At 35.3% G+C, this 60,948-nt stretch overlaps 5 protein-coding genes and 1 long non-coding RNA gene across 6 annotated transcripts; 3 read left to right on the top strand and 3 right to left on the bottom strand.

Moving 5' to 3' along the window:
• Nucleotides 1-208: 208 nt before the first annotated feature.
• On the bottom strand, nt 209-967 carry LOC126656882 (uncharacterized). Its single transcript, XM_050351506.1, has one exon. It carries the CDS (start codon nt 965-967, stop codon nt 209-211), a length of 759 nt encoding a protein of 252 aa, XP_050207463.1.
• A 17,432-nt stretch (nt 968-18,399) lies between these two features.
• Nucleotides 18,400-19,122, bottom strand: LOC126656881 (uncharacterized). The gene is made up of 2 exons (XM_050351505.1): nt 18,943-19,122; nt 18,400-18,882 (listed from the first exon to the last, which is right to left on the bottom strand). Exons 1-2 carry the CDS (start codon nt 19,120-19,122, stop codon nt 18,400-18,402), a joined length of 663 nt encoding a protein of 220 aa, XP_050207462.1.
• Nucleotides 19,123-20,815: 1,693 nt separating this feature from the next.
• On the top strand, nt 20,816-22,408 carry LOC126654838 (U-box domain-containing protein 26-like). The gene has a single exon (XM_050348830.2). It carries the CDS (start codon nt 21,069-21,071, stop codon nt 22,203-22,205), a length of 1,137 nt encoding a protein of 378 aa, XP_050204787.1. The 5' UTR covers nt 20,816-21,068; the 3' UTR covers nt 22,206-22,408.
• Nucleotides 22,409-23,852: 1,444 nt separating this feature from the next.
• LOC126657401 (uncharacterized) lies at nt 23,853-26,741 on the bottom strand. Its single transcript, XM_050352078.2, has 3 exons — nt 26,363-26,741; nt 24,392-24,530; nt 23,853-24,231 (listed from the first exon to the last, which is right to left on the bottom strand). Exons 1-3 carry the CDS (start codon nt 26,681-26,683, stop codon nt 24,047-24,049), a joined length of 645 nt encoding a protein of 214 aa, XP_050208035.1. The 5' UTR covers nt 26,684-26,741; the 3' UTR covers nt 23,853-24,046.
• Nucleotides 26,742-43,723: 16,982 nt separating this feature from the next.
• On the top strand, nt 43,724-45,271 carry LOC126657656 (uncharacterized). Its single transcript, XM_050352374.2, has 2 exons — nt 43,724-43,933; nt 44,943-45,271. The coding sequence occupies exons 1-2, from the start codon at nt 43,782-43,784 to the stop codon at nt 45,019-45,021; spliced, it is 231 nt and encodes a 76-aa protein (XP_050208331.1). The 5' UTR covers nt 43,724-43,781; the 3' UTR covers nt 45,022-45,271.
• A 105-nt stretch (nt 45,272-45,376) lies between these two features.
• On the top strand, nt 45,377-47,384 carry LOC130014798 (uncharacterized). Its single transcript, XR_008789535.1, has 2 exons — nt 45,377-46,871; nt 47,007-47,384. It is a non-coding gene; the product is annotated as an uncharacterized LOC130014798 (long non-coding RNA).
• Nucleotides 47,385-60,948: the final 13,564 nt, after the last annotated feature.

Below are 60,948 nucleotides of genomic sequence, written 5' to 3'. Positions count from 1 at the left end.
GAGGTAAATCTACTACATTGAACTGGGCATGTAGTTTCTTGAGTGGCCCCTCAGTCTTCTCTCCTAGTTCTACATACAGGTTCACGGTTCCCTCCGGCCGGATTGGCTTTCCTCCTAGTCCAATAAGTGGGACAAACGCTTTTCGTAAGTCTGTGACCGATCCTTTCATCTCTTTGAAAGCTTCCAGGGTTAGCAAGTTCACAGAACTTCATTCATCTATCAGGATGCCCTTGACCAGGTGGTTTCTTATTACTGCTTCTATCACCAATGCATCATTGTGAGGTCCTCGTACGTGTCCTCCATCCTCTGGACCGAATGAGACTTCTTGAGCTATTTCTCTTTCAATTGCAAAGATTGTCGCAGAGCCTCTTCTGTTCCTTTTCTTCTTTTTGGAGTTGTTGTAACGCTCGCCTCCGTCAATGACATGTATTACGCCTGCGACCTCTTTAGCTTTCTTGTTCTGTTCTTCTTTTTCCGTGGTGTCTCCCTTCCTCTTCTCTCCTGTCTTTTCATGGACGAATTTCCTCAGCACTCCCGATTGGATTAGTTGTTCTATCTCTCTTTTAAGATCCCAGCAGCGGTCTGTATCGTGGCCATAGCCTTCGTGGAAGCGATAGTACTTGCTCTTGTCTCGTTCTTTGTCTGGGTCCATTCTCCTAGGGGTGTTGAACATCACCGGGTTTTGTTTCATCCAGCTGAGTATATAGACTGGGGCTCGGTTCAGTGGTGTGAAGTCAAAAGGTCTGCTCAATCCTCTGAATCTCTGTGTCCGGGGTCTCTCCTCCTCTTTCTTTCCTCGATATTTGGAGTTGTCTTGTTTCGCTCTCTCCGACTGCTTGGTTAAAGTTCTCCTTACCGCGTCTAGTTCCACATACTTGTGTGCTATCAGCATTAAGTCCTGGAAGGTTGTTGGTTTTTTCATCAGAATTTTGTCTCGGAGCTCTTCAAATCGGGTCCCAATCATCATGGCCTCTATGGCCGTGTCGTGGTTCAAATTCTCGATTTGGACCGCCTCTTTTTTGAATCTTTCCACAAAATTCTTCAATGTTTCTTGGTCTCCTTGTTTATATTTTCTCAAGTCGCTGGAACTTTATTGCATTGGGATGTTGGTCCTGAAGCGTGCTTTGAATCCTGTGGCCAAATCGGAAAAGGAGCCGATTGAGCCAGCTTTGATATGTGAATACCACTTCTGTGCCGAACCTTGCAGTGTCGCTGGGAACACTCTACAGTGCATTGGGTCCGTCACGTCTTGTAGCATCATAATTGTTTTGAACTTAGAAATGTGGCTCTTCGGGTCTCCTGTTCCATCAAAAGAATCAAATGTTGGCAATTTAAACCTTGAAGGGAATCGTACCAGTTGGATTTCAGATTTGAGGGGGGGGGGGGGTCCTCGTCTTCCTTGTCTTTGTCTTCTCCTTTTCCTTCGTTTCGAAATTTCCTCATGGCGTTGTTGATTTTCTCGTCGATGTCTATTTGCTCCTCTGCTCCTCTTCTCTTGTTTGAGGAGTGTCTCTCTCTGTCTTTCTCTGGGGCCTTCTTCTTCCTCTGCGCTGAGATGGCTTCCTTGGATACGTGCTCATCGTCGATATGGATTCGATTTCTCTTAATTGTCTCTACGCCTACGTCTTTCTCTTTATTCTCCAATTCTCTTTCTTTGTTTCGTGGAGGAGCATCAGCTCTACCTTTGTTTGCGTGTTTCCGCTGAGGCACTGGCTCAGATTGCCCCCTTCTTGCGCCTTCTTCTCTTGCTTTTCTTCTCCGCGTCAGAGCTTCGGGTCTATGCCTCCCCGCTGGGACTATAGGTTGCGCCTCCGTTCCTGCATGTCGTTCTGCTGACTGTTTAGCCAGTCAAACCAGATAGTCCTGAAAATCATTAACACTTTTCATTACTGCTTCATGGTATAGCGGTGGTAACGGTGCGCCTTGCGGCACAAACGGCGGGACTAATGTAGTCGAGGTCACCGTTCCTTCTGTGTCTAAGAATGGGAAAGGAATTGGGTTGATTGGTCTCCAGTATCCTTGGTAACTGGGGTGATTCCAAGGAGGATATCCTGGGTACCATCCCGACTGCGGATACGTCATTGGTGTCTGATATTGGGGGGGTGTAATAACCCCACGGAGATTGCGTTTGTCCTGGGACTCCTCTCCTCAGGGGCGGTGGTGTAATATGGTACGACACTCCGGTAGTTGGTGGAATAGGGTTGATTCCTGGTGCAACTCCTCCTCCAGTGCTGGCTACGGCAAGAAGGGTTGATCCGCTGCTTATGGGCAAAGCACCCGTCGTTGCTACCACTCCTGGTGGTGGTGGTTCTTCCTCATTATTCATCTTCTCGGCAAGAAACCAAAATTAAGAAGTTTTAAGTGCGTAGAAAACGAGCTGATCGTTCCCACAGACGGCACCAAATAATGGTTCTTGATCTGCCGGTTTGAGTTTGATCCAACCTACAAGAGAAAATAGGTTAGAAGGATTCGAGCCGGTGTTGGCTCGTATACCCTCTGATGTCTAAGTCAGATAGATTGGAATGGATTTGAGAGTGAATATGAGTGAAATTAGGGTTTACCTGACCTAGGACTGAATATATATATACTTGTCGTCATTGTAATGCGTTAGGAGTCTTCTCCTTCATTTTGAGCTCATCTTCTTGTTACGATTAGATGTACTCTGTCCTTATCCCTGATCTTTAGGGATGACTAGCTTATCCGTGTGATCAGTTGGTTGCTGTTGGGTTCTGGGTCAGGGACCTGCGACTGGTCTTATTGTTTGTGACTTGCGTCCTGTTACAGTCTTCTGGTACTATTTCAGGTGTGATATCCATCAATTCTAATATCCAATTTTCTTATTAGGATTCCCAAAACAGACATACTCGGGTCTTTTTTTTATTTAATTCCTCCGGTAAACTTTCATTCCTATCACTTCAACTATTTAAAATGAGACACATCGCCTAATTTCGCAACGTCAAATTTACGTGGTATTACAAAAAAATATAATTTTAACCTCAAATTTATCAAGTAATACTCTAATTATAAAAAAACTGTAATAATTAATTTTATTTATAAATTAATATAATTACATTTAATTAATTTACTAATTTTATTTTTTATTTTATGAAATTATAACTATTTTATTTCTATATTATTATAAATAATATAATTTATATACAGATTAGGCAAGTTAGATGGGTTCGCAAGTCAACACGTGACACAACCCATTTATTTTGTGTCATAAACGGATTGACACGTTTATGACACGAACCCGGTAAACCTCAACCCGGATTCGCCAAATTTACGTGTGAGGCGAATCATGTCATCGTGTCACTACCCATTTTGACACCCCTAATGGCTTTTCACCAAAAAACGTATTTTTGTGATAAAAATGTAGAATATAGCCAATTTATCAAGGGAATCATTTTGTTGAACATGTAAGAAATCACCCGCTTTAGTGAGTCTATCAACAATTACCCAAATAGAATCATGTTTTCTGAAAGTACGGGGTAATCTAACAACAAAATCCATCGTAATTTTCTCCCATTTCCACTCTGGTATAGCTAAAGAATGAAGTTTACCTGCAGGTTCCTGATGCACTGCTTTCACTTGATGACATGTTAAGCATTTATCCACAAATTCTTACACATCTTTCTTCAATGTTGGCCACCAATAAAAAAGCTTTAAATTTCTATACAGTTTAATACTTCCATGATGCATACTATAGGGTTCATTATGAGCTTCTTCTAATATATTCTTCCTCAAGTTCTCTACAATTGGCACACAAACATGATTGTTATTCAACAAAAGACCATCATCTCATAACAAAATAATCATGTTTCCCTTGTTGAACCTTTTCTCTCATCTTAAGTAAATAAGAATCTTCAGATTGAGCCTCTTTAATTTTATCTTCAATAAAAGGCTTCACTTGCAAGGTGGCTAATAAGATATAATCATGTGTGTCCAACCAAGTGTTCATTGCCCGAAGTGCAACTAAGTATTCAATATCATAACAGAGCATACCTGTCATACGATCCACAACCTTTCGACTCAAAGTACCAGAAACAACATTTTTTTTCCAGGATGGTAATCAATAGTGCAGTCATAATCTTTCAGTAACTCGATCCATCTTCTTTGCCTTAAATTTAACTCTTTCTGTGTAGGAATGTATTTCAAGCATTTGTGATCTGTGAAAACTTGAAATGTCTCACCATATAAGTAATGTCTCCATGTCTTCAATGCACGCACAATTACACCTAGTTCTAGATCATGTGTTGGATAATTCACTTCAAACCGTTTTGGTTTCTAACTTACATGAGGTTTTTGTTGTTTAGAAGCATAAGAAATAACCTTTCCATGTTGCATTAATACACATCCAAAATCTTGCTTTGATGCATTAGTGTAAACCACATAGCCTTCATTTTCATGTGGTAAGGAAAGTATTGGTGCTGAAGTAAGCCTTTTCTTCAATTCCTCAAAGCTTTTCTCACATGTGTCTATCCATTTCAAAGCTTTTCTCACATGTGTCTATCCATTTGTCAACAATTTTGCAATAACAGAAAAATCTTTCACAAATCTTCTGTAATACCCTGCTAAACCCAAAAAACTCCGAACTTCTGTAACATTCTTTGGCGACTCCCATTCAAGAATAACTTTAATCTTTAATGGATCTTGTTGTTAACCATGTTTTGAAATTATATGCCCCCAAAAGGCTTTTTTTACCAACTATAATTCACATTTACAAGACTTGGCATAAAGTTAATTGTCTTTTAATACTTGTAAGACAATTATCAAATGTTGTTCATGTTCTTCATGACTTCGAGAATAGATCAGGATATCATCAATAAACACAATCACAAATTATAATACTGCTGAAATGTTCTGTTCATAAATGACATAAAAGCAGCTGGAGCATTTGTATTTCAAAATCGCATCACAATAAACTCTTAATGGCCATACCTAGTTCTAAATGCATTTTTAGGAATGGACTTTTCATCAACTCGAAGTTGCCAATATCCTGACCGCAAATCAATTTTAAAAAACACAATGGCACCTGTCAATTGATCAAGTAAAATCATCGATTCTTGGCAATGGATATTTATTCTTCACGGTAATTCTATTCAATTTCCTATAATCAATGCATATTCGCATACTACCATCTTTCTTCATCACAAATAACACAGGTGCGCCCTAGGGAGAAATACGAGGTCTGATGAACCCCTTATCAAGTAGTTCTTCTAACTGTTTCTTGAGTTCTTTCAGTTCTAGTGGAGTCTTTCTATATGGTGCTATAGAAGTAGGAGCTAACTCAGGAATAGTTTCAATTTCAAAATCAAGCTCCTTATGTGGTGGAAAATTAGGCATATTATCAAGAAACACATCTGGAAGGTCTCTCACTACTGGAATTTCTGAAACCCCCGGAGTAACTTTAGTCACATCTATTATACTGGCCAAATATGCTTGACACTCATCTTTAATCAAATGAAATGCAGTAACAGCAGAGATTAAACAATTAGGCATTGTTTTCCTTTCCCCAACAATCATTGTTTTCCTTTCCCCAACAATCATTGTTTTCATTTGTCCATGAATTTCCATAACTACTTCTTTAGTTTGACAATCAACAATGGCATGATGGTTTCACAACCAATCCATACCATATATAACATCAAACTCTCTGAAGTGAATAATAACCAAATAAGCTTGTAAGGTCATACCATCCACTACCATATGACAAGATTTTATGAAAGTATTAACAATAATAATACCCCCAACAGGCGTAGAAACATATATATCCCCAATGGTTCTAATATGCCATGCACATGAATGCAAACTCATATGACATGAATGAAAATGTAGATCCATGATCAATTAGCACATGTGCATCACAGTTACAGATAGAAGATGTACATGTAATCACATCTAGTGTAGTAGGTGCATCTTGTCTCGTCACTGCAAATGCTCTAGCTTGGGTCTAAGGTGGACCAGTATATCCAGATTGTACATCGGCGTGTATAGGCCAGGATTCAGGAGGAACTGTGTCAGATTAACGCATACTTTGAGGAGCAGATGGTCGGGTTTCTCCGTGCCCAGCAGCAGAGCGCCGATAAGCGGGTGGTCGGGCTTCTCCGTGCCCAGCACTAGAGCGCCGACGAGCAGGTGGCCGCGCTTGTCCGGGCTGAGCTGGCGAAGATAATGTCGACATGTAATACCCTAAATATTTTAAAATAATTAAGTCGCGCCACGTGTCGTAAATTCCAATAAATTTAATTCACAAGGATTTAATTTAATTATATCAGGAATTTAGAATACTTTTTATTAAGCGTATTAACGGGATTTGAGGGAAAAGGCTAGAAACTTAATATAAAATAAAATATAAATCCCGAGATAATAATTATACCGTCAAGGTCCGCGAAATATTCTATAGTATTTGTGGTAAAAATCTCGAGTCAATCGGAGACCTTTTAAAATTTGGACGCGGATAGGTTTTGGGCTAAATTGCAACTTTTGAAAAGTTTCAAAGACCAAAGTGCAAATTAGCCATATATATATATAAGTTGGATCATATGAAAAGAATGATCCAGAACCCTCAAACTCAAACTCTCAGATTCATTTTCTTTCCTTCGACGATCTCACCGTTTTAGTCGCTCGATCTCCGTTTCTCGTCCGTTTTTGACGTTCTACAGCTCGAATCAATGTTCTATAGCTCGAATCGATCATATTTCAGTGGCGAATCACGGTAAGCATGTCGTTTCTCCGTTTGTTTGAGTTTATTTGATGGATTTTGGTTAAAACATTACGGTTACGGCGAGATCGTATCGAAGTTACGTTTTTGATTCATTTTAAGCGTTTTCTTGCGTTTCTGACTAGCTTGATTGGTGTTTTGGTGAATATATCAATTTGGGATGTTTAAACGTCGAGTTAGGAGGTCGGAATGGCCAATTTTAGTGGCCGGGGGTCGTGCCCACAACGGGGCACGACGTGCTCTAAATTTGAGCACGTCGTGCTCCTGCCCACAGGAGGTGCACGACGTGCACCTCCCAAAACCAAGGTGCACGACGTGCCCATAGGGGGGTGCACGACGTGCACCTCCCTATTTTTGAAGGAGATGATGTTTTGAAGCCTATTCGACGATCCCCAAACTCGATATCGACTTACGGAATCCGAAAATGCGAAATTCGGACGTTAAACGTGTAAAATTTGACTTGAAGTTCGGAGAAAGGTTGAATATGGTAATCAATTGGTTTTATTAGGAAAACCTAAATACTATATCAGGAATTGAATGAGAAGTTCAATATCGAGATTCAGTTAGACGGAAATAGTTTAAAGTCTATACGTCCATACGCGATGAGTTTAGTGTATCGTGTCTTGAGTCTAGAATCGATCTTAGAATAGGATTCTAATGTGAGTCTCTTGATTTGAAATCGTTTTAGATCCGGCGAGACAACCAGCTACTGGACAAGGAGCTCGGGAAGCTTAACGGTTTCTGAGCAACGTGGTGTTTTTAGAATAGCGTGTTTTGTGAGTTTATATTTATACTGTCGATTTTTAATACTTGCATTTGTTTTATCAAATGCTTTATTTAAATTCATTATTGCATTTAAACGTTTTAAAACCTGTATATAGATTTGATGAAACGAGCTATCTATTGGGCAACAATAGAACTGTGTGTACACCAGTCATAATAAACTAAATATACATAAAACACAAATAATATTCATTAAGATATTAAGACATGAAGAATATCCTTCAAGATAATTGATGTGAGTTGAACTCGGTGGAACTATCTCAGGACTACATCAATTGAGATACGAGGTTTAACTCGGTGGAACTATCTCGGGACCTGTATCTCCCCAGTTAACTCGGTGGAACTATCCCGGAACTTGGGCCTAATAACTAAGCTTTGATCGAATAAATAAGAAATACAAAAATTAATAAAGAAACATAATGAACTCAGGGTTTCATTCGGTTCGGTATTTGGATGCATATAAATATATTTTATGTTTTCGTTAATTTTATACGGTATTAATATGAACTCACTCAGTATATTCCCATATACTGACCCCTCACAATTTCCTTTCAGGTGAATAGTATTTTGAAGGGTTTGATTTCCATCCTTGTTCCGTAAGTCTATAACATTTTGAAGTATGTACAGAAGCATGTTTTATTTCATAGCGCTGCAGTAGTCAATAGAGGTCAAATCAAGAATAATGTTTTGTATCAAACAATGTTTTGTTGTTAATTCTGATATGATAAATTGCATGTACATCGTTTTGTAAAGCTATGCCTTTTATTCGTTTGATTTTTCTACCAATTGCCATGATGAAATTGGTTGTGATCATGACTAGAAACAGGGCAATGCTGGATATGAGATATCGCTTGGTAAGACCATGTTTTCTAAAAATCATTTCGCTTCGGTTTTCAGAAAATGAATATGATATATTTAATAACTATAAATATCTTGTTTAAAGAAGTCTTCTGGAAACGTTTTACGAATAATATGTTTTAAATGCAAAAAATTTATAGAGAATTCTAGGCTTGCTACGGGTTTTGGAGCTACCACTCCCATTCCCTAGCGCCGGTCTCGTCTCAATATTTGGGTCGTGACAGATTTGGTATCAGAGCAGTTGGTCCAGGATACCACTGCTTTGTGTATAAGTCTACCTAGAAAATACTGCAGCACATAGGGTTCGAGTCATGTCTTTGATCAGTTTTCATTTGATTTTAAAAGTTTTCATTCCCCTTTTTATGATGCGCGTCCGTTTGTAAGTTCAGTAGGATCAGTTGACGAAATTCGTATGCGTAAATATTCTACTTATGCAGATGTTCGGCTTATGTTTATATGTTTTGCTTAAACGTTGATATATCATTTATACGTTAAGCCTTGATTATATGGATGTGTGCTTGTCGTGTTTGTATAATATAGGCATGTTGCGATTGTTTAGTATGAATCGATAGTAGATTGAACCAGTTGCGTATTATTAGAAGAATGGAGGATCAAAGGCGATTGAATGATCCTGCTATGGATGCTCAAGGTGATGAGGAGGCTCATGATGAAGCCTATGACGTCATGATAGAGAATGAATCAGTGCACATGGAAGAAGTACTCCATGATCAAGATGAAAATCAAGGTAATGCCAGAGTCGGGGAGGCAATGGAAGTGCCGCAACAATTTGATAATCAAGCGGATGATAAGAATCAAGATTTCGGAGAAGAGGCGCAAGCATTAGAAGTGCAGCCGCAGCCCCACATCGATATGAATCAATTGCTACGAGGAATTGCTGTTATGCAAAGTAATGTATTGAGGATGAACCAAATTGTGCTACAACAAGGTCAACGCATGAATGAGCTAGAAAATAGGAATGAGATGTTGGAACGTAGGCAGTTAAACATATTAGGATTCGGATCTTTTAGTGGCGCACCAGAACTATTAGAAGGGTCAGGACAAGGTACTTACGGGTTACAGGTTAAACCCAGAAACCCACAAAGACTTATAAGAGTTAACCCAAACATTAATGTTGGTCGTGCAAGAGGTGGTAATATTCACCAAAATCTCAGGCCAAGATATCTAGATCCCATACCATTAGTCTGTCCAGTGTGTCAAAGACGACATCAAGGTGTTCGTCGTTATATGACGGGTGCTTGTTTGCGATGTGGGCAATTTGGTCATTTTGTAAGAGCATGCCCTATTCTAGAGTATCATATATCCCCAGTAAGGATGATGAATCCCTTTTATCAGCAGTCAAGACCAACGGGTATGGAATTTCTTATACAAACTCGATTAAATATTTATGAAGATAAAGATCAATTTCAAGGGTATGGACGGAGAAGGAATAGACGAAGCAGTAATAGGCATAGGGTTGGAAGCTCAGGAGTTGGTCCGAGTGAACCTATTAACCTAAGGGAGTAAGCTACGACAAGTAAAACAACACAACAAACTCAGGATGCTTCAAACCACAACACTATCAGTCGAGGTATTATTACGTTAAGGTCAAGTCAATTATTTATATTGCGTTTATTTATATATAAGAACTAGATGATAAATCGTTATGTGCTTAGTAGAGGCAATCATCTACCCATGAACATTGGAATTAGGTTTATCATCCCAGAGTTGAAACGTCTAGTGAAGCTGGAATATGAAAATGCTTTGAAGTATTATGGAAAAAGGTTTGGAAGTTTTATTGAAATTTTAAAATTGGCATAATTGTGGCCAGACATGTCATAAGCATACATTGTGCATTCACTACTAGAAATACACATATCACAAATGATGATTAAAGGAGAAATGGAATATGATTAGAACATGCATCATGCATCATGTACATTAGATGATGATTATAGATTTCAAGCAACTCTTTGGCAATGAGAGGTGTCATCACCCTGCCACAATTATGTATGTACTTTACGATTTACTATGTAGTATTTAATATAAAAATATTTTAAACGTGAGCTTACAAATATATTTACAAGTATGTTCATAAACGTATATGTTGTAAAGAAACAAAAGATTTCCAATTAGTTTGAAAAGTTTTAAATAAGCATAACTAGACAGAACTCTGTGGAATTAAAAACTAGTGCCTGAAAAAGAAGAAACAGTTAAGTTCGCGACGATAGAGAACAAAGCTAGGATACCTGAAGTTAGGATTAGTACTTAAGATAGCAAGTAAAAGGACGATATAAGTTATTCTTGGCCAAGAGTTTATTAACGATTCATAAGTAATTGGAATAGAAAAAAAAGACATGAAGGACGTTAATGATCGATGTTTCAACTTTCGAGAGGTTGCTAGAACGAGAGCAAACCTTCTGTGTCAGTGATGTTTGTTTTAGGATCCGGAAAGTCTCAAGAGACGTTTGGACAATTCGAGGTAATTATGTATAAAACAACTAGTACGAGGATAAACTTCTAAAAGTGTTACGAAGATCGAGTATAAGATTCAACAAGAATTTCGCACGAGAAATCAAGAAGTCTTAAGGGAATGCGTTAATAAGAGACCAAGATTAGTCTTGTTGACATAATGAATGTCAGTAGTGGATGAATTCCACGAGTATCAGTGAATATTAATGTATTGGATGCTAAAGTGATCTAGAGGAAGCAACGTCTAAGATTTTCATTAATGATTGAGAATGTAACAACGAAAAGTGGAATGCGAGAATGACGACAAGGAAGTAGAAGGAATGAGTTATGAAAGCAACGAGAGAGATAGTACTAGTAAATGAAACTAAGGATTATGAAAGGAGGTAATGAATTAAGACAAGAATGAATCGTAAGCAAAAGTATTTATAAGAAGTTCGAGTATAAGAAAAGTACAAGAAGAAAACGGAGAATGATCATAGAAGTCTGCAAACATTACATCAATAATTTCAAGTATAAGTTATATGTGGATGTACGACTAACATAGAAGGAACTTTCATAAAGGACGTATAATAAAGAAGAGGCAAAGTATATACTGAAAATGATAGATAGATGGATAATTGGATTGAATTTGTAAGGTCTAATTCTCTTCTTGGACAAAAAGCTTTTTGAAGGATCAAGTTAAGGTTGTTCAAGAATCACAAGGTAATTAACGACGTAAGGAATAATAAAGCAAAGACTAAGGTCAGAATTAAATAAAGTGTCGTTAGATGAAGAATGTCTAATGATAATCATAAGTAATTAAGATGAGAGGCTGTTAAAAGAATATGAAAGAACAACGATGGGATATTAAACTCCATGGGTCACTCAAGTCTTATAAAATCTCAAAAAAGTCACTAAAATCAATTTTTTTACAAAATGGTCACTGAACTATACCTTTTATTACAAAAGGGTTCACCCATATAAAACGACGTAAAACCCTAATATTTTTCCTTACGTGGTAAGCTAAAATTACAAAAAGGAACATAGTTCAGTGACCTTTGTGTAATAAAAGAAATAACTCAATGATTTTTTTGTAGTTCACAAAAAGTTTAGTGTTCTTTTCGTAACAATAGAAATATTTTTGTAATAAAAGGCATAGTTCAGTGACCACTTTGTAAGAAAATTGACTTTAATGACCTTTTTGAAATTTTCTGAGATTTGAGTGACCCAGGAAGTTTAATATCCAACAACGATGTATCGAGATACGGATCAAAACACCATGTGGAATGCTTGTAGCTATTAACAAGGATAGGCTACAACACTAATTTACAAATTTAGAAATTAAAAAGATGCAACCGTAAGTAAGGGAAAAGTAATACCAATCGGATAAAGGAATGAAGTCAAAGGACCGAGAGAAGAGATACGCCATGTAGAATAGGTGCAAAACATATCAAGTAATTCCAAGAGTGCACTCACCTTGATTGTTCATCAAACCGAATGGTCCCAGCTCCAAGAACCACCATCAAAATCCTTAACACAAGCTCACAATAACCTATGAACATCAATTATACAAAACCGCTAATTAATCAATCAAACCCGAAATTATACCCATAAACCCTAATGAAAATCTGATATCCTCACCTTGATTTATCGGTGTAGATGTGTAGAGCTTTCCGTCCCCGTTCCGTGGGCCGCAAGAATCGCCTCAATCGGACCTCAAACGAAGAAGATATCACACTTTGAAACTTTCTTCCATGAACTTGATGAAGATGACGAATTTGATCTATTTCTTGGCTGAGAATATGGTGTTTTCTGAGTTTAAACTCATATGCAAGTGGCTTAAATAGGTGAGGCAAAAGTCTCTTTTAGTCCTTGAGTTTGCCACCTCCTCAACCTCTAACTTCAAACTTTTCTTTCATCCAATTTAGTCCGTCGATCGCTTAATCGTTCGAACATGATAAATTTTGTATTATTTATTTCCAAATAAATAATATCACCTTAATATCTCATATTTCTATTTCCAATAGTTTATTTTAGCAATTTTCGGCTAAAAACGCTCAAATTCCATTTTGAGGTAAAATGTACTTTTTCTAACTTTTTCGTCCAATTCTCATTTTAATACTTATCGATAATCAATTTATCGATATTATTTTTATAAATACTAATTTCCGTCAATAATATATTAAATTTCTATTTTCCGGGAATTAAAGTCTTATTTTCCAATTTTCGAGTTTAAGTGCACTTTATCCACCTTTTCATATTTTCCTTTTTTGAGTATAATCCCATTTCCTTTATGGAATTTTAATATTGAGATTTTCTTATTAAAATCTCAATATCGACCTACTCGGGTCTTCTTTTATTTAATTATTTTCCGATAATTTCTTTTCTGGCCGCTTTAACTGTTTAAATTTAGGCACGTTGCTTACTTTGTCAACGTCAGACATACGGGGTATTACAAATTCGATAGATATTGATATTATGTACCTCGTCGATAAATTTATCAATAAAAACAAAAAGATTAAAGGAGTCGGTTATTTATTTTATTCTATGTAAATAAGGCAATTAAAAAGGGAATGGCTACCCCAACGGCAAGAATATATCATTGACGGCAGCCGGAAAAAAAAAGTCTTGACGGCTAGGGTTTTTAATTTGAGAGGAAAAAAATTGAGATGTACTTAATTAAGATCGAAATAATATAATTTTTAAAAACAATTTCAAAGGAGATAGAATAATTATTAAATACAATCAACAGTGCGAGCAAAAGATGATTTAAAAATGCGTATAAAAATCATACATCTAGATAACTACAACAAAACATCATAGACCTATAACAAATTTAATGATTAGAATAACTTTTAATCATACAAATTTATAAATATAATCTTTCAACCATCGGAATGTACCGACAAAGACGCTGGAAATGCCGGAAAAGACACCAAAACTTTTCATTTGAAAAAATACAAGCAACCACCTATGTAGATTAGATAAAATTCATAAAGTGTAATTTATGAACATAAAATCTATACAGAGAAGATAAAATTACAAAAATACAAGAAAAATAAAAAATCAATAACCATCTAAATTAAAATATATATTTATTTGCTAGAAATTGTAAAAGATTGGAGGTGGGAGGTGATTTTTTGACAAAAATGATTAAAAAACCACCTCCTGCCATGGAATATGCGGTTAGAATTTAAAAAAAAAACTGAGAGGGTTAAGCGGAAGAGAAAAGAGAGGAGTGTTTTTACAATATTGGATAATTTAATTCAAAATCTAAGATTATGTATTGTTTGTTTTAATTTTATTTTTTTGACGTGGTGTGGAATAGTAATTAATTTAATTTGATTCAGTTCGGTTTGGTAAGATTTACACTGAATGTATATCATGTTCAAATCATTATTATTTTCAGAGAGATTTTTAGGTAGACTTAGTGTACCACGTCATCCGTGGACTAACTTATCATATTATGACACGTCATTAAAATAGTGGCATTTTCGTAATTTTATTTATTACTTGTTTACACTTTTGAATAATAATATTACAATAGTGCCATTTTTTTAATAACGTGTCATAATATGATAGGTTTAGTCCACGGATAACGTGGTGGACTAAGTCTATTTAAGAATTTCTCTTATTTGCATTGTCAGAGCAATTTGTAATGAATTCTGTCATTCGAAGAAAACTCCATAAGTCCAACAAATGTTCTCTTCTTTATCAATTCAAAAGAAAATGACATTCATTTATTATTTCCTTTAGCCGGGTGAGTTTGACTCCAGTGACAGATATGAAGAGAAGAAAAGCTAAGAGGGACGAGAAAGAATAAAAGTTTGAGGACCACTTTCCATTGGCTTAAGTTGGAGTTCGACCCTTAATTTTTTTTATTAAGATTCATATCCCCACAAAATTCACTTTCTATCTAATGTGCCCCAAATATGCACTTTGAATAATTTAACCAACTTTTTACGAAATTCAGTGCATAAGATGCATGTCTAGTTTTACTAGAGATCATAAGTTCATAAGGTAGAATAACAATTTTTCTCTTTTTATAAAATTCAAAAAAAAAACAAAACAAAAAGTTTCTTTTGTTATATTTTTTTATTTTCTTATCATGAACAAATAATGTTTTATTTCAATAAAATTGATCAAGGGAATATTTTTTTCATAAATTTGTTATTAAATACTTGTAAAAATCCCTCGTATAAATTATATATATATCATTCATATGAAAGGAGAAATTAAGATGATATATAGTATTTTGGATTAATTACATATAAAATTACCACTTTTACACGAAATCTTAAAAATAACACGACATTTAAAACGTGTCAATTCAGGGCAACACCTTTCATTTTTTTTAAACAACATCGGCAATTTAAGCGTTTTTGTTTCTTTACTTAGTCGTTGTATTTTCTAAACAATTTTATAAAGATTTTTTGTTAATAAAAGTGCGTGAGTGTGGTGCTCTTATTTTTTGTTTATTTTTATTTTTTGGTACAGGGTCCATGAGGTTTCCTGAACGGGTCTCAACTATGAGACGGCACCTTTAAGCTTTCCACATTCAGACTAATCTCCACTCGACCGTGTAGGTCCCTTGCGGGAGGCAAAGTCTGGCCCCAAGTTTTAAACGGCTGCATACATGAGTATGGTTCGAACCCGCGACCTCACTTAAACTAGAAAAGCGCTTTTCCAACTCATTTACGCCTTGGTACAAGGACCAAGTATAATTTTTTTTAAAGTATAGAGATCGAGTAAAAAATGAAGGAGTTCATAGAACTGCTTCGAAATTAAAAAAACCAATTAAAAATATGAGCTCGTGTTTCAACAACACTACAAATAGAGCATATAGAATTATCCAATGTAACAATAGAACAAATAGCCAAAAAATGAAGTAAAGGAACTCTATCATGCGAAGCAAGCCAAATAAAGAACTTTACTCGAGGAGGAGCTAAAGAATTCCAAACAGTTTTTGAATGGATTAAACAAACATGGACAAGAATCTGCGGACAAAACTAATTAATGATCATCTTGATTAGTAATCACATCCTGGTTGTTCATATTATCTCCCACCAAACTTTCAATTTGATCATCCATATACCTGCCATTCCAACCAAAAGTAGAATATGAACCTGCAGCAGTAGCAGAAAATTGGTAGACAGCAGCATCAGGTATATGTCGTTGATCTGCAGCAGTGGGGTCAGCAGCAAATTCTGCATCTGCAACAGTGGCAGAAAATCCATGAACAGCAGCTGCAGTTGCCTCCTTTCGATCTGCATCAGTTAAAGGAAAATGGCGCACATAAAACCTTTGAACAACAACATATTTTGCCTCACCTAAACTGTTAAATAAGGCTGAGCTGAAAACCCAGAGTTATACTTCCATATGACTACATCTTTACGTCCTGAAATTTGATTAAGAGAACCGAAAACAGTTTGAAGTTCAGCTAAAAGAATAAGCTTGTTCCCCCTTAATCTTCGTCTCCAATGCCAATTGTCGCACCAAATATCTTTAATTGTTGCTTTCTTTTGGTTCAAAATATTATATAGCCAAGGAAAAAGCAATGATATCGGACCCTTCCCGACCAATTATCAATCCAAAAAGAAATCACATCCCCTTCTCCAATAACATAATTAACATTGTTAATAAAAACACACCAAATCTCAACGTCATTGCAACACAAATTTCTAATGCCTTTCCAAATAAATGATAACTGTTTCACATCACCATTCAAAAGAAAATTCTAATCGGCAACTAAAGAGCAATTGAAAATTATTTTTCAACCAAGTAGAGCCTTCATTGTTCATTCTCAATTTCCAAACCCACTTAAACAATAAATTCTGATTTCTGAGATGAAGATTAGTAATGCCTAAGCCCCCTTTGTTCATCTTTTGGCAAATAACATTCCAGGAGACTTTACACAAAACTCTAGAATTCACATCACCCTTCCACAAAAATCTCATGATGTATGACTCTAGTTGATTACAAACTGTGCCGGGTATACTAAACAGAGACATAAAATAAACCGAGATGCTAAAAAGAACCGATTTGATGAGCACTAACCTACCTGCAGGCGATATTAAGGTACCCTTCCAATATGAACCAACAGTTAGCTTCTTGTTGGATAAAGGAAGACCAAGGTATCTGATAGGAAAATAATATGCCTTACAACCCACCAACTCAGCCGCAGTTAGCTCAGTTTAACCCATATTAATTCCCATAATAGAACTTTTATAAATATTAATGGTTAACTCAGAGATCAATTCAAAGCAACGCAGAATACGAATCAGATTACCAAGCTTTTCCATATCATATGGAAGATATAAAATAGTGTCATCCGCATATTGCAACAAAGAAATAGTCTCCTGATCTGAAGCGAATTTGAAACCAGTAGTAAAGCCTAAAGTTTCTGAATTGTCTAAAATGCGTTTCAGACCCTCCACCGCAATAAGAAACAGATATAGAAAAATCGGATCTCCCTAACGAACACCCGTTCGTAAAGCAATAGGATCGATTGGGCTAACATTAACCAGGACTTCCGTAGTGGCTATAGAAAGACAACATAACATCCACTCAATCTATTTCTCAGGGAATTTCATACAACGCATAACAGTGAAAAGGTAACACCAGTTAATATTGTCGAAAACTTTATGGAAGCCAAGCTTTAGGACAAGTAATCTATGTATAAGCTCATTTGCTATCATCGAACAGTCCAGAATGATTCTTCCTTTCAAGAAAGCATGTTGACAATCCGAGATAACAATCGAAAGAATAGGCGCTAATCTCCTGCTAAGACACTACTAAAAAAACAACCATTTAGTTCGTCGCTAAATGGCAAAATCCGTCTCTAATCACGTTTAGCGACGGACATAGTCCGTCGTTATTTTTCTTGTCGCTAAAATTTTAAAAACGGGATTAAAAAAATTAGCGACGGATTTTTAACAAATTAGCGACAGATTTAGCGACGCTTATTTTTAAAAATAAAAAAAATTAATTAAAATCGTAAAATAAAATATTATTTAATCGGTCGCCCTTCATAACACACCCACCCGCTATACACCACACACTGTTAACCACCTGCGATTTTCGTAAATTTTCCAACCTACCAGTAAGTCACTCATCCTTCACATTGCTCCGACACAATCCTCTTTAACCTTGTAGTCACCCCGCGCATAGCTACACCACAACCAACTCATATTCTTATTATATATTTATGTATATTTAAATATATCTTAAAGTAACAAAAAGTTACTCCCGCAATATAAAGTAATTATTTTTTCATACTAATTATTTATAAATAAATAATTAATAAATTATTTTTTAATAATTATTTTAAATAAAAACAACAAATAATAAATAATTATTTTTGTAATAAGTTATTTTTTAATTAATATTATTTAAATTAATATTTATTTTTTTAATTAATAATTTCTTTACTTAATAATTTTTTATAAAAATAATACTTTTAGCGACGGATTGTGGAATCCGTCGCTAAAAGTAAGTATTTAGCGACGGACTACAAAATTTGTCGCTATATGTATTACTTTTAGCGACAGATTTCGTCGCTAAAAGGAAAGAACAATTGGCGGGAATCATCCCGCCCCTTTTAGCGACGGAATTTCAGTCGCTAATATTGGCGGGATGAGTTTTCTAGTAGTGAGAGCCTTAGAAAGTATTTTATAAAAGCCATTAACCAGACTGATAGGATGATAATCCTTGAAATTGGAAGATCCTGCCACCTTTGGAATAAGAACCATGAAAGACGAGTTGATACCTTTGGATAAGGTACCAAAATCATGAAACTTCTTGAAGAAATCGGCAATTTCACCCTTCATCACAAACCAAGCTTTTTGATAAAAATAAAAATTAAATCCATCAAGGTCTGGAGCCTTCTTAGAACCACACGAAGCAATGGCGTTGAAGACTTTAGCCTGATCAAAAGGCTTGATCAAGGAAAAGGTTTGTTCATCAGTAATCGCATCGAAGTGAAGGTCGGTGATATCAAAACTAACATTCGTTGCCCGACTATATAGGGAGATGTAGAAATTCCTGATATGAAGCTGAATATCCTTAGGCTAAGAAAAAGTTATTCCATCCGCAAGAATAGAAGAAATATGATTATTCCTCTAGTGAACGGAAGCAATTCTATGAAAAAACTTAATATTCTTATCGCCCTCATCATTACAGTTAAGCCTTGATTTTTGCATCCACAAAGAGTTAACATTCTTCTCTGCTTTCCACAAATCAGCCTGTAGACTAACATAATCAGCCCTCTCCTCTTCTGACTGAATACCAGATTCTTCAGCTAAATCCATAGAGAGCAGTTACGCAACAATATCTTTGATTTTCTTGTTTTGGTCACCAAAAATTTATGAATTCCAAGCCTTTAATTTCTATCTAAACGCCTTTAACCTCTGAATAAGGTTAGGAGTTTTGGCACATAAAGATCGCCAAATCTCTTCCATAAGGAACTATACTCCTATTCAGGGTCAAACCCTACTAAATAGAAATCACTTTCCTATTCGAAGTCTACAAGGTATTCTTTCAACTACTATATAAAGAGCTTGATGTATGCCTAAACACACAACTACATTTATATACTCAAAACGTTGCTCAAAACTCAATACTGACTTTAGCATCTGAGAGTTAATCGAACAACCACCGTCTGGTTAGCTTCTATCTTATTTTGCAGGTTAATCAACCGAATCAGAAGGCAGACTCCATCACATATGATCAGATTTCGAGGCAAAAAGATTCATCATCATTCTTCTTCTTCTTCAGATCATTCCAAGAATTCGGTCTTGAAGCACATGCATAAATTGTCCTCTAAACGGAAGAAGATAAATCAAATTTAACTACCTTAGCACACTGCAAATATCTCGCCCATATAGCTTAGAAGCGAAACAAACATTGTTTCTCTTCAACTACCTGAGATCCCTTTACGGTCAAAAGAATATGGGAATGGTCAGAGGCCAATCAGAACAAATGAGAAATCGAACATTTTAGGAACAAACGTAACCAAGGTTGCAGAAAACATATCTAGCCTTTGACGGATATTGTTTAGACCCGATGACTATTATCCCAAGTAAACAAATAACTAGACCGACCAAAGTCCGTCAAGGCACACTCATCAATATTTCTTCGAAACACTTATATCATAGAGACCTTTTCGGCCTTCCACCCATTTTTTTCACTACTCTAAAGAATTTTATTGAAGTCGCAAAAAACTAACTAAAGGACCATGGAGACCGAGTGAAGTCTCTGAATTATCCCACGTACATTGTCGAGTTCCATATTCTGGCCCACCATTAATTCTAGAACCTCGCCATTTCCCACCCTAGTTTGACACCTCGAGTTCACAATCAATGTGATTTCGAGAAAAACTGGAAATGCTAATAGAGAATTCTGTTTTCCACATCAATATCAGTCCACCACTCCTGCCTCACGCATCAACAGCTAAATAATTAAAATTAGGAAAATAAAACTTAAGGAAATTGCATTTAGACCTACTAATACGAGATTCCGTGATAAAAACAATATTGGAATTTTGATCTCTAACATATTACTTTAAGGCGTGTATTGTTTAAGGATTCTCTATTTCTTTGGGGTTCCAACTAAAGATTTTCATTGCATACGGTGAAACTGACTCACAATTTCTATCAGAGAAGAACAATCATGATCCACACCAGCATGAGAGATTTATATTCTCTTCAAATAAAGTTCTTACATCACAACATCCTCCAAAGGCTCATCGACAAATTAGTAAATTATTTCAATGTTTCACATTTATTTTTTTCTATCGGTAATTTGATTTAATACATTCACTTGATTTTATTAGAAATTAGAAGAAAAAAAACATTTCATCCAAATTTTAAAATATATATAAAAGTTGAGTCAAGAAATCAATTTTCAAAAGTTGGGGGCAAATTGATATTTAAACCCTTATCTATTTATATATCATTAGCTGCAGTCTCTTAGTGTCATGATCGCATGGCCCATTTTTGGCCCTACTCACTCTCTAGTGTTTGTTGGCTTATGTTTTCAAACTACTTTGATCTTTGAATTCTTACAGAATGTGCTAAGTGGTCATCTTTGTCTCTTATCAATTTCTTTTCTCCTTTTTTATGCAATTATTATAACTCATCTGTATTTATAAAGCAAGGAGAAAAAAAAGGCTTAGAAATCCATTTGTTTGTGAATTTTTAGCCAATACCTTCAATCAACTAGTAATACTTTTGTATTTGTTTTTTCTTGGTGAAAAATGAGTATACCCCAGTTGTTCATTTGCCCAATTAGCCTAGACTTGTTCAAAGATCCAGTCACTCTTTGCACAGGCCAAACTTACGATCGATCAAGCATAGAAAAATGGGTTGCTGCTGGTAATCTTACATGCCCTGTTACAATGCAGAAGCTTCATGATCTTTCCATGGTTCCGAATCACACTCTTCGTCATTTGATTCATGATTGGCTGCAACCTCAGCTCGGTATTCATCGACTAAGCATTAATGATTCTCTAGCATCATTAAAACATCAGCTTCAATCTCACGACTCTACCTTGCACGACAAGTATGAGACCCTTCAACGAACTCGAGCTCTATCCGAAGAATCCACCTCCAGAATTTTATGTTTAGTTCACTCGGGATTCTTCCCATTGCTTTTGGAACTCCTGTTTCAAGAAATAGCGCCTCAAATATCCCAAGAAAGCATCGAATTTGCAGAGCAGTCACTTTGTTGTGCTCTGAAGCTGCTTCCTTTCGCAGAACACAAGTCTTTAAATATTCTACGCCAAGAATCGAAGTTGGAATCGTTCAAGATTTTGCTCGAATTCGGTACTAGCAAAATCAAGGTTGGTTTGTGCCATCTTATAGAGGCAATCTCATCATCTTTAGATACAAGAGAGCTATGCTTGATGCTAGGCAGAAACCGCGGACTATTACGAATTCTGGTTCAGCTGGTTGAAGATAAATTTGGGGGCGGAATCAACGCGATATCTGCATTATGCTCGTTGGAAACGAACAGGGAGATTATGGTAGAAGAAGGGGTAGTGAATGGACTTGTGAGTTACATATGTAATGGTGAAGACTTAGCGGGAAGCGCCATGGCAACGATTGAGGTTCTATTAGGGGTAGAGAGCGGAAAAGAGGCCGTAATCGAGGATGGTAACGGGATAAGGGGTATAGTGAAGATGGTTTTCAGGGTATCTGATCATCAAAGTAGTGAAAGTGCAGTGAGGTCACTCATCATTCTATGTAGCCACTCATTACAGGCAAGGGAAGAAGCAATATGTGCTGGAGTTTTGACTCAGTTGTTATTGCTTTTGCAGAGTCAGTGCAGTTGCACCACCAAATCAAAAGCAAGGTTGTTGCTTCAGCTACTCAGATCCAATTGCAATCAATAACCAAACAATCTATGTCACATTATTTGGATCTAATTTGTATGAAATACAAGTTTATGGACCAAAATGATAATTCTCTCAAGATTATTTATGTCATATGGGATGTTTTCCTTTCTTATGTGGGTCTTTTCTTCTCGTACTTTTGTGAATAAAGAATCAAGTATCGTTAATTGTACTTTTCCCAAATAAAATTATTTTATAGCTTCCCTGGTTTGATCATTTCATCAACCATGAGCTGTTGGTTGAATGCTACAGTTCAAGGTTGAAATTGGACTCAATTATTAGAAAACATTGCAAATGATATTTTTTAAAATTTTGTGAATTGATAGTTTGTTGAAAAGATAAATGTACCCTAATAGATGGAAAGAAGTTTGGCATTGTCTCAAAAATATAACAGAACATTGCAAGAAATCATTGAATTTATTCCTGGAAACCGGCGGATTTGTCTGCATAATGTTCTTTTAAGATACCTGTTTGGAATAGGATATGTTACTAGCTAATCTTGGTTTTGTAATAAATAAGTAGGAGACCAACTGGAGTTGATCCAAGTGGTAAGCGGCTTGATATCGTTTAAGCAAAGTTTCGGGTTCGAGTCTTGTGAATGCAGAAAACTCTCGCTGAGAGACTCACCCACCATATCAGGTGCGAGACGCGGGTCGGATCCGGATTAGTCAGGGCGAAACTAAAACCCGGATGGGCAACCAAAAAAATAAAGCAGGAGTAGCAGTGACTCGCAGTCGCCGCAAAGGTAAAAAGAAGGCTTAATCACCAAAAAATCCCTCACCTTTTAGCCCCTTTTCAGTTGCACCCTGATGTTGTAATTTTATCAGTTGCACCCTAATTTACACCTTTGAATTTCAATTCTACCCTCAAAATCAAATTGGACTCTTTTTCACTCGGAAAAAATTCATAAAGACCCTTATAAAGTGCTCGTTTGAACTCTTTTCCACACAAAAAGTTAAAAATGGACGACTTATTTTAACTTTTTTCAAATGGAGAAGATATCAATTTAGCACTTGAGGGTGGAATTGAAAACCAAATGTGCGAATTAGGGTGCAACTGAAAAAATTGCAACGTCAGGGTGCATTTGAAAATGGGCTAAAAGGTGGGGGGTATTTTGTTCATTTAACCTAAAAAGAATATCTATTTGTTTCCACAAACAAATTCTCCTTAGGCCTACCCTACATTTACACCAATAACTTTACTCCGCATGCTACATTATCAATTCAATATAAATCTAACATATTAAACACCACAAATTCTCTCCCTTCATTTTATTTAATTCTACAATAAAAGTCTTGAGTGCTGCCAAACTTTTACCTTTTATTCTAATTCGCTTCATTCGTATCAAAATGACATCAAAAATTAAAATTTCATCTCAAAATTAGGACTAACATGACAACCAAAGTGGCAACATATTCTAATAATATAATTCAGCTGTCACCATATCAGATCAAAAAGGGATGAGGTACATTGCCTGAAATAAAATTTAAAAATTTAGTACCATTTTGATGCTAATTAAAATTTTAGTGCCAAATTGAAATGTAGGATAAAGGTTTGATACCACTCGGATTTTTAACCCTCGGCTCATAGCGCAATAATGTTTTGCCGCAAAATGAAAATTGACATAGCAAGCCAAAAGGCTGGGAATCGTCAAACCAACAAAATTCATAATTTGAACTTGAACATTATGTTTAGCCTGCTATATTCAATATACTTTACAATTTATGTGGTCTGTGATACGAGTTTCAATCAACAGCGTGCTTTACACAGGATCAAGCAATTCAAGATGGTCATGACGTTGACACTTTGTAAGAAAAGTTGAAAGCTTATAACTTAAACTACTAGGAAAAAGTGATGAAGCGTCGCAAAGAACTAACCAAACTTGGAGGCCAATGTTTAGTTTCTTTAACATATGAAAGGTCGGTGTAGTGAGGATCTAGCAGAGTTGCAATAGTGAATTGATTCTCGGCTAGCAGGGGCGAATGCTTGTCCACGTATAAGGCTGCTGCAAGAGCTGCATGTACTTCTGTCAAATGCCAACAACCCAGCTAGTTAATGGCAGACCATCAAACATCTAAACAAGACTAACTAAAATAAATGCAATTGCAAAATTATTTCAAACTTGTTCTGATCGAAAATCTATCATATCCTCGAATGAAAATGCAAAACAAAGTAGTAGAAATTACCAGGATATCCCTTCAAAGATATTGAAACATCTTCCATCTCAGCAATTGCTTCTTGTTTGTCCCCAACCTCATAAAGGGCCAATGCTCTTCCCACTCTTGCGTATTCCGAGAAAGCAAAGTCCTTATATTTATCAATAACCTGTAGTAATATGTACAAGCGTTAATATTACTGAATCATGATCACAACACTGTACAGAAAAAATAAGCATGCATTGTCTGGAGAAGGAACAAAGAGCTACCAAATTGCGAATCAGTTTTTGCTTTGTAATAGACATGAAATTACTAGCACAGAGAAGAAAATAATGGGATGGCAAAAAAATAATTGCCATATTCAATAAGTAAGTTTGTTGTAAAATGAAGAGCTTGTGGCTGTCATCACAAACGAGCACATAATATTAACATCAATTTGCTCTCTGTTTCAGCATGCATGTAGATACTTATATATACTTTACAATGTTGAATGTAGTAGTATTATTAGCATGAAAAAGGACAAGTTCAGACAGTTCTGCATATTGTAGATATGGTGTTTATTGGCCTGCTAAATCGACAAATATAATTTTTTTATTGAGTTTGAACGAAAATAAACTTATACTATTTCTAAATATCTTATGATAATAAACAAAATCATTATACATTTTTCTCGTGTGATAGTACAATATGCTTATGTCAATTGTTTTTACATGCACAAACTCCATGGGTAAATTTATTTTTCTCCTTTTACAATTTCCACATACAAGCATATCATAGACTTATTCCAGGACCACGGAACATGTATTTCTGTTAAGCTCATTAGTATAGCTATCCAGGTATGAAGCAAAACACCAAAGGGAGAGTTCAATGGAACTGTCTTTCTTGGGACAGCATCTAGAGCCTGCATAAAATATAGTGTGATACATAACTGGAAGAATGCGTTGCTGGCAGTTTTGTTCGGACATATAAACTGATGCACCATAGACCCTAACATAAGATATCAGTCCATGGGCTGCATCACATTTTATGTATGCAAAGTTGCAAAACTGAACTTCAATTCTCCTATTCACATCTATTAAAAAATATAATCAGATCAGTGACTGCTGTGAAATACATTGGACGTTGCAAATTATACATGCAGATAAAAAGAATATGAACAAATATGAAAATTTAAAGTTAAATTGGAGATATTAAAATTTCAATATTTCATTATTGTATTCTTTTGTTACCAAATATTGCCTTCTAAAACTTTATTTTAGTAGAGTACCAAATGGTCTCAATTTCTACTATCCAAGTAAATGCACAATAGCTTCGATCTAGAAATTGAAGAATCGAGACTAATCCAAGGTAAAGAATAATCACACGTGGCACCAAGCCAATTATTTTGACAATGAGAAACCATTTAAAACATAACCTAAACTTGATAGGTACTTTTATTCACCTCTTCTTGCATTGCATCTAGTTTGTAATTTTTCAAACCCACGAAACACACACGGGCAGAGCCTCATTATTCATATCTGCAGTTACTAACTTTCATACCTTATCTTTAATTGCAAAGGCTTCTCTTTTTCTCGCAATTACATGTAGACAAACACACACACACGCAAACTTGTCCAAATTTATTGTGCAGAAAGTCTCCCCATGTTTATCCCCTTCGCCTATTTGCAACCTGGATAGCGTTTTAGCTTACTACACTAAAGAACTATCTAATAATCAAATTTTCATCTTAACGAAAACCCGCAATTGTTGGTTCCATTTTGTAAAACTTCCAAGGTGTGTTTGTTATATGTTATGGCTTATAGAAATGAAACATAAATGCTTGTTTGAAAAACAATCTAACAATTAAAAGACAAGCAAAATAGAAACTACTGTAAATATTAAATAATCAGTCATCTAGAAATAAGACAAGATAACAAATGTAAAACCTAAATCACAATTCAAACTCGAAAAGCCTAATTACAGTGCGAAAAAAACGCGAAAATTGGAGATATTTGATGTTACCAGAGTGAAATAGAGAAGAGCTGAATTGAAGTCACCCTGAGCCTGGAATTCCCTGCCTTTGTCAAGCAACTGAATAGCCTCTGATATTCTGCGGGATTTATCTTGGCTGGCATCTTTCTCGGCTTGGGTGAGTGGGTCATAGCTCTCAGCTGCTAAACCTAAACTAGAAGAACCAGCAACAGTACTACAACTAAGAGTGGCACTACTCGCAATCAGCGGCAGAGAGAAGAGGAATGTCCGCCTTGCGGTGGTGCCGGAGATTCTTGGGACTGGAGCCGATGGCACTTGCAGATTACAAATGGGTGCCTTACATGCACCCATTTTTGTTTGGCAAAACTCAACACTTTGAGGATAAAGAGTATTTAAAAAAAGAATTTGAAGGGTATTTGAAAAGCTAATGACACTCTTTAGAATAACTCTTTAGAATAAAAAGTAGTAGAAATGGTATTTAAAAAAAAGTTAATTTTATTTTATAGAGTTTCTGATGCGGTTGCGGAGACGGTTTTTAAGTTCATGTAGAAAAAAGAACATAAAGTGGCGTAGTGGCAGTTTCGTAATTCTATTAACATTAGAGGTGTGCGACATGGGCGGTTCTTAAGCTTAAATTTAGGGCTTTTTTCATAAATAACCAAGATTGTCATAATGTTTACATTTATATGGAAATTTTCAACTCTCTACGGGAGACAGAAAAGAAATTTATATTTATATGCTTTTTATAAATACCTTTGTGAGCGGAGCGGGGTTCGCGAGCTGCTCGCCCATGGCTTATAGCTGACTTCTCGATCTGGAAAATGGTTTGAAAAATAGAGTTGGCACCTAGTTCAACTAGGGAATGCATTTTAACCGATTAGATAACTTTTACTCGCCTCCAGTAAGATTATCGTGCATCGGACCAAAGACTAGGGTTCGTGGACCTCCCCGAAACTCTTGTGCTTGGCTTATCTGTTACTGGCTTTATTTACTGGACATATTCATTTTATTCTCATCTCAACAGTATATGCAGTTCATAGGATATAAAAGCTGTAAATAAATATGGATGAAGCAGTAAACAGGTTTGACCCGCATATGACTCGATTTGGACTGGCATTTGAGGCAAGTAGTAGGTACTCCTAAACATACATCTAACCTTAGAGGTTTCTAACAAGTAGCAAAAGTATGGCTGGTCTGGATATATTACATGCACAAAGCCCACACCGGATGTAAACGTTTGATTGATTGATTTTATTATATAAGTCTTGAAAAACCTATACAACTATTACTACTTTTTCGTATTAGTCCTACGATGTCTAGGTGATAAAATTGCAGTAATAGGCCAATTTTCAGTGATTAGTCCTTTAACTGGTTACTAATTGATTTGGAATGCTTTTGGAAAGCAATAAACATCACAGGCATGCTCAGGGGCAGTTTGATATACATATAAGGTTAGTAATACTTTTTAACCTCGTTGACTTTAAGTGCCTGACACTCGCGCGGTTTTTGACCATTGGTCTGGTCAGAATTGGTTCTCGATCAGATTGCGTCTCGTCGATCCGGTTCTACTAGTTTGATCCAGAGTCGATTCCGAGTTCGGGTTAGCCCAGAATTGGCTCTAGAAGTTGCTGGTTTGTGGATCTCGAGCTCGTAGGCCCGGTTTATACACTATGCTATATATTTAGACTCATGGGTCCGTTTTGCATCGAGTCTAGCCCGTTGCAATACATAATATTAATGTACATGAAATTATCTACATGTGGGTTCAAACTGTGCTTGATTCGGAGTGCAGATGAGCCCAGAAACATGTTTTGAATTTCGGATCGAAGTTTGGAAGATCTAGGAGTCTGATTCTGGAAAGTTGAAGAACGAAGAACACAGTGCCGGTGTGAATGACCTGCCGGCGCCGCCACTTTGTTCTGGCGGCGCCGCCGGTTGCAGGGTCGACGGCGGCGGTTCGTGACAGTAGTTCTGGTATTTTTGTTTTGCTTCGTTCTCACTCGTTTCAAGTCCGTTTCTCATGCAAAAATAGTCAAAATCGCATAAAATCGAACAAGGAATCCAAATATAGCATTTTTCGAGTGTTTAAATCTCATTTAAATAAATAATATTTTATGGGCAGCAACCTCGGAAATAGGATTTTCATGGCAAACAAGCTCAAAACTACACCTAACATGCATCCTAAGAGTTACAAATTACTGGGTTTCCTGATTTGAACACATTAAACACATTAATTTAGTCATTAACATGCCTTTTTATCGATTCCATGGCAATTTAACAATTACGCTTAGTATGGCAATTATATGGCTAAAAATAACACATAAGCTAACATACACACACAATCACAACAATTATGATATATATGGCATACAATTTAATGCAAAATCAAAGGAATAATATTACGGGTCCTCAAGAAATAACCGTTCGGAGTGCTTGGCTCGTTTGCTGGCGAAGTGGATGCGGAATCCAGCTTCGAATCCGTGCGGATGTTGCATTCTTGAAGAATTAACACGTATCAGTGTTTTTATGAGCGGAATTGGTGCAGTTTTTGTGTGTGTATGTTGCGATTTTCGGATATGCTATTCTAAGGGGGGGCGAATTTTCTTATTGATTTCTAGGGTTTGTGTGCCATTTTTAGCCAGGCTGGCTTAAGGCTATATTTATAGTGGTCTAATTAGGTCTAGGGTTAGTTTAAGTGTATTTACAGGTTTGTTCTTTTAGAGTTTGGATTAGGTTTAAAGAAGTGTTAAGTGATAAGTATAGAAATATTTTGGATTAACTTTTAATTAATTAATTAGGATTTTAATTCTAATTTTTGGATTTGGAATTAATAGCTCAGTAAAAAGATGCTAAAAGTCAATTGTATTGCCTAAAAGTGTCACAAAAAAATTACTAAAGTCCTATGGGTTTTGTCATGGTCAATTCCGGGCCGTAAAACTTGCAAATTGATCCATACACTTCTAAGATATTGCAATTAGTCTAATTTCTGGACTTAGATTACAATCTGTTTGGATTTTTATGAGTTATTTACGCCTAATTGCGTTTTAATCCTCCAAGTTTGCAGTTGTGCACAGATTATGCCTGCTTAGATTCCAGTAAGCAAATCGAAAGATCGTCACCCGGACAAATTTCTCTGAAAATCATCATTGGACACTTCAGTTTCTTATCACTTTTTACTTGTCCGAAAAATAGGTGTCTACAACCCTTCATAATATTGAAACCTCATAATTTCTGAATTTTTTTCCTCTCTCGGCTCAGAATTATCTCTCCTCTCTTACCTCACACACATGACTACTTATCCTCCATTTTTTTCATCGTCGTCATCCTTAGTTAAATCTCAGTGCCGCTCGTTAGCTGCCGCCTTCATCATCGTTTTGTTGTACCCTCGCCGTTCTGCTGCCTTCGTGTTTTTTTTAGATATTATATGGATAACAATAATAAGAGAAAAGTGAATTAGAAGTTTTTAACGATTTTAAGAAATTCCTTGAAGGCATATGATCAGATTTCGAGGTACAAAAAATCATCGTTCTTTTTCTTCCTTTCATATCTACAATTCGCTTTTTTGTTGTTGTTTTTATGCAACATTGATTTTTCACCATTAAACATATATAAAACTTATCTTCAGGAAATATAATACTACCTTTCATGTTATATAAAATAATTCTGTGAATTTATGGAATACAATTCTGTTATTTCTTCATTTTTACTGTGTTTGGTGGTATTTTTGTATTTTTTTTAATTCTGCAACACTATTTGTTGATGATGATTGATTGTTGAATTATTATAATGTTACATTGTTGATTTTATGTTGATTTTATGTTGATCTTGTGTTGATTTTCAGTTGATATTTGATTGATTTTTGAATTGATAAATAAGATAATATTGTATTCAATATGAATTAAAAAAATTAAAATCAAATTGATATTAGATAATGATATATTAATTTTTTTTGTTAATCTTAGATTGACATTTGGTTGATATTGTGTTGATTTTTGGTTAATATTTTATTGATTTTAGCACTGCGGAAAAAGATAAAAATGATGATGTTGAATTATTATAATTTTACAGTGTTGATATTGTGTTGATTTCGGTTGATATTTTATTAATTTTAGCACTGGTGAAGAAGACAATAATGATATTAACTTATTGTAATTTACAGTGTCAATTTTGTGTTTATATCATGTTGATTTTATGTTTATAATTGATGGAGTTTGCCTTCTGATCCGGTGAGTAAACCTGCAAAACAGGGTAGAAGTTAACGGGTTGTCCGATTCACTCTTCGGTGCTAAAGTCAGTTTAAGCTTTAAGCAGCCTTTTTAGTATATTAATTAATTAATTCTTAGGCATATACCTCCAACTCTTTATATAGTAGTTGAGAGAATAGCTAGTAGACTTCAAATAGGAAACTGATTCCTATTTAATAGGGATTGGGCTTGAATTAGAAAGTGATTCCTTATTCAAGAGGAAGTCTTATTGAGGAATATCTTCCTGAATAAGCTTATCTTCCTAAATTGGAGTTCGTATCCGAATAGGAAAGATATTCCATATATTCGGTCTTTAATGATAAGATTCCTTATATATTTAGGCTTTTGGCGAATCCCTTAGACGACGCGTTTTCTCCGAGTCATCATGAATATCGGTTCCCTTAGACGACACGTTTTTTCCTTTAATCTTTAGCCTCAGTGAATCTCATGGATTCAAGCACTGATATTATCGGGTTCTCGTACATTGAGCGAGAACTGATATTCTCCCGGAGGGTGTATCTTATGCGACTCGGTTCAACTATAGTTACGATGGGATTTGGTTTCTATCATTAGCCCCCCCCCCCCCCCAAAGTGAGCTGAAGTCTTGGTATTTGTGTCTTAGTAATTTTAGCTTGATTTGAGGCGAGTCGTTTCATCTTTTAGTGAGTCGTTTAACTTGCTTGTTTAGATTTTCATATCTCCTTTTTTGACGTGTGTCAATCATCCGTTATTTTGCATTTCCATATTTGAGACAAGTGTCTCGTTATTTGACATGTGTCGATCATCTGTTGTGATACTTAGGGTTTTGTCTCTTCGATTTTTCAATCCTCATCATTGTAGTTTGGCGATTTGTGAGTATCTATATATTTTTGTTTTGGCTTCTTTTTACATATCTTCTCTTTCGAATTCTTCTTTCAAAGCTTTAGATTTATGGATTACTCTTTTTAAACATTTCAAGATTTCTCATTTAAGAGTTGCTACATATATCTCCTTTGATCCTGCCTATTTAATTTACAGGTACATTTAGATTTTTGGTTGATTCTTTTTGGCTTTTTTATTTTCCATTTGTCCTTGTTGGATTTTTCTTTTGATCTTGCTATTATGGGTACTTGTTTTCACTTTTTCTTTGTTTTTGATCTTTTTTAATTTAATTTTTTCTCTTCTTCGCTGTTTTCCCCATTTTTAAAAAATGTCTCAAGAAGTCGAAGGGACTCGGGTTGCTCGCAATGATTTGGAGCATGCTCCTAGCTCTTTATCTATTGGAAAAATTGTTGAATTTTCTCAAAATTATGACTTTTCTGGTTCTAAGACCTGCTTTGAGATATAGGGCGAACCATATTTCCAATTCTCCTAAAAAAATAGTTATTTTTATCGATTATCTTTTAGCTGGGTTGAGATTTCCTTTAGACCCTTTGTTGAAATATATTTATGAAAATTTAGGTGTTCCGCCTGGCCAGTTTCACCTTGACGTTGTACAGGTGATTTTTTCTTTTCTTGAATCGTGTGAATCTCGCGGTCAAATTTTTTTCTCTTAGTTTATTTAACTATTTTTATTTTTTTTCTAGTCGAAAGGACGAGGAATTCATTTTTGGTTGTGGTGGGCCGAATCGTTCTCTTTTTGTTCTTCCTTTTTCCCTTAAGGTTGGACCCCTAAATTCTTCTTGGTCCAGCATAAATCTTTTTCTTCTTTTTGCTAGGGTTTTACCGATAGTAAAGTGTCTATTTCTTCTTTTCCTATTCTTTCTCACGAAGAGAAGGACTTTGCCAAATCTCTTTTGTCAGAATGCAAGGCTAATAAGCTCAAGTATAGCGTTCTGTTAGAACGATTATTGAATCATCGTGCTTCGCCTCTGACGAATCTTTCTGTTGGAGGTATTTTTCTAACTTTTATTTTATTTCATTATTTGTAGGATGTCTACTTCCCTCAATCACCTTCTTGAAAACTTTGTAGTAGACATGTCTGTCGACATACGCGAACGCGAGGTGACCAGCGGAGTTCCGCCTCTTCCGGCTGCTGTTCCGAGTCCGAATTCGGAGGGTGTCTTGGTGGGTGATTCAAAGGTTTTATTGTATCTTTCGAAGGTACCCGAGGTTATTCAAGATGAGCGGACGGCTTCAGGATTTAAAAAGCATTCTTCAGGGGATCATTTTGATCCGACCCCTGCCAAGAGGCTTAAGAAAAAGAAAACTCCGAAAGAAACTTCTACTCCTCGAGGTGTGTGACAGCTTGACGAGTGGGCAGAGAGGCAGGATCCTCCGAGGCTTTCCAATTCCAAGGTTCTCCATGTATTTTAGTTCAGGGGGATGTCGAGCACGAGGAGGACTTGGTTGATTATGCATGTCTTGGCGGTTTTGCGGTTAATGTCTATTTCTTTCTTTTATTTGTAATTTTTTCTTTCATCTGACAGTTATTTTATAATTTCAGATGATCTAGGCGATGATTGTGTTAGAGAGGCGTCGCTAGGCTGCAGTGGAGAAGTTAGACAAGCTGAAGAAGGAGTTTTCTTCTTTGGAGGCTGAGAAGAAAGAGTTCCAAAATTCTTTGAGTGAGGCGGAAGCTCTTAACCAACAACTCCTTTCTTCGAAGTCCCCCATGGAGAAGGAGATTGCTATTTTGGAGACTCGGGTCTCTGAAAGCTTCTTCTTCTTTTGTTTTCTCGGAGAGTGACTCCTTGAAGACGGAGGAAAAGCGACTTCGCCGTCGTCTTTTTAAGTATGGGTTTTTCTATTTTCAAGTGATGTCTCATTATCGATTGACGATTGGGGCTAAGTTTTGTGAGCAGAACCCCAATGTTGATCTCTCGGGCGTTAATCAGCTGGATCCGGCGTCGTTGGCCAATGAAGTTAAGGCAAAACTTGATAAGCAGAAGGCCGAAACTCTTAAGAAAGCTTGCTTATTTCCTTGTATTTTTTTATTTTTGTTTTATAATTCCTGTAATTTCATCTTTTTTTAATAAAAGAAAAATTCCTCAATTCTCTCGTTTTCCATTTACTTTCCGAGTTAATCTAAACTCTTGTTTTTGTTTCTGATTGCAGTTTTAATTTGATTTTCCCGTTTGGCAAAGTTAATTTAAACTTTAATAAATTTTGATTCTTTATATTTCATTTTATGAATCCAGCGAGTCTAACTGCTTGAGTCGAGTTTGTCAGATTTGATAGGACTCGAACGAGTCTTTTTTGGCGCATGAGTATTATGAGGCACTTACATATGAGTTCTTCACAACGATCAAATCGTCGCCATCAAGCGAGACTACCATCACCTTTCGGCTTGAAGGAAAGGAGCGGGAGTACACTCGCAAATTTAATCGAAGATTTTTCACTGTGGGATATGGGTTTGAAGTTCATGCCGAAAGACTTTGATGGCAATTTAGCATGGAACGGGGCATCAGGAAAGGCGGTGTATGATAGTCATAATGCCAAGCTTAATGAGGTGTGGGACATCGTTTCAATTGTTTTGCTCAAGTGGTATGCGCACACCTATGCCGGGCGCCATGAGTACAACAAAATGACGAGATCAGACTTGCTCATTCTTAGGGTAATCAAGGATCAAACCAACCCGGACATACAAGTCAATGTCGGCTACCGGTTCATGAAAATGTTGCTCGAAGCTCCAGACAAGAAGAATAAAATAGGTCATGGTTGGTTTGTGATGCATTTGGCAAGGAAAGACCCCGAATTTGATGAGAGCAAGTATAAGTTGTTACCTCCAAAGTTGATCGATATAGACCACCTCTCGCATGGGGAATATGCAAGGAAGCAAAGGATTCTCGGCAAGTACATGCGAGATAATTGGGAGGAGGGTCACCCCGGAATCCCTTCCCCTAGAGCGGGAGAGTTTGAACCAAGAGAGGAGCCACTTCCGAGAAGGCAAAAGGAGCAACCTCGAAGGAAAGACAAGCATGTGGCCGACACTAGTACCGAGGGCGGAGAAGAGCAAGCGGGTGTTCCGGAGGGTGTCCAATGGGAGCAACCACCACCCTATGATTTTGAAGCGGCCCACAAGGCATTTTTGGAGGAACAAAGAAGAATGTGGAAGAGGATGGAGTACAAACAAGATATGACACATGCTAGACTAAGGAGGCACGAACAAAAAGTGCAAGAATTTTATAATGCTCAAGGCGGTCCGCGTTTCCCGTCTCCAACTCCTTCACCCGAGCCACCCGAGTTCGATTGAACTCTAAGATTTGCTTTCTCCAACTCTCACTCATGCAATTTTCTGTTTTATTTCATTGCAATGTGGACATGGCATTGAAATAGTGTGAGAAGAGTTGAAAAGTGAATGGGTTAGAGTTTTATTTATGTTATCTTTATTGCTTTCTTGTGTTTGGATTGTTTAGTTTACATTCTTGCAAGCTTTGTTATTTTGATAGTGTGTAGTTGTAGTGTTGCCTAGCACTAATTTCTTGTCTTGCAATCATGTTTATGGGGATGAGAATTTATGCACTTTTCGAAAATTTGTCAACAATTAGTATCTCCCGGTTTATGAATGTCTAAATGCTTTTGTCTAGTCTAAGTAATTTATGGTTGATGTTTGCTTAATGAAATACAATGGAATTAGACATATGTAGTTGGCATTTAAGCGGACATTATAATTATGTGATTTTTGGACATGATCGAGGTACTTGATTCAGATTCATGATATGTGCCTTAAATTGAAATTTTTGTGTCACTTTGAATATGAGCATATTTTGGCATGAATTCATAGGACTTAAGCATGTAAGCATGACACCACTTTTATTTGAACATTTTGAGCCTAATTGATTATTGTGAGTGTCATTTTGTTCCGGAATTCCTAGAATTTGCTCGGTGTCCATTCGAGATTACATTGTTGAGTGATTGATGATTAGATGAGTATGGCATTAGGTGTAACCATTTCTAAAGACCACTTTAAAGCCTACCCTTTTACCTCTAGAAAATACAAGTTTGGGCCTAGACCTTTGTTGATATTACCATATTCACTCATTAATCTCGTTCTTCCATTTCCACTTTAAATGCCCAAACTTGACTTGAGAACTAGTGTGAGGAGGTTGAGGTAGTAGTTTGAGGAAAATGAAAGAGTTTGAACTTGAACTTAAAAGAGAATTCTATGTCTAGAAAGAAAGAAAAATACAAAAAAAAAGAAGAAGAAAATTACAAAAATAGAAAGCAAGAAAAGAAAAAGAAATAAAGAATTAAAATGTAATAAGAGTTCAATTGTGCTAAAACTCCAAGCTAGCCCAAGTTTTTGATGTTAATGTATTACCTAGTTTCAAGTTATGTTTTAGCCTAAATATCAACTTTGACCTACCCCGACCCTTGGCCACGTTATAACCCGTAACAGTCCATATGATAATTGTCGATCACCGAGCTAAGTAGTGGAGTGAGCAAACCTATGGGAATTCCGTGTTTTATGTGCTTCATTTCCTTACCTTAAACACTTGAGTGTGAGAGCGAAATCTTGTGAGAAATATTTGGTAGTGTTTAATGCTTATGAGTGATTGCCATTGTGTTCATGTTTTGAGAATGACCAAATGCTCGCATGTCCTTAAATGATAGTACTCTCGTGATTGCCGTTGAAAATATTTGTTAAACTTGTTGGCTTGTCTTGAGTGCCATCTTCGTATATCTTATCTATTGCATTCCTCATTTGTTTGCATGAATCATGAGTTGTTGACACTAGACAATTGCATTTGCATCTTCATCGGTTGGGAGTACTTTTGTTGACAAGTAGTCGGTTTTTGCTAAGTCTTGATTCCTAGTTGTTAAGTGAGCTTTGTTCTTACTTGAGGACAAGCAAGAGTTTAGCGTGAGGAGGTTTAATATGAGTAAAATACTCCTATAATTAGAGTGCTATTCTGCATGCTTTTGTATGTTTTCACCTCGCTTTTCTATGATAATGTATACCTTATAGCGCGTGTGTACGTTTCAGGGAATCAAGAGCATTGTGGAGTGTTTTGAGGCCAAAAGAGTGAAGAATCGTCAAAAGTGGAAGTTGAGTGCGAAAGTCGGAAGCAATCAAAGAATTCTCCCTCAGCTCAAAGGGTGTCTCAAATCAAGACACCCCACTTAAAAGTCCATCTCAAATCGAGACGCTTGAGAAGCCAATGTAGTAGCTAATTCAAAGATTGTCTCGATTTGAGACAACTTCACAAGTCACATGTCTCGATTTGAGATATGAAGTAAAGGGGAATCTCAGCATTCTTGTCAACACTCACACATGGTTTCCTCATTTGGCCAAGCACCCTTTTATGAGTTGTCTCCTATTTCCTCATTTATAAACACTATATAAACCATTTTATCTCTTTTTTAGGTCAAGAGTGATTTGATAAAAAATAGTAGTCACCCTTCATTATTGTAGCAACATTCTCTCTAGCTTTTAGTATTGTTCTTATTGTTCTTGCTTAAAGTAGTAATAGATCATCTTTGATATTAGTGTTCTTCAAGTTTATTTCCAGATTTTGCTATTTTGGGAAAGTTAATCAATACAAGTAGTAGTTTATTTATTAAAGCTTCATTATCTTGTTGATGCTATTATTGTTCATTGAATATTCCAAGGTACTTATTCTTTACTCTATGATTAATCTTTGTTATTGTTTAATTGGTTGTGTTATGATGATGGTTAGTGGCTAGACCCTTCGTTTAGGGGTTGTTATGATTACCATGTTTGTCAGATATGTGATCAGGGTTAGGGTTTTTGGGTTATGTTGGTTGTTGTGCTTCTTGAGCTTATTGTCTAGATTAGGTTGGCCTCTTAATCTTTGTTGTGTGATTTAATTAGGAGAGAGAGAGCTAACTAATTAGATTATACCTAGGGAAGTACATGGTTTAGACCTAGATGCACTAGCGTGATTTAGGTCTATCTTGGTTGTGAAGTTTGCTTGATTAGTTGACTTGATTAGTTCTATCGGAATCTATGAGCACGAGAGTGAATTAGATTTCGTTGTTGTTAATTAAGATTCGACTCGTTCACTTCCGGCTCGAGAGAGCGGAAATGGTTCCGTAGAATAGTTTGACCCAGCCTAAGATCTTATTACCTTGACCCGAACTACCTAGATATCATTTTGGTATGACTAGCAACCTCTAAGCGTTTTACTCCTATTGATTTAAATCTTGTATTAAATTAGTTGATTGTTTAGTTTAGTAACGTGTTTAATTAGTGATTCAATTATGTGTTCTTTTATTCGAAACAAATTCATGATTCTTGATTTGCTAAACGAATTGAATAGCAACTAAAATTCATTCTCGTCAATCACTCTAGATTCACTCTTCGTGGGATCGATCTCGTATTTACCGAGTATTACGAGTTGGTAATTTTATCAATATTAGCCGAGTAAGATATAAACCTTCTGATGGCAGTGATTCACCCGTTGAGATTTTGGATGTTGTTTTTATGTTCTTTGGCGGCTTCGTATCCATTTTCGCTTTGATCTTTTCAGGGTTCGCCTCTATTCCTCTGTGGGATATCATAAATCCCAAGAATTTTCCTTCTTGCACTCCGAATTTATCTGGATTTACCTTCATTCCGACTTTGTTCAGAACTTTGAAAGTTTCTTCTAAGTCTTTCACATGATTCCCAGCTTTTTCACTTTTTATGATCAGATCGTCTACGTATACTTGGACTCCTTTTCTAATTTCATCTTTAAACATGAAATTCATCAGCCTCGGATATGTTTCTCCTGCGTTCTTTATTCCGAAAGGCATCGCCGTATAGCAATATGTTCCCCCGTCCCGATGAACGATGTTTTTTCTTAATCCTCCTATTTCATAGGTATTTAATGATAGCCTTGGACTGCGTCGGCCAGGCTGTAGATGATGTGTCCGGCTGTTTTTATGGTGTTCAAGCTATCACTACAAGATAAAGTTTCAATAAGAAACAATATACTAGGTTTTTTTGAAGAGGACAAGATCTTTAAGAATCTAAATTGCCCTTGAGTTACCTAGGCCACGACAATTCCATACTAGCGAACTCATGATTTGCAAGGGGAAATAGTGTAACCTTCTTTGCAGTCACGTGAACATGGGAATAGTACAAAATGCTTGGCATTTAGATGATGTTGTAATACCCCAAATTGCTTAATTATTTAAATGGACCACGTGGCCAGTTTTAACTCGTCGGAGTGGTAGTATCGGAAGAATTTCCGAGAAATTAATGAAATTGCAAATCTGAGTAGGTCGGTTTCGGGAGAGTAATGATGCGGAAATTAACGATATATTCCAACTTTAAAGTTGGAATTGGAATTAAAAGAAAAAATGTCAAGAAAAGCCCAAAATAAAGTACAGGGACCAAAGTGGTAAATTAGCCACTACGTCTCGAAAATGGAAATTATAGGTTTTGACGGGAAAGTATTAATATCGAGCTTCATATTTTTTATCGGATATAAATAATACGTATAAGTCGTAATATAAGAGTTTATTGATTTAGTTATGCACTAAATCGTACGAAAGAAAAGTTTAAAAGATAAATAATAACAAACAAAACGAACAAGGGCCAAAGTGAGCTTTTAACCTTAATATATAAGGTTTTTAATATGATCAAGAGAGTTTGAGAGAAATCAATCGACACCGTCGTTTCGCCGCCGTTTCTCCGTTCGACGTCCGATTCGAGTGATTTTTGCGGCGATTTCTTCAAAATCGAAAGCTCTATCATCTACGGGCATCAAATCAAGGTGAGCATCTCGAGAATCGGTGTTAAAATCAAATTATAAGGGCTGTTTTATTGAAAATGGAATATTAATGTTAATTTGACGTTTTTGAGGTCGTTTTGGTGTTTTGGTGAAAACGGTTATATGGGTTTTGTGCGTTAAGGTGTTAAGCGTGTCGTGATGGACGAAAGCCCCGGAAATCAATTTTCCGGGTGCTGCACTCGGTTTGCGATCGCACACTGAAGTGTGCGCACGGTGCTTGTGTGCCCCCGCACAGTGGGTCCATAACGATCAAAATGGGCTTTTAGTCCTAATTGAGCGGGGTTTCAGTATTTTTGAATATTAGACCCCTAAAGACGATTAATGACCCCGATAATTTAAAAAGTAAAGTTTTAGTTCGATGTTTTCGATAATTAACGATAACGGGAAACGTTAAGGATATTATACATTTCTCGAATATAAGAAGCAGAGTTCAATATATCGTGAATACACTAAAGAAATATCGAGTTCACGGATGACCTAAGAATGAAACTAAATCCTAGAATTGAAAAGTGTTAGAAGTATAACGATACGGGATTAATATCTAACTATTAAACGTTAATTATTATGTATCATACGTGTTAGCGAGCAGAGAGGTCAGTAGACGTGTGATAGCGAGGGTATATCATTTCATCAACTACGTCATTGATTGGATTGCGATTACTGTGAGTTGCACTTTACTTTCGTGTATTTTATATATATTAAAGTTATTTTATATAGATATGTATACCGTTTATATGCACCGGATAATATATGATTTGATTAAATGTTATATGTTTCTATCAAGTTTATATACGAGAACTAGTATGCGATCCGAAGAAACTAGCTACCTATTGGATGTCAATAGGCTGTGTGATCACCAATATCGAGTCAGTCTAGTGTATTTGCATATGAGAGATGATTTAATAAGATATGATATAAAATGACATGATATGTATATGAATTTTGAAGTTGGACAATGAATTCGATACGAGTGAGCACTCGGCTACGGTGTAGTCTGAAGTCCCCGTATCTAGTGAGTTCGACTCACACTTTGGGATTAAGAGATAGGTCGCGATCGACGAGGTAGAGTGTGAACACTCCCGGGTCGGACTATCTGGATCAATATGATTTGATTATCTGGAAGTTATGTCGCATGCTAGGATGTTAGTTTCGAACGGATCAAATACCTGTTTATATGTATTATTTTATATTATTGTTTTCTTTAAATGCGATGTTATGTTTTTATATTAATACCGTTAGTAAAATGCAACCTCACTCAGTATTTTCCCAAATACTTACCCCTCACCTTTGATGTCTTTCAGGTGCTTAGTGTGTTGACTTAGCTAGAAGCCAGTTTTGAAGTCCAGAAGTCAGATGTGTATGTATAGTCTCCTGACTTCTATGAGTGCTGCAACAGTGGTCCCGCATTGACAGAGTCGTAGTCTAGACAGCAGTACATTTTGAGTGTATATACTACTTGCTGTCCTGTTTATATGTTTTTGATAGACTACATGTAGTATGTTTTATCCACGGCCCCAGAGATGCCGGTGGTATGTTTTATTACACTAACTTTTGTATATAGTACCGCGAGGCCAGTTCGTACAGGGTACGGTAACTAGAGCCCGCGAGGTTAATAGAATAGTTAGTGTACATATTTTGTGTATATATGTTATGCATATTTGCTTCTGTTGTGTTGTGTTATTTGTTTATTATTTGCGAAAAATTAATAGTGGTTTGAGGCTTGCTACGGGTTCCGGAGCTACCACTCCCGTTCCTTAGCGCCGGTTGCGGCTCAATTTTTTTGGGTCGTGACAGATGTCCTCAAATATACATAGCTTGGATTCATATCAAAATAAGCAACAATACAGAACAAAAAGGTGCAGACATAATAGAACAAGATGGCCAGAATTTGGCCTGAGCAACAACGGAAATTATAGGAAAAGTAGTAACAACATAAGCGGCAAAAAGAGAAAGCTTAATGGCAATATAGGATCCAAAGAATAACACACTCATAATCTGTTTCTGTTTGCTGAATCTGAATCCCTACTTCCCAATTATTCTGCCTCCTTCAATAGTACTCAAATTGTATCAAAAATGCAATCTAAAGCCCATTAAAAATATAAATATAAAGAAAGACAAATAGCCGCATACAATTTGTAATTGATGTCCAGCTTCACTATACACTCACACGGTAATGTCTTCTTCAGTTTGTACTTCAAAACCACTGTCGTTGCAAACCCCTTTTGACAAAGTAAATTAAGCTTTGGAATGAATTAGAAAATTTAACAAAACAATAGCAACAATCTTAATTAGAATACCCACAAGCAATATCATCAAAAGTCAAGTTGAATTGGAAAACCACAATCAATTATCATCAAAATCAAGCTCCAAACCCAGCTTTTGTTAGTAACTAACAAAATAAGGTGTGTATTGAGTAGCCAAAACGACATAACATAATGATACTAAAATAAAAGGCTAATACGCTAAAAAACTATCCACCTTTTTTTAATAACAACACGATGTTACAATTTCGTCAATTGCACCCTATTTTGTATTTTTACATTTTAATAGTACCCTGAAGTATTAAATTAAACTCTTTTCATTTGGATAAATTTCAAAACAAATTTTTCATATTTTTCAAATGTTCTAAATATCATATGATGTTTTAAATTATAATACAAACCCTCTTCTACATAAAATAAATATATATATAGATATATAAAGTAAAAGAAATATCTCAGGCACCGTCTCCCTTTGGGCCCGCCACTCTCCGTCACCACTATTTCCAGAGACGAGCTTTTGGTCTTCCATGGAAGACAAGTTGTCGGAAAAGATATCGGAAAAGATATCGAGGAAGATAAGTTTTTATGTCTTCTTTATTTTTTTGAATTAATGGAGAAGAGAGTCTGATTGTATGTATTCTAGGTTAAGAGGCTTGTTAGAATTTGGCAAAGTAGAAAAAAAAGTATAAAATGACCCTTAAATTTGGTTGTTTTATAAAATTTAATCCTTATAACAATAAAATCATCTATTTTTTTAATTTAGGGTGCTATTGAAACGTAAAAATACGAAATAGGATGCAATTGACTAAATTACAATGTCATGGGTAGTTTTTGAGCATATTAGCAAAAATAAAATGGTGTGAAGAAGTGGGTAAAAAGCCCTAACTTTTGGTTCTTCTTTTGTTCAAAATCTTCTGATAAACACTAGAGGTTTTTTGACAAATACCAAAAAATGATAAAATATTCTTAAAAATACTATCTAAAAGTTTGTTTTTGAAAAATACAATTTGTACTTTTTTTTGCAAAAATGACTTTTTTTATTCTCAATTTTTTTTAATCTCAGAAATACGATTTTGGTTACCAGCTCTATACTAACAGGTTACCAACGGTATACTAAAAAATAATTTATGTTTTATATGCACAATTGAAGTTTACTGAAAAAATTATTAACAATATACTATAAATTAATTAACTATAAATTTATCAGCGGTTTACTCACGGTTTACTAACGGTATCTAAAAACAAAATTATTATTCTTTTAAAATTATAGTTTGTTTAAAATACACAATTCAAGTTTACCAACGGTTAACCCAAAGTCTACTAACAGTGTACTAAAAACCAAAGTTATTGGTGTACCATTAGTACACCATCGATTAACTAGTAACAAAAATAAAATTCAACAACAGTTTACTAACGATTTTATTAATGACATATTCAAAAAAAAATTATTACAAGTTATCCAACGGTTTACCCAATGATAACCATTGGTTACCCAACGCCCAAAACATTACATACATTAAGAGATATTTTCATAAGCATTTCTTCAAAAACTAAGATTGCAGGTTGTACAATACCAAAAAATCGCATCTGCTCATTTTTAAATTTCAAAATAAAAGTAATTTGCTAAAAGATCAAAACAAAAATCTCAAGAAAACCCCAAAAATTATACAAACAACCCCACAATTCCCTCTAACAAAAAAATTATACACAGGTGTACGTGGTTTTCATTATCTTGCTCGCCCCATCAATAGTCCATCAACGGTTCTCTATCCTCGTCGCGGTATTTGCAACATTATTATCGGGCTTGTGTTGGAGGCATGCTTACAACGACAATAGCGGTAGGTTTGAGATTTTTTGGAAATGGCGGTCATCTCTTCACGAACGACGGCAGCTTCAAGTCCACCGGCGACAGCTTCAACAACTGCTTTCTTTAAAAATAGGGATATTAAAAACGTTGAAAAGTGAAAGTTGACGGCGGCGAGGAACGATGAAAATGTTGAAAGAGGTTTTGAATTGGAGTTGGAATTAAGAAAGAAAATGAGGGAGATGGAGAGAATTTATTTTGATAAAAGAGGAAGTGTAAAAATTGAAATAGAAAAAAATAATATTGTATTTATCAAAAATGAAAGTTAGGCCCGTAACTGTGAAAATGAAAATATTTTGCGTTAATGACGTGTTTTATGTAATTGACTCTAAACACTATTACAAATTGCAATTCAACACAGCGTCCTGTAATTAAAAAATTAAAGAGATAATTATAAAAAAAATAAAAATTAGAAAGATGGGAGTGACGAACTTTATACTGACGGTGGCCGGAGTGAGCGCGGTGGTTCTTTTGTTAAGGAGCGATGTGAAGCAATCGGCTGTCATTTTGAGACGAAACGTTAAGCATATCCGTAACTGGCTCGAAGAAGAATCCACTGCTGCCGCTAAGTAACTCATTTACTTTCAAAACTTTTTAATTTCAGTATTATTTAGGGATTATTCCGTTTTATTTGTTAGATTTATATTACAATTATAACTCATGGCTTGAAATGTTTTGCTTCTAGTCTCTGATTTTGTTTTGGTTTTTCTTGTCTCAAAATTCGCATTTTTGAGCAGTAAGTACTTGGAGAATGCTTGGTTCGAGGTTGGGAATAGGAATGAGGATAGGGAAGATTATTTTTCCGCTTATTTCGTTTAATTATATACCCGAATATACCATCAGAATCTGTATAAAAATACCATTGTTTTAGTTTAGCAGTTTCACAAGCTGCCTGCTGATTTGCAAGGAACAGCTGCAAAATAAAAAAAAATTCAATTAGCAGAGATTTGAATCTCGAAACTAGTTGCCATTGACAGTGTTAAACAACCTCGGAGAAGAAATGAAAACCTTGATGACTATAATGGATTCGTAAATGAGGGCTTAGAATAAAGAGAAGTTCATCTCTTTTTTGGTAGTCTTGATTCAACTATAGGTTGAATTAACCAGAGGTGCAGGGGAACTACTGATTCCCGGGGTAATCAATTTCTTTTTGGATGTAGTTTTAGCAAAACATGTTTAGATCTATTTCTTATCTAATAAATGCCTCCGTATGATTCGTACATAAAGGCTGTGGTTGTCAATCGGAAGCTCTTCCTTTAATAATAATTTCATGTTCCTGGTAACTTGAGGAATCGTTTTGAATCATCCAAGTGATTTCATTTCTTTTTATGAATTTTTTTGCTGTTTTTGATGTATGTAAATATTTGTTTCTTTGTTGAAAATGCAAAGAGTTTCAATATCGAGGAGTTTAAGACTAATTCAAAGACCTGGATGTGAATGTTTCAGCCTTGCAAAGCCTGTCATCATGTTTTTGTTATAGAAAACTTTTGAACTTAAAAGTATATTAGGAAGATTTTGGTCAAAAAGTTTATGTTGCTTCTTATTGGACACTGAAATTGGTTAATGAATTTTATTCAGGGCTTCAGAGAAGGCAACACCTAAGGAACTTGAATCAAAGGTTCCTCAAAAAGACATCCCCAAGGAGGACAAGCACTAATAAGTGTACGTAGAAGAGGCTTATATTTATAGGAGAGTTTTTTTTTTTAGTTTTGTCTTTTTTCTGGATATTTGATGTTTTAGTTAAGTCGATAGATTTTGAAGACATCTGCATATAAGATGTCTTAGATTGTGTTCAGCTCTTTCACTGTCAATGAATACACTGATATTATTGATGCGGTTCTTACTGCATTTTGGTGTCAACATATACTTGCAGCTTTCCAATGTATACTTGGGGTTGATTGTGTTAATTTTTTCCTCTTTATATGCTGTATGAAATGCAAAAACTATGTTAATTTTACTATGCAAATCTGTCTTCATCAGCACGCTTATCTTAATCTGTTCGTACTTGTAGACTGGAGTCTTTGCAGCACTTTGTTTCTCTGTTGCTGTCTTATGATATTGTTTGTAGCAAATTGCTGAACTCAGCTGGTTATTTCTCCATCGTGATTATCCATCCAATCCTCTATCAACAGCTTCAGGTTTACTCAGAACTTGTTTCAATTAGTTTAGGCAACTTGAATTTGATTAGATTCTTGGTATGAACTTTTTTTTGCTGTCGTGTTCTTAATATTGTTTTCTTAGCAAAGTAAGGCTTGCAATTTTGATCAATTTGGTGTCTCTCTCTGCTAAGGTACCTGAGGCTAAGTATTATTGGCAGAAAATATACTGAGTTTGCAGAAATATATTGAATGTATTATATGCAACTTTACAGATGGTTATGTAAGGTTGGAATGCTTATTAAATTTATTGTTTACTTAAAATATATGAACTATCTATACTTAAAATTTTAATATTATACTCTAAGCATCCACAATGCAATACTAAGTTTTATACTAAATTTAACACTTAAAAATTGTAAACTGTTATGCTTAGTGTAAAATTGTAAATTTATTTTCAATGCAAAATGCTAAAAAGGTAGTATAATTAATTACTATTGTAATTTTTTATTAATTATTATGCTGATTTTTTATTACTTTCATCTATCATTTGGAACTATTTAAATAGAAAATATTTTAATTTTTTAATTAAGGTTTTTTTTCTTACTGTTACTTTTCTGGGTTCTGCTTTTTTTTTGTCTTAATTGTTTTGACCAAAATGATTGAAAGATATAATCACATTTGTGATCGAAGGTTCTTTTAGTGGAGAATAATTAGTTTAGGTATAGTATTGCTCATTTCTTTGAATTGCATTATAATTCATAATCGACTCTGTAATGTAATTTTTGTTTGCATGTGTTCTCGATGATTGGAAACGGTTTTTGGAGGCGAGTTAATACTTTTTTTAATTAAGTCTGCTAAGAAAATGATGTAATTGAAAGAAGGAAGCATGTTTGTTGTCCAGAAAACAGTATAAATAAATAAAAAGCATAAAGCTCAGCTGCTTGTCGGAAAAAGCAAATGACTCAAATTGTGAAAGCTTTATATTAGCGACTCATAATTTTTTTTCTCGCAATGTTTACTCTTTTTAGAACTTCTTTCCATGTGACCTAAACAATTATTGAATTCCTTTTATAACCCCATTTGGGGGTGGAGTAAATATGAAGTTATAGGGTCGAACAGTTGGGGTCACTCTCAGTGGTTGGACCGCTGGCGCTCGGAGGAGTCGGAGATTAGGTAAGCAAATTTAGGAGGAGGTGGGAGAGAAGTGGTTGGAATTAGATGAAGTTTGGTTTTGACAAATCGAGAACTGAATGAAGAAAAAGAACAATATAGTGGGAGTGAAGAAGAACCATCTGACAAGGAAGAAGAAAGGGTAGTTAAAAACAGTGAGATAATGAACTAAAGACCCGATTGCTAGTGTGAAGATCCATTTGCGTTCCATGGATTGATGATTATGGCATATGTGCAGGTAGTAGCTTCTTAATCTCTTCCTTTTTTTAAAAATAATTTGTGAAAATGGTGAGCTGAGTATTGGGTATTTGATGTTGTTGTTATTGGTGGCGCTGGTTCTCTGTCAAATCCTATTGAATAACTTCAATTCAAGAAATAAATATATTTGGTGATGATGGGTAGATTACAGGAGAGATTTTGTGGGTTTATTAAAAATAGATGGCTGGTTTTTATAGCTGCAATGTGGATACACTCTTGTGCAGGGATTGGGTATTTATTTCGTAGTATATCTCACCTGTTATAAAGAGTTCTTTGAATTGTAATTAAAGGCAGCTTGCTAGTTTAGGTGTTGCTAAGAATCTTGGTGACAGTGTTGGATTCTTGGCTGACAGTTTGTCTGAATTCCTGCTTTTATGGGGTGCTTTGTTACTGGTAGAGCTCTTGTTTTACCTTTGTGGGCTATGAGAATGTATTATCTTTAATCTTTTGATTCTTGTTATGGTTTGAAGTAACTGATCATTGGATTGGTTTAGAGATTTTTAGACAAATACCTATAAAACACATATTTATTCTCAAAAATACCTTTTGACCAAAATTAGCTAAAATTTACGGATTGACCAAATTTTTTTATAAAAATACCTTTTTCATTTGCAAAAATACGATTCAGTTTACTAATGGTTTACTAACGGTTTACTAAACATATGTTTTATGTAAGTTCACTAACAGTTTACTAATGGTCTACTATCGGTTTACTTAAAAATCAAATTACTATTTTTTATTTTTAAATTATAAAATGTTAAAATAAATTATTACTTAATCTAATAAAATTATTGGTGTACCAGTAGTAAACCATTAGTTAACCAACAACAAAACCATTACAAAATACACAAATAAAACAAAAGTTCATTACAAAATACACAAATAAAACAAAAGTTTACATAAAAAATCAATAGCATCATCAAAAAACAATTATAAATAACCAACATTTAACTTAAAGTTTTCTAACAGTATTATTAAATTTAAAATTATTAGTTTACTATTAGTAAACCATTGGTAATAATTATTAAATTATTAAAGTTTTCTAACAGTATTATTAAATTTAAAATTATTAGTTTTCTTAAAAGTTGGAAATAATATTTTGAAAATTAACTATAAATTTATCGACAGTTTACCCACGGTACTAACGGTGTACTATCACAAAATTTATAATAATTTCTTAAAAGATGGAAATTAACTATAAATTTATCGACGGTTTACTCACGGTTAACTAACGGTGTACTAAGAATAAATTTATTAATTTTTTTTTAAAAGTGCAGTATGTTTAAAATACACAATTCAAGTTTACCAACAATTTATTAACCATATAATCATAAATAAAAATTATTACAAGTTTCCAACGGTTAACTTAACGTTTACTAACAGTGTATTACAAACAAAATTATTGGTGTACCATTAGTAAACCACTGGTTAACCAACAAATGGAAAAATTTACAATTATTTAGTTTACTATCTGTTTAATATCGGTTATTATCAATATAATGAAGGTATACTTAAAACAAAACTCCAAATATAGGATTAAAATTGAATCAAAAGACTCTTATCAGTCTAATAAAATTATATCACAACCATTATTTTCAAAATCAGTTTCATTTAACTTCATAATTCTTTATAATCCAAAACTATTCGAAATAGATTTATTAATTGAACCAAAAATAGTCAATATATAGTAAAATAAACGTTATAGATCAAAAACTAAAAACACCAGCAACTTGCTAAACAAATGAAAATAAATTTACTATTAAACCTATAGTAAATAATTAACTAATTCTATGTGATGAATGAATTATAGGTGGCATTGCATAGTTGTGGAGATATTCAATTCCTCTTGCACCATCTAGTGCAATTTCAATCATCATTCTCCATAAATTTAAAATGATGCTCTTGTTTTTGTGCAAGTGATCGTGGAGTGACACATTGCTTATGAACTCATAAACCAAAAGCCTCCCATCATTCCCTCATGAATATAACCCCAAGACATAGCTGTCCACGAGACAACATTTCTCTCGGATATTTTGTCAAACACACTGCGCGCTTCATTTATCGTCCCATTCTTAATATACCCTTGAAGAAACTGTATTTTTGTCGGGCATTTCATCGAACAAGTTCTGGGCCTCTTGAGAAAGCTTGTTCTGAAAATAGCCAACAACAATTGCATTCATTGAAAGATGGTTTTATAAGGCAATCCATTGAATATCTTGCAACCTCTACTTAATTTGACCGACATGAGCAAAATGAGAAAACTGAGAAGTGGATGAAGTTGCATAGAAACTAACACAGTAGGTTTTTTGGATGAGCAAAATGAGAAAAGTGAGAAGTGGATGAAATTGCATAGGAACACTAGTTAATCACTCTTTTGGAAAATGCCTGTGAAGAATGTCGTCTTCCTCGTATTTGTCGGTATAAGAAATTGTATAGGTCAAAGAAATAGGAAAAATAGAGGAATCGTATTATTATATGAAAAAATCGTAAAAAGGCAAAAAAAAAGATGAAAGTTCAGCTTTGATAACTTTCCGTCGTAGTTATGCGACAGTCGACTCCGGACTGTGAAACTGGGAATATTTTGCTGTTTCACCGTGCTGGGTCTAAATTCTTCATTGGTTTAACTATTGGATTCAGTGACTTGCTTTGTTCTTTTGATTTGTTGAACTTAAGATTAAGTTCTTCAGTTTGATTTACTCTTTCGTTGGCGTTACTAAGGATTTTTATGAATTTTTATGAGATTCAGTTAGATCATTCAGTTTTATCATGTAATTACCATCGTCTTTGGACTAATTGAAAAGAGAAACTATTAGGGGCCGTTTGGTTGGCCAAAAAAAGGGGGGAATGGGAATCGGAATGGGAATGATTCTTATTATTTGTGTTTGTTGTCAAATTACACTAGGGAATGGGAATGTGATTACCCCTTCAATGGGAATCACCCATTCCCCTTTACCCCATGGGAATGAACTTGTGAGAATGGGAATCAAAATTTGACAAAATGTTTAAATAATAAATAATAAATATATAATTATCAAAAAAATTATTTTTAAATTTTTAAAAATATACTTAAAATAAAAAAAATTAATATTTAAAAAAAAAATTATTTTTTTTAAATAATTTTTTTTATAATTTTTTTTAAAAGAATATTTTATTTTAAAAATATTATTTTTTTTATATAAAAAAATATTTAAAAAATAAAAATAATTTTTTTAATAAATAATAAATAATTTTTTTATTAAACTTTATCGATTCCCATTCCCATTCCTACACGTTGAATCAAATAAAAATGAAAACAATCATTTCCATTTCCATTCCTTCTCATTCCGATTCCCAATGTTGAACCAAACGGCCCCTTAGTTTTTTTACATATTTGGTTTGCATAATTTTCTTGACTTGTTGAATGGAAACAGCTTATTGCTTTCATCTTTGTTACTACAGCTATTTGGAATTGCTGTTTAATAGAGCATACGCCTCTTACTTGTAAAAACAAATTATCCAAGTACTCATGTTGTACCACTAAATATCTTGGTGATGAATTATAATCTGAAATTGATACTAACCTTTTATAGCAAAGATATGATATGTGATGTTTTTCTCTTCTGTTTTTTTTTTCCGGATGAAATGCACGTTTTCACATACAAAATAGGTTCTAAATAAGTTTCTTTTCTGAATCATATAATGAGTTCTTTCTACGAATGTATATGGTGCAGATGGACAAATATGCCAAAAACTTAAAGTTTAGTTAAATATGCCTAGAAAAATAGATTATATTAAATATCAAAAAAACACGCGAAAGTTAGTGATTTTTGGTGCAATTAAGCCTTTATAATTTATACTATCTACTAAAAATAAACCTTTAAAGTAAAAAAATAAACTGATAGTAAACTATTTAAGATTTATTGAAATCAGACAAAATGTAACTTTTTTTTTGAGAAGAAATTTAGGATTTTATTGCAGCGTTAGAAAAAGTATTACAATTCAAACATATAGCTTCTTGCGAATACATTAAAAGACAATTAAATAACAAAAGCTGCAATTCTCTTGCACAAATCTACAAGATAAGAATTCCCGATGATAGCAATATGAAATCGAAAATTGCAAATTGTTGATAAAGCATCACAATGTCTTCTGTACACAACTGATTTGGATTTCGTCAATTGGACATTAGATTCAAAGTGCACTTCATCAAAATACAATCTACAACTTTGACAGTTTCAATCTGAATTGTTCAACTGGATTATATATTTGAATGAATTCAATTGAAAACCTAAAAATAAAAATTCCATCATAAACGATTCAAATCTGCACCGCATTAAAGATCCACAAAGGGAACATTAAATCCCATAAAGAGCAATATAAAATTTTCACAGAAGAAAATATAAACTCCATAAAAGGAGAGATAAGAACAACCATAAATAAAAATATAAAATAGCAAAAAAACAATGATCATATATAAAATATATAAATAAAAACTAAACTAAAGGAGAACGAGACCACCGCCGATCAAAATATTGATCGGCGGTGGCCTTGAAGAAAGCTAAGTTTAGGGTTTTTTTTTTTTTTTTGGGAGAGGATGCTGTGCGGCTAGGGTTTTTCCTAAGTTTATCTTCTTTCTATCACAGACAAAATGTAACTTTAAAATAAATTTAAAGTAAACTTAATGTAAAGTCAATGTAAATTCAAAATAAATCAAGTTAAGTTAACTTTTAGTAAAATAATTATAAATTGGTGGATACCGAATCCTACAATAAATACAATGTAGCCGAGTTACAGGGGATCCACTCTCGGGTGATACTGGACTCCCCACGAAGATCTGAATATATGAAGGAGACACCGAATCCCTTGAGATTCGGTAATATGCCGACAAAGACCGAATCCCATAGGATCCGCCTAAAGCGCGTTAATCCGGGATTCGGGTAGATCGCCGAATCTAGAAGTATCTTCCTATTTGGACACAAACTCCGAATATGGAAGGATAAGCTCTACCTTAGGAAGATGAGACTATTTAGGAAGACGTTCCTAAATAGGACTCACATCAGAATAAGATAGATCTCGACAAATCAGGGTGAATCCCTACAACGTAGCCAGATCCCTACAAAGTAGGATTCACTTACCTATTACGACTCTACAAGGTATATTCGGCTACTATAAAAGGAGCACGAGGTATGCCTAGAATTAATTACATTCATATACTCTAAACGCTGCTCAAAGCTCTAGACTGACTTTAGCATCAGAGAGTTAATCGGACAACCACCGTCCGGTTAGCTCCTACCTTGTTTTACAGGTCTTACTCACCGGTTCAGAAGGCAGACTCCATCAATTGGCGCCGTCTGTGGGAAAAGCTTAACTAAACTTCAATTCGAAGGAGCTTTTCTGAACTCAAAAACAAATTTCATTGAAGAAGATGACTTCTGAAAGAGTGAACCTGAAGAACCAAACATCACAAAGAAAACGGAAAGCAGTAGAACTCTCAATTCCTCCGCCGGTAACCTTCGACGGGGAAGATTTTGGGAAAATAGCTGAAGAGCATAACGAAGCTCTAGTGGTAGCCATGGTCATCGAACACTGGAATATCGAAAGAATCCTGGCCGATGAAGGAAGCGCAATAAACCTGATAACAAGAAAGGCTTACGAAAGCCTAGGAAGAGAGCTAGCAGAATTAAAAAGAAATGCCACACCAGTGGTAGGATTTGGGGGCTCACCAATTAAACCCAACAGAACAATCACACTCGATGTCAAGCTGGGAAGGACGAGGAAAAGCGAGGAATTACCTACACGATTTAGTGTCGTAGAAATCGACTTGTCGTACAACGCGATATTGGGGAGACATTTCCTCCACGATTCAGCAGCTGTGACTAGTGTAAAAGCACTAACTATGAAGATACCAACAAAGCAAGGAATTATCACAATACAAGGGAACCGAGCCGAGGCAAAGAAGTGCTACGATCGGTCAATAGAAGAATCATGCGAAGCAATGACGATCGAAAAAATCCTTAACCACGACATCGAAGAGAAAGAAACAGCACCCGAAGGCGAAACAAAGAAATTAGAACTTGGCAAGGAAAAGAGAGTAAACCTTGGAGCGAACATGGACCCTAAAATCGAAGAAGACATCACGGCGATATTAAAAAACAACATCGGAACCTTCGCTGCCAAGGCGTCAGAGATTGTCGGAATAGACCCCCAAGTCATTACACATGACCTAAATGTAGCAGAAACGGTGAATCCCGTCAAACAAAAGAAGAGGAAGTTCTCTAAAGAAAAACAGAAGATAATAGCAGAAGAAGTAGAAAAATTGGAGAAGTCCATTACCCCGAGTGGGTAGCGAACGTAGTTATCGTGAAGAAAGCTAACGGAAAAAACAGAATGTGTGTAGATTACACCTCTAAACAAGGCGTGTCCTAAAGATAGCTACCCACTGCCTGACATCGATCAACTCGTGGACTCTACTGCCGGACACGCAATGTATAGCCTAGTAGATGCGGCTCAAGGCTATCACCAAATCCAAATGAAGGAAAAAGACCAGGAAAAAACATCATTCATCACGGAGGGAGGAACCTACTGCTATACGGCGATGCCATTCGGGTTGAAAAACGCAGGAGCAACTTACCAAAGGCTTATGAACTTCATGTTCAAAAACGAAATAGGGAAGCGAGTCCAGGTGTATGTAGACGATTTAATTATCAAGAGCGAGAACGAAGAAACCCATACAAAAGATCTGGAAGAGACATTCAACATACTAAACAAATTCGGAATGAAGCTGAACCCAGACAAATGCACGTTCGGCGTCCAGGGCGGAAGAGACATTCAACATACTAAACAAATTCGGAATGCCTCGGTCTATGTAATACCCCAAAATATTTAAGTATTTAATTGGACCACGTGTCCAGTTTTGAGTCGCCAGAGTGACGATAACGGAAAGTCTTCCGATAAAAATAAGATAAATAAGTTTTAGTAGATCGGTTTTGAAAGAGATTATAGCAAAGACTTAACATTATATTTCAGTTCTAAAGTTGGAATTGAAATTAGAAAAGAAAAATGTCAAGAAAAGCTCGAAATGAGGTACAGGGACTAAAGTGGTAATTTAGCCACTATGACTTAAAATGGAAATTATTTCGCCAAGGTCCGCGAAATGTTTTATAGTATATGTGGTAAAAGTTTCGGGTCAATCGGAGACCTTTTAAAATTTGGACGCGGATACATTTTGGGCTAAATTGTTACTTTTGAAAAGTTCAAGGGCCAAAATGTAAATTAGCCAAATAAATCTCGATAATAGTAATTAAAAGATTATAGACGGGAAATAATAATTATAGATTAGTATTATTTATTTGGATATAAATAATACGTAAGTAATTGAGTTAAAAGAATAATTTAACCGTTTGGTTAAATTAGAAAGTTTAAAAGAGAATTGGTTTAAGTTAAATAAATGAGGGATTAAAAGGGACAATTAACCATCATATATATATATTCATTCCTTAAGAATAAGGAAAAGAAAGGATCAGAAGAGGGAGAAGAAAGGTTACAGAGGGATTTGACGATCCCTTTCGATCCGTCGCGGTTTCGCCGTTTCTCGTCCAAATCGCAAGTTCTTTATATCGATTCATCCAGAATTCGATTCTCTATCATCGTTAAGCTTTAAATCGAGGTAAGCTTGACGTTTTTATTGTGATAATTAGTAAATTAGGGTTATTTCGTTTAAACGAATTAAACGAATTGTAATCGCGTTTCTATACTCGTTTTTGGTGAGATATAGATTGGATTATATGTTAAAATGAAGCGTAAGCATGTCGGGAGTGTCGGAAAGCGGCGCAGCGCCCGGAAAATGACTTTTCCGGGGGCTGTCAAGGGTGTGCGTTCGCACACATTGAGTGTGCGATCGCACACTCCTTGAATTTTGGGGTGTGCGTTCGCACACTCATTGTGTGCGTTCGCACACTACCCAAATGTTGCCAGATTCAGAAACCCTACGGTCAGTTTATAGATTTACCTCTTAGGAACGCCTCTGTCCAATTTTATCTCGATCCAACGGTTCAATTGGGAGAGATCGTCGTTTTACTAAACAGTGTCAGTGCGCAGGCAGCACCTGCGCATTGTCCTGAAAACTACTTGAAACTTCATCGGAATGAAACTAAACCCTAAAGTTTGAAGGTATCATACGTATTGGAATACGATTAAGAGATATAACAAGTATCTCGACTAAGTATTAGAATACGATTAAGGTTAAAAGTCGTATTTGAACTACGATTATATTAATCTAAGTTTATAACTTAGGGTTTTGATATTGAGCCTACGTTTATGGATTAAACGAACAGGTAACTCGACTAAGTAACTGACGTATCGACGAGCTACCAAGCCATTGGGCCGGAGTGGTTACGTGATTGGAAAATGCATGGAGCTTACGCTTGCGGGATTATAATAATGCAGTTTTGGATAGCGGTCACTGTGAGTGGCAAATTTACTTTCGTGTATTATTAGTATAAAAGTTATTTTCTTATATTATGAGTATTGTTATTAAATATCTCGTGTCTATATGATTTGCTCGTATAAGCTGTTTTGTTTGATAGATTTGGTTATATGAATGTTGTTGTATTCGTTATTTTGGAGATAAGTGTCTATGTGCGGTCCGAAGAGACCAACTACCTATTGGGTGTCAATAGGCTACATGATCATTGGTGAGTCAGTCTAGAGTACCTGACTTTATGATTAAGAGTTAATATATATTTATGCATAATATGTTATGAATTCGATACGAGAGTGAACTCGGCTACGGTGTAGTCTGGAAGTCCCCGTATCTAGTGGGCTGGGCCCACCAGTGGCTGGGCCACCAGTGAGTTGGACTCACACTTTATGATTTCGATACGAGTGAGCACTCGGCTACGGTGTAGTCTGGAAGTCCCCGTATCTAGTGAGTTGGACTCACACTTTTAAAATTAATAATGTTTGCTTATATCATAAATTTATATATGTATTAAGCGTATAACGCTATATTTTGATAATACTATAAGTAACTTGCAAACTCACTCAGTATTTTCCCAAATACTGACCCCTCACTCTGATGTTTGCAGGTAAGCAGAGTCGGATCAGACAAACCATCTCCATTGTGCCAGAAGTCATTGGACTTGCACAAGCATGAGTTCCTAGAGCTGCAGTAGTCAGTAGATGTCAGTATTAGATAGACATTTGGATTTCAAATAGTTAGTTTTGAATGTAAACTGTATATGATATTATAATTTTAAATGCGAAAAATTAATAGTGGTTTTAGGCTTGCTACGGGTTTCGGAGCTACCACTCCCATTCCCTAGCGCCGGTCTCGGCTCAATAATTTGGGTCGTGACAATTGTGGTATCAGAGCAGTTGGTCCAGTTACCTCTGCTATGATTTGTTTGTCGGTTAAGTAATCTAGGAACTACTGCAGCTATAGAGTTGAGCTTTGTCTGATCCCAATCGTTTATGTAAGTGTTCTGTGATAAGTATAATAGATTGACTTGTGAAATGTTTGGTTGATTTTCGTGACACGTATATACGAGATAAATATACGTATAATTTTGTTTTCGATAAGGTGTGCTTGCATGATATGAGATTGATTTGTATGAATTGAATCGGATACATCGGTTGGCTTTGCTATCGATGTCAGACATATAAGATACATCGGTTGGCTTCGCTATCGATGTCAGGTATATAAGATACATCGGTTGGCTTCGCTATCGATGTCAGGTATATAGGATACATCGGTTGGCTTTGCTATCGATGTCAGGCAGATAAGGTACATCGGTTGGCTTTGCTATCGATGTCAGACAAAAGAGATTAAGAATAATATGCTTTTTGAAAGGAAGTTTCTAGGAGAGGTATTGCCTCCTATGAATAGAATATATCAAGATAATTGCAATTTGATGATATGTATGTATGTGTGTTTAACATCATATAAAGTGAGAAATGTTATAGGATTCGATCGATCGAAAGTTCAGAAAGAATGAGAAGAAGGAATACAAAGTTATAGAAGTTGAGGAACTTTCCAGAAGCAGAGTTTAAAGGTCTAGAGAACTTACAAAACTCGAAGTTTATAACTTTTAAAAGTTATTTGTTTAACAATTCTAAAAGCATAATTGTGCCTAGACCCGTAATAGCCATTGATAATTGCCACGACATTGATAGGAATGCATTACTACATACATCAATTCATGCATTAATAGAACATGCATCATATGCATTATGTTCAGACGAAGAAGTGAGATGTGGCAACTCTTTGGGGATGAGAGACGTCATCACCCTAGTGCACAATTTTGCTAAGATTTAAATGAAATTTTTAAATGAGTCGTTTTATTTGAAAGAGTTTTCAAAGAATTTTGTTTTTAATGTGAGTATACCTAGACCAGAACTCTGTAAAGGAAGTAGAGTGCTCGCGAGCAAGCTGTGATCTAGGCTATGAGGCGAATGAATACGTATAGTTGTGAGAACATAAGATTTGTACCTCTAGCTAATGAACTTAGCCTTGATTAGACAGACTAGTATATGACTAGGATAATAGATATGTGTTTGGATAGTAAAACATATCTGATTAACAATGTATGATATGTATGCTATGTTTCTAATACTCTTGATGTTTGATTAAGTCCATGTGAGCAGAATGCTCACAAGACTTAAGTGATGATACGTAATCAAGGAAATCTAGGGAACACTGATTTTCTTGAATCCTGACCACGTAAATGCTTATAGCTATGATGATATATGTGTGTAACATATACAATGCGAGTATATGTTTTAGTAAATTGCTAAGTCTACAATGAGTTAGAACACTCAGAAGACTAGCAATAAACGACGTAATCATAAAAGGTAAAAAGGGAAGGAGATATTCCTAAAGTCCAACGTACGTGGACAGCGATTAATTGTGATGATTGGTAAGTGTTATATTTAAGGAATTTGTCAGTATTCCTTTATATAATCGCTATACTATGAACAAAGAACTGCGCGAACGCGTGCTGTTGCACAGAAAGTATACGAGACGCGAGAAGAAGATCGAGGTGACAAAGGTGAATGCAACCTAGTCCAATTGGCCTGCAAAGGCCAGAAATGTGATGAAGGTCAACGGGAACCTAACACGATAAAGTGGGAATGTACAGGCATCGGGAGTGCCGCAGTACCCAACGTCATTATAAATCAGTTAGCCGTAAAAGCAACTGATATAAGGAATGGTGTGCCAATGATAAGACGATGGATATAAAGATAGTATCAACGTGAAGAAAGGAACACCTATAGAGATTGATAATGGTATACATAATATAAGACTGAAGGAGTTTGATGGATCAAGCGGTATGCTAGATCCCCTAGAAAGGTAAAGTAAGATGCTCGTATACAACGAACGGATAAAGGATAAATAGTATTGTCAATCAAGATGTCAGTAAAGGTACAATAGTACAATATTGATCGACGTTCAGAGTACTGAAATAAGAAATGTTAGATATGCGAGACATGATAAGGACGATATCAGCATAGGATCGGCTTTACAGATGGCCATGATGACAGTACAAATATGATAAGACGATACGTATATGACTGAGAGCACATTACATCGAGGAATTCAGATGAAGAAGGGCACAACTCTCTATTAATGATTGATGTTGTGAATATTAAACGCAAGTAGTACATGAGGTGCAAGATACGCTGAAGGGGAAAGTATAGAATGCAAGGAAAGATAATGAAGAAACCCGATAATAGCATAAATAAAGAACGCAAGAAGAACACCAAAGGATCATAGCATTTAGACTATGAATCCTATTGGTTGACTAAGGACAAGAAGTCAAAGGAAAATTTCCAAGAAGTACATCTACGATATGAATAAAAGTAGGAATAACAAGTGAAGTGGAAAGAGCATAGATGGTAATGAGGAGTAAGCTTAACGCTATGTGATAATAAAGAGAAAGGATTTGGAAGTTAAGATCCAAACTAAGATTGAAAATTTGAAAGAAGATATAGATAAGAAAGAGTTAGTTTATGACAATAGATGCTAAAAGCATCTTTGAAAGTCAAAAGACGAACAATGTCAAGAAAACGACGGAGAAAAGAAAGGCGTAGGTGAAATGAGAAAGGATGATGAATAAAAGGGTCAAGTTTGAAGTAAGTAACGACGTCATCAGAGTACATTCTGATGTAAATATATGATTGGAAAAGGATTAAGGCCTTCATTTGAGGTTTATAAGCAAAGAAAGCTTACCTGAGTATTGGTCACGCGCTGTCTTATTACAATAACGATTCAACGATCAATATGACCATCCTATCTGGCTGAAAAACCAGATTGATGAAACAGATCGATGTATTGTAAGAAGAGACAGGGAGTTTTAAAGAATAGTACGTCATGCATAAAGGAAATAAATCAATGGATATGCAGACAAATAAAAAGGTATGCGATATATCTAGATGCAAGAAGAAGGTTAAGTAAGTTTTACAAGAAAAGTGAAGACCTCATAAGGATACATCCTGAGAATTCACCTCATGGATAACCATGATTAGTGACGATAGCGAAAGAATCTGCATACGAGAAATGAAGTAACGAGATAAAAGGAGATAACAGAAAGTGGAATAAGCTCCTAGCGCTACTATAGATAATAATCAGACGACGGCAGTAGCCATACAAGAAAGACTATGTAAGTAATGAAACACGAGTTGTTTGAGTATCCATATCACTCAACAAGGAATGATGATAAGATTAGACGATATCGGAAAACAAGATCAAGTCGTGACAACGACCAAATAGAGAAGATTAACGGATCATCTAAACGAGGAAGCCTAGTGACAAAGATTATCATCTTTGATAATAAGACGTCATTAAGACGCACTATTATTGGACATCAGTAAGAAGCTGAAAGTTCATTTACAATTATAAAAGTTTATAGCAATGAATGTTAGATAAAGGACGAACACAAGGATTGTGTTATAGAATAAAGAAGAAAAGATCAAAGATAAGGTTGTCAGTGATAACTGACGTTAAAGTGTAAGAAGTACAGAAATTGAAATGATGATTTCATGCACCGACAAATGTCAGTAAGACGAACACGGTATTCCTATTATGAATAAGAATTCTAGATGTAGATGGGATTAAAGTAAGAAAAGAATAAGAAAATTCGAGGACGAATTTTTATAAGGGGGGAAGAATGTAATACCGCAAAATATTTAAGTATTTAATTGGACCACGTGTCCAGTTTTGAGTCGCCAGAGTGACGATAACGGAAAGTCTTCCGATAAAAATAAGATAAATAAGTTTTAGTAGATCGGTTTTGAAAGAGATTATAGCAAAGACTTAACATTATATTTCAGTTCTAAAGTTGGAATTGAAATTAGAAAAGAAAAATGTCAAGAAAAGCTCGAAATGAGGTACAGGGACTAAAGTGGTAATTTAGCCACTATGACTTAAAATGGAAATTATTTCGCCAAGGTCCGCGAAATGTTTTATAGTATATGTGGTAAAAGTTTCGGGTCAATCGGAGACCTTTTAAAATTTGGACGCGGATACATTTTGGGCTAAATTGTTACTTTTGAAAAGTTCAAGGGCCAAAATGTAAATTAGCCAAATAAATCTCGATAATAGTAATTAAAAGATTATAGACGGGAAATAATAATTATAGATTAGTATTATTTATTTGGATATAAATAATACGTAAGTAATTGAGTTAAAAGAATAATTTAACCGTTTGGTTAAATTAGAAAGTTTAAAAGAGAATTGGTTTAAGTTAAATAAATGAGGGATTAAAAGGGACAATTAACCATCATATATATATATTCATTCCTTAAGAATAAGGAAAAGAAAGGATCAGAAGAGGGAGAAGAAAGGTTACAGAGGGATTTGACGATCCCTTTCGATCCGTCGCGGTTTCGCCGTTTCTCGTCCAAATCGCGAGTTCTTTATATCGATTCATCCAGAATTCGATTCTCTATCATCGTTAAGCTTTAAATCGAGGTAAGCTTGACGTTTTTATTGTGATAATTAGTAAATTAGGGTTATTTCGTTTAAACGAATTAAACGAATTGTAATCGCGTTTCTATACTCGTTTTTGGTGAGATATAGA

The sequence above is a fragment of the Mercurialis annua genome, linkage group LG7 (assembly GCF_937616625.2).
Source record: "Mercurialis annua linkage group LG7, ddMerAnnu1.2, whole genome shotgun sequence".
Lineage (NCBI taxonomy): Eukaryota > Viridiplantae > Streptophyta > Magnoliopsida > Malpighiales > Euphorbiaceae > Mercurialis > Mercurialis annua.
The sequence above is the reverse complement of the archived record's forward strand: the minus strand, read 5'-3'. Positions and strand labels throughout refer to the sequence as shown.

Coding starts and splice junctions, on each gene's coding strand:
- LOC126656882 (XM_050351506.1), bottom strand. CDS start 967: ATGATGATTGGGACCCGATTTGAAGAGCTCCGAGACAAAATTCTGATG.
- LOC126656881 (XM_050351505.1), bottom strand. CDS start 19,122: ATGGATTTAGCTGAAGAATCTGGTATTCAGTCAGAAGAGGAGAGGGCT. Junction 18,883..18,942: donor TTTTTCATAGAATTGCTTCC/GTTCACTAGAGG, acceptor ACTTTTTCTTAG/CCTAAGGATATTCAGCTTCA.
- LOC126654838 (XM_050348830.2), top strand. CDS start 21,069: ATGAGTATACCCCAGTTGTTCATTTGCCCAATTAGCCTAGACTTGTTC.
- LOC126657401 (XM_050352078.2), bottom strand. CDS start 26,683: ATGGGTGCATGTAAGGCACCCATTTGTAATCTGCAAGTGCCATCGGCT. Junction 24,531..26,362: donor CTCTTCTCTATTTCACTCTG/GTAACATCAAAT, acceptor ATATTACTACAG/GTTATTGATAAATATAAGGA. Junction 24,232..24,391: donor ATCTTTGAAGGGATATCCTG/GTAATTTCTACT, acceptor GGCATTTGACAG/AAGTACATGCAGCTCTTGCA.
- LOC126657656 (XM_050352374.2), top strand. CDS start 43,782: ATGGGAGTGACGAACTTTATACTGACGGTGGCCGGAGTGAGCGCGGTG. Junction 43,934..44,942: donor GAATCCACTGCTGCCGCTAA/GTAACTCATTTA, acceptor AATTTTATTCAG/GGCTTCAGAGAAGGCAACAC.